Source organism: Neofelis nebulosa, chromosome 10 (genome assembly GCF_028018385.1).
Source record: "Neofelis nebulosa isolate mNeoNeb1 chromosome 10, mNeoNeb1.pri, whole genome shotgun sequence".
Taxonomy (NCBI): domain Eukaryota; kingdom Metazoa; phylum Chordata; class Mammalia; order Carnivora; family Felidae; genus Neofelis; species Neofelis nebulosa.
In genome coordinates, this window is record NC_080791.1 from 40,257,391 (window position 1) to 40,329,479 (window position 72,089).

Consider the following 72,089-nt stretch of genomic DNA (forward strand, 5'->3'; position numbering starts at 1 on the left):
GTTTTTAACCCTCATCCCTGCCCCACTGCCAAGTGGCAGAAACATGGAGCCTTGATGGACAATTTTTCCCAGAGAATTTACAATCTGATGGCCCTGCCCTAAGACAGTATATCCTCAGTAGGGCCCTCCAGGGACTGGACAAGGGGAAGGGAGGATGGGAGGAGAAGGACTGCAGAAACTTCTGTTCCCAATTAGCCCTGAAGAAAAGGGAAGGGGCTGGAGATGATAGATGGCGAGGCAGAGTAAGTGAATATGACAGGGGCCCCTCTGTTGGACCTATGTACCATGCTTAATTTTTTTGGCCAGAGGCCTGAGGGTTTGGCCAAAATCAAGGCCATGGCTGCTTCAGTGACTGCTGTCTTCCTGACTGACCATTATTGGCCTGTGTAAATAATGATCCCCAACAAGTTATCAAGGTGGCAATGAAAGCCCATAAGATTCTAAGTTGTTTTTTTTTTTAATTTTTTTAAAATATTTATTTATTTTTGAGACAGGGAGAGACAGAGCATGAATGGGGGAGGGTCAGAGAGAGAGGGAGACACAGAATCCAAAACAGGCTCCAGGCTCCGAGCTGTCAGCACAGAGCCCGACGCGGGGCTCGAACTCATGGACCGCGAGATCGACCTGAGCCGAAGTCGGATGCTCAACCGACTGAGCCACTCAGGTGCCCCCCATAAGATTCTAAGTTTTGAGAACTTTCTGGGTTGGGGATGTGATTTTCTTTGCCTGAATAAATTTTCTCTGGAGATAGTATAATTGGATTTTCAGCAACTTGCTTAACTTCTCTTAATCTCACTTTCTTCATTTGTGAAATGGAGGTTTTTTTTTGTTTGTTTTTGTTTTTTTTAGAGAAATAAATAAGATTATGTGTGGGCATTTACAAGGGTCCTCTAAGAAACAGATGGCACAGGGGCGCCTGGGTGGCTCAGTCGGTTGAGCGTCCGACTTCAGCTCAGGTCACGATCTCGCGGTTCGTGAGTTCGAGCCCCGCGTTGGGCTCTGGGCTGATGGCTCAGAGCCTGGAGCCTGCTTCCGGTTCTGTGTCTCCCTCTCTCTCTGCCCCTCCCCCGTTCATGCTCTGTCTCTCTCTGTCCCAAAAATAAATAAACGTTAAAAAAAAAAAAAAAAGAAAGAAACAGATGGCACAAAGCCACACAAATTGTTAATTGAGGGATTCAATTAAAGGAACTATTTACAAGGGGATGGGCAGACATATTTCTTGGAAAACCAACAGGGGATGATGTAGTGCCTTCAAGCAGGCAGTGGGAAGAAGTGTTCCTGCCTCTAAGCCTGGACAGGCAATGGGAAGGAGTGTTTACAGGAACCCTAGAGGGGGCTGCTCAACAGAAGGTGTGGCTTTCCTAGAGGGATGCAACCAACAGGAGGGCACCAGAGGAATGAATTTCTTACCAATTTGACCTCTTCTGATCTCCTTCCACTATCTCCAATCATCAAACCTAATTGGAGACCAGAGCTCAGGAAGTGCACTGAACCATTCTCTACAGGGTAGTTTTCCAGGGCCCAGAGCAAAATGGAAAAGGAGGGAAAGTAGATCCAGAGGGTAAAATGGAAGACAACTGGAGAACATCATCAGGTACATAGTATTTTTCCTGGCACCTAGATAGGAATTATAAGTATTACAATAAAAGGAAAGAATACACAGACCGGGTTTCAAATTGTAGTTCCATCTTTGGGGGTTGGCTAGCAGATAATTTAAGAGGTCATTAAGAAATGTCCAAAGCTTTATAAATATAAACTTTTGAAACATCTCATAAATATATTTCAGTCTACTTATTGTGCAGAGGATTTTTCCAATAACACTGTCTTGTATGCTCAGCTGTACATGTTGCAAGTACAAGTTTAATGTATTGCTCCAAAATGTTGGGGAAATGAACATTAAGTATGGTAAGTCTGGGAATAAAAGTAATTCTGTCTATTGGTTCTTCAGTTTGAACTTCTTTTTTCTCTGGAGTGTCACACTTCTCTAGAGAACCTTCTTCAGGTCAGTTAATGAAACAAATGACATTTCAATTCAGTGGTTTTGATAAATGCCACATTGTATGAAGAATTTAGTTTTTCCAAATCCAAATGAAAAAAAGACATAATTTATGATTGATGATGGAATTTTGCACATAAATAATTTTAAAGAGGAATGGAGTAGTGGTTGGGTAGATTAATATGTTTAAATCTATTCTTGTGGGCCAGTAATCTTTAATAAGAAGCTTCCCTCTTATTTTGACTATAAAATTTCAAAAGACTATTTAGAAAATCTGCTTTATTCAGAGTCTTTCCATTCATTAAAAATGTAGGTTCTGAAACTGCTTTCTCTAGTCATAGGGCTGATTGGCATTAAAAAGAACTACACATAGGGAAAACACAGGAATATAAAAATAGTGAACTTCACATTATAGATGACTTTTGGGATATTTGACTTAATAAAAATTAGAAATTAGCAGGGACCATGACTTTTTCTTTTTTAAATTTAGTGTTTATTTTTATTGTGTACTTAAAGAGTCAAATAAGACTTCTAACAAAAAACAAGTTCTTGCCCCTTTTTCAAGAGGCAACCACTTTGAACTTCTTTGGTAGATTCATTTGGTATTTACCTCCATGTTTCTACTTATTTCTACTTATATACTTATAGCACTATTAATGTTTCAGTTTTAGAAACTATGTTCTTGTAACTACAAAAGTGAGAATTTAGTCTTTTGCACAGATTTCATACAGAATATCTCTCCCCCACTCCAACCACACCTTCAAACAGGTTGTAATACATTCTCCCACTCTCCGTTAAAGTCATATTTTGATATTTTAGTATTGTGGCTTGCATGTATTCTTCACTGCCAAGGAAAATGATGCACTATCCCTGTATTTCTTTTGTCAATCTTGTTTGTGGATTATTCTCTCCTTGTGCCTTCCGTCCTCCAGCTACCATTTGGACCAACTGCTCTCCTTGACTTTCTGCACAACTGTGATACTGGAACTTCCCTTTGGCATCCTCTTGAGATTCTTTTCTCCCATGTTAAACCCCTGGTTTCTTGGATCCCAAGTCCTCTTATTTCTGTGTTTACTCCTTAATTTTGATAGAGCATTTCTCTACTGCTTTCTAAGAAAAGGAAGATGAAAAGTGAGTAAAACTCTGCATAGAGCTTATATAAAGCTCTTTTGAGCTCCCATATATCTTAAAATGTGTTGATTTCACCCTTCCATTTGACTGACAGTTTGGCTAGATATAAAATGTGAAGTTTGACATGTTTTCCTTCAGAAGTTGTAATGCAATGCTCCATTATCCTCTGGCTTCTGATGTTGCTGCTGAATTTCAGCATTGAATTGAATGTGAGCACCTTCCCGTTTTACTTTATTTGTTTTCATTTCAGGAAGATTTTAGGATCTTCCTATTATGCTCAGTGCTCTAAAATTTTATGATGGTATATCTTGGCATAAGTCTGTTTTCATCTAATGTATTGCTCATTCAGTGGATCCTACTGGTCAGGTAACAAATGTCCTTCAATTTTGAGAATTTGTGTTGTATTATTACTTTGATTTTTTTTCCTTCTTTCTTTTAGTCCTTGAATTTCTTCATTGAGATCTTAGATCTTCTGGGTGGATCTTTTAATTTTCTTATTTTTCTTTTTGTTTCTTTGTTCTACTTTATGTTCCCTAAACACTTCTTTTTCTAGGACATTCTATTTTTGTTTTAGGTTTACTCATGTTTATGTCATCATGTTTCCTAAGTTCATTAACAGAATAGAGAGGTCACTTAAGCAGATAGTATTTAAAAGATGGTGAGAAGTTTGTCTCTATATCCATTGAAAACATAAGAGAGGAAAACAGCCTTAAGATACATAATGAGTAATATTTTACATAGAGGGGAATAAAAGTAGGGTGGACACCTACTCAGTTTCTGAGGTCTGCTCAGCTTCTTTTGAAAACTGTTCCCTTTTCCATACTGTCATCCACATGGTTCCATCGATACCTGCCATGATGTATGACTTTCTCCACCACTCACTTGCCCAGTCTGGGGTAGGGACCTGATCCAATATGATCCCATCACAATTTTTGTCTGGGAAAATGTTAATTTGAAACTGAGAAAGAGACCAGTATTTTTCTGGACATGCAAACCACAAGCTCTAGAAATTCACAATTCTTAGGAACCATGTTTCCTGCCAGGTGAACCTGAGAAGCCAAGGAGTTCTGCGGCAAAAACTAGCACAGATGCACAAGCAGACGCACAGAGAAAAGCAACTCGTGGAGAAGGAGATAAAGTGTCAGAGGCATCGGGATCAGATGCTTCTGAGCTAAGTCACATCTCTATCCTAGGTATCTCAGTATCCTCATTAAATTCTCCTTTTGGCTCAAGCTAGTTTGAATTGGCCTCTTTCTCCATTACAACAAAGCATTCCTAACTAATAGGCTTAGTAACTATTTGATGCTTTCTACGAACTAGACAAGTATTAATGCTTTATAAACTTTTTTTTTTTAAAGTAGGCTTCATGCTCAGTGCAGAGTCCAATGTGGGATTTGAACTCATGATCCTGAGCTCAAGACCTGAGCTGAGATCAACAGTCAGACACTTAATGGATTGAGTCACCCAGGCACAGTGCTTTATACACGTTATCTCACTGAATCTTCACAACAACGTGTGAGGTTGGTAAAATTATTTTACATATGAAGAAACTTTACAGATCCAACTGCTGTATAATAGACACCACTATCTAGATGTTCCTTGGTATACATCAGCATATCAAAAACACACCATTTCTCCATCTATAAAATGGGGAAAGCTGTTCTTGCTGCCTGAACGGCTCTTCTCCCTACATACCCTGAGCTGATTCCTTCTTACCATGAGGTGTCAGCTTAAATGTTCTCAGACAACACTGTCCTGCCTACACAATCTAAGGTAGGTTCCTCAACAACACCTTATTTTTTTCACCAACAATGTAATTACATAGTATTTTGCATAGTTCTTTTCTTTTGCATGCTCCTGCACTAGACGATGAACTCCATGATGGCAGGGACTATACGAGTATTGTTTGCCATTATAGCCCCTGCATCTAGTACACCCCTGGCACATGGAAATTGCTCCATAAATGTGTTTGGATACATTAACTATTTCATTTTTTTATTAACTTTTTTTAATGTTTATTTATTTTTGAGAGAGTACAAGCCAGGGAGGGGTAGAGAGAGTGGGAGACACAGAATCCAAAGCAGGTTCCAGGCTCTGAGCTGTCAGCACAGAGCCCGATGTGGGGCTCGAACTCATGAACTGCGAGATCATGACCTGAGCCGAAGTCGGATGCTCAACCGACTCAGCCACCCACGCGCCCCTTAACTATTTCTAAATATTTTCTTTCATGTATCTATGAGGCTCTAGTCCACAACTTGCCACACCTAGTCCTACATGAGTACTACACACAGGGCCCTCTGCCAGGCCCTGCTGAGAAAAAGACACAAAGATATAGCTTCTCCCCAGCAGGGGTTCACAGCATAGCATGAGACTCAAGCAATTATAATATAAGGGGAGAAGACTTACAACAGAGATATAAACAAAGTTCCATGGTTACAAAGGAGGAAATAATTGGGATATAATCCAGGAAGTTCAAAACAGGAAAGAAAGGAATTGCCAGGGTTGCCATTCAAATGGTTACATTCTTTATGTCTTTATCCTGATACAGTTTTTCCCCATAATCTCTTCCAAATTATAAGGCCTGGAGCAGAAGTGACAGCAAGTATCTCCTCAAGTAATGGTATGTGAAAACCATAATTCTCTCAAATCTTATTATCATCCCTATCATTTGGCTTATCTCCACATCACTTTGCAAAGATACTGAGTCTGGCTGCCTGCCTCAGCCCAGGCTTCTCCAAAGAAGCCCAGGCCTGTATCACAGGTCAAGCCTTTTTTCTTTCCGCACTGCCAGATCTGCTTTCCTGATGCTGAGATTAGAGGACAATGGCTTTGATCCCTTTTAACACTCAAAGACTAATGTTCCTCTTTCACAACACTGCCCCAAGTATTCTCATTACAATGGATGGTTTTCTGGGCAATCACCAGTCTGATGCCTATTTTCTCTCCCACTGATTTCTAACCTAGTGCTCCATCAATGCAGATGAGAGACTATTCCTCTAGCTATGACCTAGAATGGAATTCTTCTCTCTCTCCCTTCCCATACATCTTTGTTACTTGTCAGGGACATTTCAAATCAAACCTTTCTTTGGGGTTTGCAGGCGTATGTGTGTGAGTGATTGGGGGTAGATATGTAGTAAAATAAATGGTTTTGGCAAACTGTCATTTTCACTAGTAAAACCTACAAAGGATGCAACAGGAGGAGAGATATAGATATTATGTAGCTGTGTACTTTTATAACCTCAGAATTAAAAATATTTAACACCACCACCGTGTAGCTATAACAGTGGTCCTAGAACCTAGACACCCCTCAGAAAAAGGCTTTCCTAAAAAGACCACACTGAAATGGAGAAGACCAAAAGTGTCTAGTGTCCTGAATTTAAAGAAAGATGAAGTGAAAGATAATGAAAGCGATTTCAAAATTAAAATATTTTCCTTTCAAACCAAAAGCTGGCTTCATCTATTGATTGATCAAATATTAATTGGTACGCACCTGAGAGGTCAGCTTTGTATACTGGTGGAGAGCCCCAACTCTGACTGCAGATAGAATTCTATCTTTGCCATTTATTAGTTTCCTGTCCTTGTACAAGTTACTTAGCTTTGTGGGCCTTAGTTCCCTCATCAGTAAAACGGATATAAACATTAGAATTATCTCACAGGATTGTCATCAGAATTATGAATAGTGCTTAAGAGTGTCTGACACATCAGTACAATTATTCTTAACCTTAATTTTCTTTCAGCCGTGAGATTAACGCCAAATATTTTTGGAGGGCACTGAAAAATCCTTAAAGTGAAACTATTGACTAAATTAAATCCTAAGATTGAGTGCATCCTGAATCTCTAAACAGGGGCATAGGAAGACGGATAACCAAGGAATAAGTCAGAACTCCAGCATGGAGAGGGGACAATCCCCTCCTACTCTGCATTCTCTCTGGTGCCTTACAGAATGCTGAAGCTTTGCAAATTAGATGGGCCCTTCAAATTTAAGTTCGTGGTCACCTTTTAAGTCCTCCAGGGAACTACAGGCCTGGGTCCCCGCCAGCTCTGAGCTCCCATGCCAGTGACCTCCAAACCGCCCCTTGTGTCCCGTTATACCGCCCTCTTCCGCCCGGTCTCCGCTCCCTCGCGTCTTCCCCCGCCAGCGCCGCTCGCCCGCACCGCGGGGCGAGCCCCAGGACGGCCCCTCGCGCGCCAGCACCGCGGCGGGCCGGGCAGCGTCACTGCGCATGCTCCCCGCCGCGCGGGTGGGGTCCTGGGGGCCGGGAGGCGGGCGCTGGGCGTGGGTCGCGCTCGGCCGGGAAGGCCTCCGCCTGTCTCCGGCCACGCAGCGGCGGGGGAGCGGCGTCCTGGAGACCCCCGAGAGATGGAAGCGGCGGCGCCGGCGGCGGCCGAGGCGGCGGGGCGCGAGGAGCTCGGTGGGTGCTGCGTGCCGGCGGGGGCGGAGGCCGCGTGCCCTCGGGATGCGCCCGGGCTCCGGGCCGGCGCTCGGCCTCGGCCGGGGAGGCGGGAGCTGGCGCCGGGCCGCGGCTGCCGTTCATCCGCACGCGCGTGGCCCTGGAGAGTCGCGGGTGGCTTTCCTGGAATGGTCGGGGGCTCTTGGGGTCATGGGTCTGGCACGGGTATGAATTGAAAACCCGGCAGAGCAAACCTCCGTGGAACGTGGGATGAGCTGAGGCTCGGGGAGGTGACTGACCCCGGGATGGCACCGGCGCAGGAACGGGTTGTCTGACCGGAGAGCTGGGCCGGCGAAAAGCCCGGCCTACCAAGGGCGTCAAATGGGCGTGCGTGTGTGGGTATATGTGTTGTGTGTGTGTGTGTGTGTGTGTGTGTGTGTGTGTGTGTGTGTGTGTGTGCGCGTGTGCGCGCGCGCGTTGGGGGTGGGCTGCGTTGTATAAACACGTCAATGGCAAGCGAGAGCCTGCGCGGTGAATCTCCGCGTTTCCCCCAGCGATGCTTTAAGGCTTTGCGATCGCAGCAGCCCCGTTCTGAGTCCTTGGTGAATCCTTAATTTACCGGGTGCCACCGAGGAGTGGCGAGCACGCCAAGTTCACCTAACTGGACAGGAGAGACCTGTAGCCAGCTGGATTGCCAAAGTTTGTTTTCCTGTTTTCCTCTGGTCTCTTATCTCCTTGGCGACAGGGCAAGTACAACACTGTTTATGGTTTCCTGCTGTCACAAGGAAAACAAAAGCAAGGGTCGGGGTAGTCTTGTCATTGTTTCCTGTAGTTGTACGAATTATATTTAGGAATAGTTTTAATTCGATGCTGAATGATTTTTTTTTTTTTTAAGTTGAGCTTTAAAGAAACACTTCATTATAGTAATTAATAGGTTGGTGTTCCTGTAATAATGGGCAGGGCACTTTGCAAGTGATTTCTTTCAAGTCCTAATAATGGTAGAAATAAACTTAGCATTTTATTGATTGTTTACTTTGTGTCAAGCCGTGTGCTAAGTGCTATACATACGCACTGTTTCCTTTAATCTTCAAGACAATTGGGTGAGGTAGATGCTATTACTATCCCCATTTTATAGATACAGTAATTTTAAGTTAATTAAAGGCATAACCCAGATACAAACTCAGTTTGTCTGTTTTAAATTCACTAATAACGCCTCTTAGGATGTGGGGAAATGGGCATTCTCATGCGTTGATGGTAAGAACAGTGTAATGTAATTATCGTTAAAAATGCACATATCCTTTGACCCAGCAATTTTACTTCTAGAAATATTTCCCAGAGAAATAAGTCATGTAACAAATACTTATGTCAGGAAATGTTCACTATGTTATTTATAGTTGAGAAAATCTGGTAACTATCTAAATGTCCAATTAAAGGAAATTGTTTGGGTAAATTGCGATATAGCCATATACTGAATAGGTCATTAAAAGTAATATGGGACGATGTTTGCCACATACATGTTTTAAATGTTTATTTATTTATTTTGAGAAAGAGAGGGTGTGTGTGTGTGCATGGAGGAGGGGCAGAGAGAGAGGAGAGAGAGAATCCCAAGCAAGCTCCGTACTCCCAGTGTGGACGTGGGGCTTGATCTCACTCTTCTTTTCTGAAATTCAGGAAAGAGATGGATATGTCCTTTCTAGAAGTATGGTTGTAGCCGTGGGCTTGGAGAGAAATGGTTACACTCTGGATATACTCGAAAGTATAAGCAGAATGATTTCCTAACAGATTAGATGAAGGTTGAGAGTGAAACAGGAAACAGGAATGACTCCAGGGATCTGAGTATTTGGAAGAATGAAATTGCCATCAACTCAGATGTTATGGTGGTTTTATAGAATGTCTCCAGATTCTTTGATGTTTGTCTCTTCAAGAGGAGGACTTAATTTCCTTCTCTTGGAGTGTGGATTGGATTTACTAACTTGCTTCCAACGGACAGATGATGGTGGAAGTGATAATATGTGACTTCAAAGCCAGGTCTGAAAAGGTATTGTGCCTTGCTCTCTTTCCTGGATCATTCACTTGGGGGGAAGCCAGTTGCCATGTTGTGAGGATACTCAAGCAGATGTTAAGTAGGTAGGCAATTAGATTTATGTCTAGACCTAGTGAGAGATCTGGTCTGGAGATATAAATTTGGAAGTCATTAGCATTTAGATGGTATTAAAAGCCATGGGACTGAAGGAGAACATACAGGAGTGACTGCATGTATTTGCACTCTAAAATGTTACGAGTGGTTGTTTCTGGCTAGTGAGGTAATTTTAATTTAAAAATATTGCTTATGTATATATTTTCTGATGTTCTACAATGACAAAATATTATTTTCTACAATGACCAGATTTTAAAAATTGGATGGCTATGTAAAAGGCACTGGTAGAGATGTTAAGACACAGATTTTCTTAAGGTATGTAAGTAGCCATTTGTACAGCTTAAGGTCTACATTTCATAGGCAATGGAGAACTCTGGAAGGTTTCTTGCTGTGCATATTTTCACCACTTCAGAAATGAATAAGACAGTTACTATTCCCATATTGCATAGATAGTAGTTTATAGATTTAGAGGACCACATTATGTTATATTAAAATAAGTTATTTCTATTTTTAGTTTGTCCATTGTCAAAATAAAAGTGATTTATTTTGCTATTATAAAAGTAATGCTAGTTTATTACTCTCTTCTTATTTATTTTCTACATTTTCCAGAGGAAGACAGTAAAAAGTACTCATGATCCCATTGGCCATCTCTATCCTTAACTTATTCCCCATTTTTGATATGTTTCCTTGCTTTCATTTTAAATTAACTTTTTAAAACATCATTGAATTCATACTGTGATTATCCAGCTTTTTCACACTCAGCATGATATACTTTTCCCTGTTTTACTCAGACTTCAAAACTATAATTTAATGTCAGTGTAATGCTTTATAAAGTGGAGGTCCTGTAGTTAATTTAGCAATTTCCTGATTGTTGCACATTTAGGTTGTTTCCAAATTTTCAACATAAATAATGTTTCATTCAACATCTTTGTGCAGAAATCCTTTTTTTCTATATACTGGCTTGTCAGAACTGGATTTACTAGGTGAAAGGATAAACATTTTTAAGGTTTCAAGATATATTGGTAAATTAATGTGATTTTCTTTAATTCTGACTACAACTAGAAATTTAGTTCGATTTTTAGGTTAAGAAATTGAGGTTGAAACAATTGTCTGGGCAGTATAAAAGATCATACAAGTACTGCCTAATTTAAGAATGTTCCGATTTTCTGCCCTATTCATGTATACATACGGTATGTTATGTATCGTGTATAATATTGAATGCAGCTGGTGTTTCTTATTCATATGGTTTTTCCACTTGTAAATAGAAATAACTGTGTTTAGGTAGTTTGCTATCCATTGCTTAGTAGTGTTTTATTTTATAAGGCATTGTTAACTCTTACCTAGAGTAATCACATAGCACTTTTTAGAACTGTCCAGTTCAGTACTTGGCCAAAAATTACAGCAGGACATTGGCAAATAATAGTAAATTATAATATAAATTGTAATTTTGTAACTTTTAATTATGTTGTTTGAGTGTTCTGATTTTATTCCATACCTTTCTTAACTTTGTTAAAGCGTTTACCGTGACCGTGTTAGGTTTTTAAGTACTTGTTTCTTCTGCTAGTCTCTATTTCCTTCTGGCCAGCATAACACATTTTGGCTACACACAGTTTGCACCTCATAAATGCTCAAAATTCTTAATTGTTGATAGTAAATTAATTAATAAATTTCTTGTCAGAAATTTACATTTAAAATCCTGTGCAGCATGATTTGCTTCTAATATATCATTGTGTAGGAAGGGGAGGAACACTAGTGTTTACTGACTACCTCTGTGCCAAGAACTAGGCTCTGTGCTTCATAAATGTTACCTCATTTCATTATCATAAAACCCCTGTGAGGGGGAAGTTACTGCTCTTATTTTACACATGAGAAGGTAGGCCCACAGGAACCCTGGTTAAAGTATAAATCAGATCAGGTCACTCCCCTGCACCAAACTCTGTTGCTGTGTTGTCCACTGTGATAGTCTGCAGCCGTACGTATATTTGAAATGTTGTTTGTCTAAATTAAAATATGATGTACGTGTAAAACGCACACTGGATTTCCAAGACTTAGTATGAAAAATAAAATGTAAAGTATCTTGTTAGTAATTTTTTTTGTTGATTACATTTTCAAATGATAGTATTTTGAATATATTGGCTTACATAAGATATATTATTAAAATTAATTTTGCCTGTTTCCTTTTTCAAAAATGTGAATACTAGAACATGTAAATTATGTTTGTGGCTCATGTTATATTTCTGTTGTACAACGCTGCTTTAGGTGACTTTCATGTCACTCAGGATGGTCTGCAAGGCTGTGTACCATCTGTTACCTCTGATCTCGCTTACTCCCCCCTTGCTCTGCCCTCTCTGCTCACTCTGGCCTCCTTCTCCTGAACACACCAGGCTGTCTACATCCTCAGAGCCTTTGTCTTTGCTGTTTCCACTGCCTAATTGCTCTTCCCCCAGATAACCACATTGTTCACCGCCCCCTCCTCCTTCAGTTCTTCTTTAAAACTCTACTTTCTCAGTGAGGCCAATTCGGCTGTCCTATCTAAAACCATAGACTGTCCCTCCCAATCCCTATTTTCCTTCTTAACATTTAACACTAGCATACTCTCTATTTTACTTATTTATCGTCTCTTTCCTTTACTAGAATTTGAGCTCCACGAGGGCAAGAATTTTTGTTAGTTTTAGTGATTGCTTAATTCCCAGCATCTAGTAATACCGACACATATTGGGTGTTAATATTTGTGAAACTGAATTAAAAAGGATTGCAACCTCTTTTATGAGCACATTCAATCAGAAGGCATTTTAATGTGTTCTTTAGATTCAGTAACTATCTTGTATCTTTCAAACTTCATACAAACAAATCATGATTCAAAATCATGGGGCGCCTGGGTGGCGCAGTCGGTTAAGCGTCCGACTTCAGCCAGGTCACGATCTCGCGGTCCGTGAGTTTGAGCCCCGCGTCAGGCTCTGGGCCGATGGCTCGGAGCCTGGAGCCTGTTTCCGATTCTGTGTCTCCCTCTCTCTGCCCCTCTCCCGCCCGTTCATGCTCTTTCTCTCTCTGTCCCAAAAATAAATAAAAAACATTAAAAAAAAAAAACAAAATCATGATAATGTAATCGGCCCTAAAACCTGACTGCTTCACCTACTCTTAGTTTACTTAGTTTAACAAATACATATTTCTTACTATGTAATGTTACCTGAATAATACAGGCTAAAACTGCAGAGAAGGTCTTAGGGAGTTATATTTTTAAGTGTAGCTTTTAAAAATACGTTTAAGCATATGGTTATTTAACTAATAATGTGTCATATTGCCTTAATGATAGATGAGAAACAATTTAGAAACGTGTACTTCTTAAATTGCTAACACTGTTAAGAATAATTTTATCTCATATAGTTTCAGATTTAAAAAAATAGCTCTTTTTAATCTCACTGTTATTTGAGAAGCTTCCTGAGATAATTAAATTTTTATTAAGGTTTTAAAGGTGAGGGTTCAGACAAATGGATTTAAAGCAAAGAAATATATATGAAAAGTTATTTTCACAGTAACTCATATTTAATGTTTCCTAGACCACATAAAATTGAGAAATAATGAATTTAAGAATGAGGGAAAAGTTTAAACTACAAGGCATTACAGTGTTAAACAAAATTAAATAAGACAGTTGCTATGCAGTATAAATTTGTTAAGACTAATTGTGAGCCCAACTAACTTTTAGTTGGGAATTTGACTGTACATTGTAATCCTATTTTAAAAACTTGATTCTGTGAATGATAGAACTAGTAGAGTACTTATAGATTATATTAACAACTCTAGATATTCAGGTTTAACTAAAAGATACTAAAATTAAGTGATCTGATGATGCCATTAAAAGTAAACTTACAAGTTGTGAGAAAACTTTTTTCTTCTGACTTTACATTGCTGCTATGATCTCTTGGGAGGTATGCTTCAAATAATAGATTGTTCAGTGTTTGAAATATTGGCAGTGATAACTGTCTTTATAGAGAACTTAAATAGTGTATTTAGTAATGCACAAAATGTATAGTACATCCTGTGGCAGAAAGAAATTAGTTCAAATAATGACAATTTGAATAGCTGAATGAATAAAAATGCAAATGAACTTAAGAGTCAGCAAGAGCAATGGAGTAAATTTTAGAATGAAAATATTAACACGTTTCTGTTTAAAGATAATGCAATGAATAATGATGATTGTTGTCAATTAAATTCATATATTGAAGTCCTAACCCTTTAGTACCACAGAATGTGACCTTACTTGCAATAGGATCTTGTAAATGTAATTAGTTAAGATAAAGGCCACACTGGAGTAGGGTGGTCCACTAATCCAATATGACTTGTATCCTTATAATAAGGGGAAATTAGGACACAGACATGCATACAGGGAAAATACCCTATGAACCTGAAGATAGCCATCTATAAGCCAAGGAGAACAGCCTGGAACAGATCCCTCTCTCCTAGCCCTCAGTAGGAACCAGCCATGCCAATACCTTGATTTCGGACTTCTAGCCTCCAGAATTGATAATAAATTTCTGTTTTTTTAAGCCACCCACTGTGTAGTACCTTGTTATAGCAACCCTAACAAACTAATACCGTGGTTTTACAAGATAAAGTGTTAATTTACTCTGTATAGAGTATAACAGAAAAGATATAGGATCTGTTCAAACAAAAGATGAACATAGTTTATAATATTAATAGATATCAGAGTAAAGTGATGTGGTAGGTATCCCAGCATTAGCTCTCTAATACTGAGAAACAATTTACTTAAATTTTCACGGTGCACAGGTTTAAGCTGAGCCACTTTTGATACTGAAGAACAAGAAACTAGGAAATCCTGCAAAATAGTCTGTGGAGAATGTCCTGAAGATTGAAGGGTTAGAAAAACTACCCAAAGGCAAAGTTAGGGAATTCCTATTATAGAAAATCCTCATTAATTTAGATTCCATGCATTTAGAATGTTTACTAATTCATTGATTTTATTTTACACATACTAGTAACATTATTAGAGGAGGAATATTTAAATTACTGAAGAGTAGGCTATTTTCGAGCACTTTCCAATATCTTTTTTTTTAATTATGTTATATAAACATTTACCATGAGATCTGCCCTCTTAACACATTTTTAAGTGTACAGTATAGTATTGTAGTCCATAGGCACAATGTTGCATGTCAGGTCTCTAGAACTTACTTACCTTGCATAACTGAAATTTCATGCATGTTGGTTAGCAACTCCCTGTTTTCCCCTCCACACTGGCTGGCAACTACCACTCTAGTCTTTGTTTCTATGAGTTCGGCTATTTTAAATTCCATAAATAGGTGGAATTGGGTGGTATTTGAACTGTGACTAGCCTATTTCATTTAGTATAATGTCTTCAAGGTTCATCCATGTTTTGCATATTAAAGAATTTCTTTTTTAAGGCTAAATAATATTCCATGGTGTGTATATATCCTATTTTCTTTATCCATTTCTCTGTCAGTGCATGTTGTTTCCACATGCTGGCTGTTGTGAGTAGCACTAACGTGAGCACAGGAGTATTAACATCTCTTCAAGCTCCTGATTTCAGTGCTTATGGGTAAATTCTCAGAAGTGGGACTGAGTCATATGGTACTTCCGTTTTTAATTTTTTGAGGAATCTCTGTACTGTTTTCCTTCACAACTATAACATTTTGCATTCCTACCAACTATGTAGAAGGATTCCAGTTTTGCCACATTCTCACCAATATTTGTTGCCTTTTTTTTTTTAAGTTTATTTTGAGAGAGAGAATGAGCATGAGCAGGGAGGGCAGAGGGGGAGGGAGAGAGAGAGAGAGAGAGAGAGAGAGAGAGAGAGAGAGGAAGAGAATCCCAATCAGGCTCCATGCTGTCAGCACAGAGCTGATGTGGAGGTCAGTCCAATGAAACATGATAATCATGACTTGAGCTGAAATCAAGAGTTGGACGCTTAACCTACTAAGCTATCCCGGTGCCCCACCTTTTTATTTGTTTTTATAATGACCACCCTAATAGGTGTAAAGTGACATTCATTGTGGTTTTAATTTTCATTTTTCTGATGATTAGTGACATTGAACATCTTTTCATGAATCCATTGGCCATTTGTGTATCATCTTTGTTCTGATCTTTAGCCGATTTACTAATCTGATCACTAGGTTTTTTGCTCTTGAGTTGTAGGAGTTTCTTATATATTGTGGAAATTAGCCCTTTATCAAATATATAGTTTGCAAAGTTGGCAAATATTCTTTCCCATTCTGTAGGTTGGCTTTTCACTATGTTGATTGTTTCTTTTCTTGTATAGAAGCTTTTTAGTTTGATGTAGGCCCTCTTGCCTATTTTTGCTTTTGTTGCCTGTGCTTCTGGTGTCATATCCATGAAATCATTGCCAAAACCAATGTCTGAGGCTTTTTCAAGTATTTAAGTCTTTAATATATTTTAAATTGATTTTTGTGTATAGATTGAGACAAAGATCCACTTTCCTTCTTGTGCATGTGTATATTCAGTTTTCCCACGACTATTTGTTGAAGAGATTTTCTCCATTGTGTATTCCTGGCACCATTGCCAAAGATCAGTTGACCATATATACATAGATTTATTTCTGGGTTCTCCATTTAGTTTCAGTGGTCTATAAGCCTAGCTTTATGCCAATATCATACTATTTTCATTACAAAAAATCCCCAATACCCAAAACAATCTTGAAAAAGAAGAACAAAGTGATCATACTTCCTGATTTCAAAATGTATTACAAAAATATATATTACAAAGCTAACACATCTTCCAGTATCTTAAAGTATAACTTTACTCTTACGAAAAACTGTTGTAATGAGTTCCATTTGGTACTGGGATAATGAAGGCTGCCTAAATCCTAATCTCTACATGTCCTCCCTTAAAAACCTGTTAATTCAAAAAGGAGCACACGTAAACCATTCATGAAGTTACTCTTTTAGCATTAGTAGGAGACCAAGATACCACAAACCTCAAATTTTCTATAAGCAGAAAAATAAACAGCAAAATTCAGAGTACCTGTTGCTGCTGCAAGCAGTGAAAGTGGGGAGGGTTCTTTAGAATCTCTGGAAAAGAGGAGAGGGGATTGGAGGTCTAGAAGTATAGTAACCTTGGCAAAACATTGCTTCTGGAGGAGAAGGAGATAAAAGGAGCAATCTAGATGTCCCTCTGATACCTGGAGGTGAAAAAAAAGAAGGAAGTAAGGGGCAGGGGGCAGGTAGGGGACTGAATATCCTTCAGAAATGAAAGAGAACCAGAAAGATACCAGTTGCTCCCTATAACCCCAGTCAGTGAACATCATCCATTACATAAATTGAACTTCATCCTGCTAACAGAAGGCACTACTTTCAAATTAGGATCCCTGTCCATGAAATGCCTAGCAGTAGGAAAAATCATAAATAAATAATAGAGTACAAGGTGTCCAAGGGAGAACATATTGAAATGAAAATTTAATAGAGTCATTGAATTTCAAAGAAGAATTTAAATGAGTTAAAGACATCAAAAGGGTCAAACAAAAAGTGGTTGAAATGGAAGACAGGCAAAGGAGATTTGACATATAATTGGAATCTCTAAAGAAGAAAAACAAAATATTTGAACTAAACAGATATTAATCCAAGAAAAGTGTCCAGAAATAAGAAAGCCAAAATCTACATAATCAAAAAAGCCCACCGTGTCCCTGGGAAAATTGACTCAAAATGCTTAAACTGAAGACATATCATAGTAAAACCATTAGATCTTAAAGGCAAAAATTCCTCAGGACCTCAAGCAAAAGGGACAAAGTATGTAATGGCTCAGAAAATTAGTTTGTCATCAGACTTCTCTAGAGTAGCCTATAAAGCAAGGCAAGAGTGGAGCAGCATTTTCAAGAAACTCAAAGATATAATGTGTAAGCCAGAGGTGTTCTGTCAAGCTGTCCTTCATAGCAAGGCTGTGGAAAAGCAGTTTAAAGCATGCTAGAACTTAGGAAATACTGTGTCCAGGAGCTCTTCCTAGAGAATGTAGTAGAGCAGTGGTTCTCAAAGTGTGGTTCCCAGACCAGAAACTTCAGAATTACCTGGGAACTTAGAAATGCATATTCTCAGACCCACCCCAGGCCTGCTGAATCAGAAGCTTTGGAGCGAGGTACATCAATTTGTGTTTTCTCAAGTCCTGCGGGTCATTGTGATACACAGTCCACAAAAGAATGAACTTCTTCCAGCCAAGGAATGATTGAGAACACTTTGGCAGAGGACAGACAGAAAGCATTTAATATTACCAATTGTATATATAAGTCTTTAAAGTATTGCACCAATATTAAACTGAGTTTAATAACTGTAATGTGAATATTCAAGAACGTCTTCTTGTTCCTAGAGAGTACATGCTAACTTTAGGGTAAGGGGCTTTGATATATGTAACCTGCTCTCAGATAGTTCATAAAAAGTGATAAACAAAAGGCAAACATGGCAAAATGTTAAAAATTGGTAAGTCTGGAAAGGGTACATAGGAGGGGTTTTTTTTTTTGGTACCATTCTTGCAAATTTAATGTAAGCTTTAAATTATTCCAAAATAAAAAAAACTTAAATTATATGACTGTCATTCCTAACTGAATTATTTATGTTACCCCAGTTCTCTGTTTCATAGGTTTATTGTGTTTATTTGAAGGAAGCAACTTTTCATTTCTTTTAACTATCCTATACTTCAGGGGCATCTGGGTGGCTCAAAGTGTCTGACTCTTGATTTCAGCTCAGGTCATAATCTCATGGTCTGTGAGTTCCAGCCCTGCGGCAGGCTCTGCGCTGACAGCACATGGAGCCTGCTTGGAATTCTCCCTCTCTCTCCCGCCTCTTCTGTGTGTGCATGTACATGCTCTCTTTCCCTCTCTCTCAGAATAAATAAACTTTATTTTAAAAATCTTGTTCTAGAGTTGTCATCCTCAGTCATGCTAAAAACTGTTAGATATAAGAGTACATTTTGATACTAAATTTTAAAAATTGGAATGGCTTTATAACTTAAAGTATTTAAAAATATGATTGCTGTTTATGATACAATATGATTTGAAGAGAAGAGACACAAAATCATTTGATTACATTTTTTTTCATCTCATAGTTCTGGGATCATTTGCTATAAACCTCATGTGGACAAAGCAGAAAAAGTTTTGTATTGAATACTTAAGCTTTTCACTCTGCACTGCTTAGTCCAAACAGAATATCCAGCAAATAAGTCCAGTTGTTTTTTAAATATACTAAAACTCAAAAGTATTTATGTGAATTAAGTCAGAGTGGAAATAGTAAAGATGGGTACAAGCGGTATGTCTTTGTTTTAAAAATTCATTTATTACCACTTTAACTCAGTTTTTAAAATCATAGTGAAGAGGGGCGCCTGGGTGGCTCGGTCGGTTGGGCGTCCGACTTCGGCTCAGGTCACGATCTCGCGGTCCGTGAGTTCGAGCCCCGCGTCGGGCTCTGTGCTGACAGCTCAGAGCCTGGAGCCTGCTTCCGATTCTGTGTCTCCCTCTGTCTGACCCTCCCCCCTTCATGCTCTGTCTCTCTCTGTCTCAAAAATAAATAAACGTTAAAAAAAATTAAAAAAAAAAATCATAGTGAAGCACTCTGCTTTTCTTTTTAAAGATATGGATGTAATGAGGCCCTTAATAAATGAGCAGAATTTTGATGGGACATCAGATGAGGAGCATGAGCAAGAGCTGCTGCCTGTTCAGAAGCATTACCAGCTTAATGATCAAGAGGGTATTTCGTAAGTATTACGGGTTACATGTGTCCTTTTCTTTTCATTCAGTGTCTATTTTGTAATCTATAGGTAAAGCACTTTTCTAGATACTACAGAAGACACACGGATGAGTCAGATATTGTCCCCACCCTCAAGGTGTTTATAGTCTGTTTGGGGAAGAAGAGATACATCTAAAATACAGAGCCATGTGTGGGAATTGCTGCAATTGATATGTATTGCCGCAATACTTGTTAAATGCTATGCATCCTGCAAGAAGGGAGATCTGATTGAAAGGAATAGAAATTTTAAGGGCAGTGGCTTCTGAAATAGTTAGGAGTTAGGAATTAGGCGGTTAAGGGTAGTAAACACTTTTTTTATGCTGAGTTAATGATGTGAAACAAAGTGGTGGTAAGAAAGCAGTGGAACCTTTTAGAACCCTTTTTTGTTATTTTGTCATCATTAATAGATGTGAGTAAGTTCTTACAGTAATAGTAATTTAACTGTTAAGCAAAGTTACATTTTAAGTGATCATAAAAGAACAGCATGAACTAAAAAAAAATTAGGCAAGCATGTTTGTTTTATAAGTTTAAAATTTGGGCTATTCTTCCTAGTTTATTTTTTCTTGGTCAAGAGACTTCCTTCAAATGCCTCCTGGAAACTTAGGTAAAATACCTTAGGGAGTACTCGGTGTCTAAATGTTAATTAGTATTTGTCTTACCTGATGATACGCATAGTTTTAAAACTTGTGTGATTTTTCTTTTAATTAAGCCCCTGTTAGGTTGATAATCATAGATCACATATACCATGATGACAGTAGTCAGTGTCAATAAATTGCTTTGTCTCATCAGCCTAGCCATATATAATCTTCAGTATTGTTCTGAATGTCATAGCAGCAAAGAATCTTAGGAGAAAATTACCTTTTCTGTATTTCTTTAATATGTACAAAAATATTTTCACTCAAATATCTAGTTTAGTCTCCATATAATTTTCCATGTTCTGCTTTTAAATGGCAAAGATAGGACTTGAACCAAATACGATATCTGGCCAATTCAACTTCTGGTTGAGTGGAGTGCTATTTGATTCTTTGCCTAGATTAATTTTCGGTTCCCTTCCAATGCTAAAACAATGATCATGTGATTTTTATTAGCTTTTTTCCTAAAATGTTTAAATCTTACAACTTTTACTTTTCAGGTTTGTGCAAACTCTTATGCATCTTCTTAAAGGAAATATTGGAACTGGCCTTTTAGGGCTTCCACTGGCAATAAAAAACGCAGGCATAGTGGTAAGACTTCTCTTCGTGACCTCTAGCTAAATTACAGTTATCAGTCTTGATTACAGCAAAATTGCAGGCTAACTTCTGGCCTGTTCACACATAATCTGTTCAGGTGACAGTGAGTTTGTATTGATAATATTGGGTGAACAATAATAGTAACATTTAATAAAAAATGAGAATTAATTACTCTTTTAATCTCTGCTTAATTATTTATTTATAGCATTTGACAGAAAGATCCTAAAATAGTATTTGATTTTTCCAAGTATGGTTATATCTTATTATTCTTTTGGATTTTTCAGAGATTTAAGCAGTGTACTCATATCAAGAGATGTATTTATAGAGTAGCTTGTTTGTATTGGTGAAATTTTATAGTTTTTAAAATGGAGAATGAAATCTAGTTTTCAGATTTAAAGAGTTAACAGTTAAGAAAAGGAATAACTATGTTTTGAAAACAAATATGTAAAGTATTATTATAACTAATTATTGTAATTGCAGAGACTCTCAGGAAGGGAGAATTCACCTATGAAGTAATGAAATTATATTTAACCTTTTTCAGAGTCTTAAACCCTTACCAGTTTTCTAAGAACAGTTTTAACTGCCACCTTTCCCTGCAGTTGATGTTGTCCACCCTAATTTAGAGAGACGTATAAATTTCTGATTATAAAAATAAGTTTTGACAATATTTTGTTGGGTTCTCAATAACCCAGGCATTACTTTGGTTTTAGTAAACAAATACTTGTAATTTTTTATGTACCACTTTTTTAAATAATCTTTTTCTTGGCATACTCCTCACACAAAGTAAGTGCTCAAAAAGCACCATCCCAGATTGGCATAGTGCTTTCTGGTCATTCAGATGGTGATTCATAGTTGCATTTAATTATAATGGTGGGACAGATGGTCATAGACTTGCCATCTGAGGTTAACTGTGATGTTGTATGCTATCCTAGCTTATTGCATAGCTATGCTCTGTATTCATGGGTTTGGATAGGCAAGCTGATGAGATGAAGTCCTATGTCCTTGTTGTAAGTATTGCTGAAATTCTTTCAGTATCAAGTTTATGAATTTTCCTTTATGCAAATGACTATTTTGCCCAACAAAATTTGTTTCCACAAAAGAGTAGTCCATTGGCTCATTCCTTATAAGGCAATTTAATTTCTGTTAAACTTAAATATTTAAACCTTATACATTTTCCCCCCACAGCTTGGACCAATCAGCCTCGTATTTATAGGAATTATTTCTGTTCACTGTATGCACATTTTGGTACGGTGCAGTCACTTTCTGTGTCAGAGGTAAATGTAAATTTGTTAAGTGTATTTTATTTATTTTAAAGCTATGTATTGATTTAAAACATTACATAGTCTTAACTGTGCTTTACAACTAATAATTGATTTTCTCTAACCTGTTATATAGACAAGTCTAAAATAATAAATATGTGAAAAGATATTTCCTGTGATTGAAATCTGGTCAGAATATATTTATTCCTCTTAAATGATAACCTTACTAGTGAAATGGAATGATTTCTTTTCATATGAATAAAAAAAAAAATCAGGAAAGACCTGGAGGAAATGGAGGCCCCAGCACTCTTTTAGTTATAGAGTAATGGTCCTTAATTTGTTTGGATTTCATTTTAGGGTATAGTGCCTTTGGTGTTCTTTGCTGTTATGTGGGTTGGTAAATAGTCAATAAAATAATATTCTTTTTCTTTATTTTTGTATCATGAAATGCTTCTACTGCACAGTGGACTTTTTTAAAAATAAATATTGCCTATTCTAATAAACTAATATTCTGATTTTAACTCTTTTTGTTGTTGTTGTTAAATGTCCTTAAAACTTTGAGCAAGTCATTTATCATCTTTAAATAATAATGATACTTGAAAAAAAGTGGGAAAGAGAACATAGGGAAATAATAGCTACCTCATGGGGCTAAGTATTAGATAAGATAGTTTATGTGTAAATATGTTGTAAAGCCCTGTGCAGATGCATAAAATAATGCTCTTCTAAGAATGAATAGGCTTGAACAATGTAGTTGATGTTTTTAGGTAATTTAAATATTTAAATCAGTGAAGCACAAATATTTATGTCATATGACTTCTCCAAATTTATAAACTTTTAACAGTGGATAAAAGCTAATATATTAGTAAAAAGACTTAAAATTTCATGAGACATATCTTAGGGTGTGCAGATCTTGAAATCTCAAAAGCTCCTCTGTCAGTGTATACCCTTACATTTATTATTTTCTAGTATTTGATGTTCTTTTCAAGGGTTGGATTTACGGACCAACTTAAAATTTGCCTTTTTCATGTGCATGTACGTCCTTAAATTGCAGGTTTAAAAAGTCAACATTGGGTTATAGTGACACCGTGAGTTTTGCTATGGAAGTAAGTCCTTGGAGTTGTCTTCAGAAGCAAGCAGCATGGGGACGGTAAGCACTTACTATGTTTCTAGTATCTGGTTATCAAAATCACATTACTTTTCAAGTGTTTTAAGTTGACAGGATACGTGAATAGAAGCGTGATAAAGCTGGGGGGATAAACATAATCTTTAGAGTTAGACAGGCTTGGGTTCAAATCTCAACTCTGCCATTTTTCAGTTTTATGAACTGAATCAAATGATTTATCATTTTGTTTTAGTTTTCACATTATCAGATGAGTTTATGGTGATACTTACTTCATAGGATTATCATAGTATTTAAAATTTTTTTTTTAATGTTTATTTATTTTTGAAGGAGAGAGACACAGAGTGTGAGCAGGGGAGGGGCAGAGAGAGAGGGAGACACAGAATCTGAAGCAGGCTCCAGGCTCTGAGCTGCCTGCACAGAGCCCAATGAGGGGCTCGAACCCACAGCCGTGAGATCATGACCTGAGCCGAAGTCAGATGCTTAGCTGACTGAGCCACCCAGGTGCCCCAGGATTATCATAGTATTTTAAATAAAATGATATTTATAAAGCATCTGGCTAACCTATGATATAGTCATGTTAATATTATTTTTGAGGAAAGGAGAAAAAGCAAGAAAAATGTTGCAGTCTCATTATTTTAGATAAAATTGTGGTGTTTGGCTTTCATGCTCATAGAACATTTGAAGTGTGTATTTTAGCATACTCTTATTTTGCTATCTTATCATTTAAATGTAACTTCATCATTGGTAGACATGGCTGATCAAAGCCAGCTGAAAACAGGACTGGAAAAATAGGCATAGGTAATCAACAAAATGCTGACAGTGGTACAAATGATATGTGCTGTGGAAATTAAAAGAAGGAAAAGAACAGTGGAGTGCTAGTAGAGTTTATGGTTAAATATGACCTTTCTGGGAATTTGCAGGAAGTTCAATTTATTTATGAGCTTCTCAGAGTTCTTGATATGCCAAGTAGAAGGAGGAAAGCAGACTAAAAGCCCTAGGATTTGCCCCAGAATCCTATCTTCTTCCTTCTTCTGCCCCGGAGTAGAGACAGCTTTGTCTGTTTTTTCTGTCAAGAAGAATGACTTTCAGGTAGATGTGGCTGGAATGATTGTTGGTAAGATGCTAAAATCCAAGGTGGATGAAAAGATCTTAGGGGAATACTTAAACATAATTAAACGTAATTCATCAGAAAGAAGAAACTTGAATTCATTTCAGGGTAGTAAGATTCTTTACAATAAGGAGATCCCTGAAGAACCATGAGAGCTATAGTTATGGCAAGAATGAAAATAAGCAAGGACCCATCCAATTTCAAATGAGAGAAGGAAAGTCTGTAGACTTGTAGACCAGATTGTTTGACAACTTGACATTGATTGTCAAGCAAAGACTACAATGAATTAGTAGGTGAATGCTATTGTAGTTACTCATCATTCCCTGGACAAAATAGAGACGTATGGGCTGCATATTAATAATATGCTGGCAGATTTATGACTTGATTAAACACAGTACCCAAACTATGCAAATTTAACTGGTGGCATCCCTTTCTCACTTCGTACACTATTTTATGTAGTTGGAATTCTCTCTCTCTCTCTCTCTCTCTCTCTCTCTCTCTCTTTCTCCCTCTCTCTTTTTAATGTTTGTTCATTTATTTTGAGAGAGATCATGAGTGGGAGAGGGAGAGGGACAGAGAGAATCCCAAGCAGCTTGCACCCCTGTTAGTGTGGAACCCGATGGAGAGCTCCATTTCATGAACCCTGAGATCATGACCTGAGCCGATGCTTAACCGACTGAGCCACCCAGGTGCCCCTGTAGCTGGAATTTTCTTAAGCTATCTGATTAAGGGATACTACTGGAGCTTACTCAGAGCTAAGCTACTGGATAAGTCTTTGGTTTATGATTTAGGGCCACACCCCCAGTCCTCTCCCATTTCATGTTCTTATTAGTGATTTGGATAGTGGAGAGCATGCTCACTCATCACATTTGCAAATGACATGAAGCCAAGAGAGCTGGGAAATACACTGGGTTAATCAGAAAAAGCTCAAGAAGTAGAGGAGATAGGCTTGATCTAAAAGATGAAATTTTTTCATGAAATCATTTTATAAGCATATAGTCAGACTGTTGAATTTCAGAAATAAATGATAGGGAAATGTTGGCCTTTTAGCTGAATGGAACATCCTTTTGGTGAGTAATACTTCACTAGTTCACGTACTGATAGCAAATGTGTGGTCTTTGAGGAAGTAAATTTTATTTACTTATTTTATTTAAGGAAATGACAAGAATATAAGCTATGATAAAATGTTTTCAAATAGTTTAAAAAGAGAAAAATATATTAATATATCAGCAGCTCTTATTGATATTTATTTGTGGGTATCTCTTTTCAGGAGTGTGGTTGACTTTTTTCTGGTGATAACACAGCTGGGATTCTGTAGTGTTTATATTGTCTTCTTAGCTGAAAATGTAAAACAAGTAAGTATTTCTCTTCAGTTATGGAGATCAGTTTCTTCCCATTCCATAGTTTTGGCATCATATTTCCTTTGAGTAAACCATGGTGAATATGAAAATGTGTTGCTTTCATAAAGCATGTTCCTTTGTAAATTTTCCTTTAGTCTTCTTTTTTGTAAGTTGGATTTTCTGCTGCTGTTGTTGATTTTACTTTTCTTGCCATTGTATATCAATAATGTTTGCTATGTCAGATCAGAACTGGACATAATTTGACTGATTCTTACATACTTGAAATTTAGGTCTCAAAAGCAGATACACAGATGTTTTGGAAGCATATTTTTAAATTAATTTTTTATAAGTAAACATATATGGTTTAGCCAGCAACCTAAAAAGTGAAGTAAAAAGAGGGCATTACTAAAATCCAGTAATTATTGCTATTGTCTAAAAAGATACCATGTCAAAAAATGTGTAGTGTTCTGTAATTCTCTCCATATTTTAAGGGTTCACTTTTAAAGGAAGTGGTTTGCAGTCTTGGTAGAGACTGTCAATTTGAACAAACATGCAAAGCACTGAAATAAAAAAGCTCCCCTATCAAAACAACGCCAAAATACATTTCTTTATGCGCTTTAACTTGTAACAAGTACATTACACCCTGTTCTGCTTTAATCATTATTTTAATCAATAACGTTTATTAACTATCCATATGTGCATTGTACAATAGTAGACATCTTACATAGTAAGATACAGTACTTGTAGGTATTTTAATGCAAAATGATATGAATATGTTTTCTAAAGAACCTATATGTAGATATATAAGTATGTATTTGACTCACTTTTTCAAGTATAAAGTATGCTTCATTTTATATTTAGACCAGGAATGACAAATTTTCTGGAAAGGTCCAGATAATAAGTATTTCCAGTTTTGCAGGTCATATGGTCTTCTTGACTTAGCCATAGACAATAATGATAGTAACAAATATATATGGCAATATTCCATTAAAACTTTATTTCAAGAATTTAGGTGGTAGGCTGGATCTGGTGTTTGGGCCATAATTTGCTAAAGCCCCTAGCTTAGATTTTTAATGTTGGAAAGGCTCACGGAGTCAACCCTTCCTTACAAATGGGAGAGTAGATGCTTTCGTTAGCATTACTCATTAGACAGTGTGCTTTTGACTTACAAGTATTTAATTCCACAAGTTGCATATTCTTTTGACTACTGACTCAGGCAAGAGACTATCTGTTGTCAAGAACTGATAAGACATACCATCTTACCAGTCATTTATGTAGAATACGATGAAAAATGATCCTTTTCCAGGATTATACAACATGGTAGTCATGTATCTTTTCTATTATGTTCTAAGAGAGCCACCACAAACTTGATGTGAATTTAAGAATAATGCTAGCAATGCCTAATAATCTTATATTAATAAAGTATTGCATTTTTCATTTAGTTTTTCATTTAGTTTTTACCACTACTCTGTCATGTACAATGCTCATTTTTTGAATGTGTAAACTAAATCTCACAAAGCATGAGCAGTGTGCCCTAAGTCATGCAGATTAAACTGAGAACTAGGTCTATGACACACTGGTGCCACCCATTATGTTAATTGTTCATCACTGGACAGGACCTTATCTGATTTTAGTTGTGCGTGTGTGTGCACATGACATAGAGTATGTAAATGCATACAACAAATGTCTATAAGCTTAGGGTTGGTGACTTTCTCCTATGAAATATTATCAGTTGCTTCCAAAGTTGAATGGAAGAATTTAACTCATTTGCACATGTTCTGAGAAGACCAGGCAGAAAAAGTGACTCTCTGGGAGAAGAATGCCTGCTATAGATGGAACAATGAAAGTCCTTTGAGCTATAAAAAGCAACATGGTAAAAGATACGCAGACTTGAGAAAAGTTGAAAGCAATGGTGAACACTTCACCTCAGCAGAGCAGACAGATGGTTATTGAAACAGTCGCATCAGAGATTTTCACTCTCTGCAGATCTGTTCTCTCACATTTTATAGCAGTCTCCAAGAGTAGACACACTGGTTGATTATACGTTACCAATTACTATTGTTAGAGTTAAAAACTGTAAGTTTATTACCACATTAATCTACATAAAATCAAAGTTGCCATATTTTATCAGATCAGAGAAGTAAGGGGTTAGTTGCCATACAGATGTGTGAACCTCCTACTCTGACTGCCACAGGACTGTTTTTGGTCCCATTAAGTCATTGTGGACAATTGGCAGGAGAAAATGAATGGATAGTACCTCCAATGATTTAATCCATTGTGGTTATTGTAGCTCCCCTCTGTTCCTACTCGAAGATACTCTAGAACATTTCAGGTAGATAAAATAGTGTTTTCGGGAATGAAGAGTGAGGAAGGGATATTAAGAGGAAAAAAGATATAGTGATACTTAAGACCGTGTATTTTAAAGACAGAATATCCACATTCAAATTGCTTCTCTCTCAGTTTTAAATCACACATTGGGCAAGATCTCCTTATCCCTGGTCAAGCCTCAGTTTCCTTATATGTGAAATGGGAATAATAACAAAATCTCCCATTGTTCCTCCTAAACTTATCATGAGGCTCAGGTGACAAAAGGTTTGTGAAAGCCTTTGCAAAATGTAAAGCAGTACACAAATATAGGGTGTTAAGGCTTTTTAATTTTGTATTTATTTTAACTTTGCTGAAGAACATAATCTACCTTTGGAATTTTAACCATTAAATTACTGAATCATTGAAAATTAATAAGTAGTAGATTTTAGTAAATTTAAGCTTTAAATGGAAACAACTGAATTTAGTAATTTTATTTTATAATATTTATTTCAGTGTTTTGCATTTTGGTAAACATGTGAGATCATAGGAAGTCCTATTAGATAGCCAATATCTGTCTCTAGAGGGCACCAAAGGACTCAAATGTTTACCTGAATCTTGCTCTGGGTATGTATGTACACTTTATTTTATTTTTTAATCCTGATGATTTTTATAATCATTTTTCTGGCAAAGAATACTAAATTATTATGAGATATTTGTGGTAGAATTAATTTCATGTTCCCAGCCATCTCACCATTCAAACAACCCTTTTTAAAATTGATTATATAACTGATTTTCTCTTGCCAGGTATCCTTGTTAGAGCTTAATGTTGATCATTATCTAATCTGATTATGGGTGGTACTTCTTTGATACAGAAGCATTTGGCTGTAAATAATTTTGTTACTGGGAAAATGAGTCAACAAATAAAATATGTTTTTAAAAGCCAAGTAATGTGAATTACCAATTTTGCTTCTAATTTCAGATCCTCAAATAGAAAGTTTTGGGGGCGCCTGGGTGGCTCAGTTGATTGAGCGACTGACTTTGGGTCAGGTCGTGGTCTCATGGTCTGTGGGTTTAAGGCCCGCATCACGTTCTGTGCTGACAGCTCAGAGCCTAGAGCCTGTTTTGGGTTCTGTGTCTCCCTCTCTCTCTGCTCCTCCCCTGCTTGCGCGCACTCTCTCCCTCTCTCTCTCTCTCTCTCTCTCTCAAAAAAAAAAAAAAAAAATTAAAATACAAAGTTTTGATGGCCAATTACAAGATAAATGTGAGGTATGCATTTCTTAAATGGTTCATGGTATAACCTGAGAGTTTGTTAGTCCAGTACAAGTTACAAATTGCCTATCTAACTTAAAACTAGTAAATACATTGCCTGCAGTTTAAGGTGATGTGTACATTTGTAGTGATACTAAACATTGTTTATCACAAATTAGAAGTATAGAATTATACTTCTATATAATTTTGTTTCTATATAGTATATAGGAAACAGTTGAATTGTTAATCATATTATAATTTTGTTCTAAACATCTGACTTAATGGGCCTCTTAATACTTATTATATTTAGAGAGAGAGATGTCAAAGTAGAGGGCAGGTGGCTAGTTGAGCAAGGGGCCTCCCCTTTCCGAATTGCAGTATTTTGGTCCAGTTAACATGCAGCAGTCATAAGCTAAATTCTAGTGTCTCCTGCCGGGTTTGGATCCTAGAACTACCACTTACTGGCTTGATATTATGTAAGGTTTTTTTTAAGGCCCTTCTTTAAACCTCAGTTTCCTCAACTATAAGTTGACATTAATACTGCTACCCATCTCAGACAGTTGTTTTGAGGATTAGATGAGATGTTGTATATATTTAGTTCAGTACTCAAAAAATGCTCCCTATTATTATTATAGGATCTTGTTCTTAAGAATTTAAGTATCTAGAGACTTGATAATGTCATTGTGTTCAAAGGAGGGTGTAGAGTGTTTGTGGGCAAATAGATTTTCCCTAGCATTTAAATTATAATATTATATACCTCTGCTGTGAGTTTGTAAGAGTGTTTGTAGAGTCCTGCATAATTTCATTTTTGTTTTAATAAGTTGGATTATGTGATTAATTGAATGAGACAAGTTTTAATATGTGGAACCTATAAATTACTGTAACTCTTCAACACTGAATGTTGGTATATAGAAGTGGCTGAATTAATTTGAAGGTAAAATTGATTTATTGAAGTTTTTTGCTCTAGCAAAAATTTATCTACATCTAGCACATGGCCATGCATGTATTGATAGTGATGATTATTTATTTATTTAAAAGATTTTATTTTTAAGTAATATCTATACCCAACATGGAACCTGAACTCAACCCTAAGATCAAGAGTCATATGCTCTAACTGCCTGAGCCAGCCAGGCACCCCTTTGATAGTGATGATAATTTATAAACAGTTGTTTTATAAAACAGCTTTAAAGTTAGGCTATGATTTCTAAACTTTATCTTGACTACTGTACATTTCTAAGAGGTATATGAGCTTGTTACCTTCTCTGAAGAGAGTAAGTCAGAGTAGGATATCTGGAGTAGAATATGGTCATTCTAGGCAAGTATACATCCACTTTTGATTATCTCAGAAGCAGGTTGAGCCTTTGCTGGAATCATGAGTACAAAGCTTCAAAATAAATTGGTAAATTAATCCTCATAATTTTCTAGTGAACTTTATTTTTACAGTATGATAAAAGAAGTTGTTTTGCAAAGAAGAATTATCCTATTTTAATTATCCTTAAATTTGATAAATATGTATTTCTAGGAAGCTAGAATATCTTTCCAATTTTAGTATATGTGCTGCCGAAGCGAGCACTGGAAGCTAGAATATCTTGAAAAAATATAAACATTTATTGTAAAGGAATTATCATAGAGTGTATAGGTAATTTCTTGATATTTTGTCACTTATAAGTTGATGAAAGTTTTTTTCTCCCCCTCTTCCTTATTCTCCTGGTAATCCTATGTAGGTTCATGAAGGATTCCTGGAGAGTAAAGTGTTACTTTTGAATAGTACCAATTCATCAAATCCATGTGAGAGAAGAAGTATTGACCTAAGGATATATATGCTTTGCTTTCTTCCATTTATAATTCTTTTGGTCTTCATTCGTGAGCTAAAGAATCTGTTTGTGCTTTCATTCCTCGCCAACCTTTCCATGGCTGTCAGTCTTGTGATAATTTATCAGTATGTCGTTAGGGTAAGTATAACATGTTTTTAACCGTTTTTAACCTATGGTTCTTATAACTAATTCTTTGTTCACTTTGGAGGTAAAAGTAATGATGTGTGAAGACCCCTACTTCGTCATGTGGCACACAGGAGATAATCAGTAAACTTGGGGCTCCTGCTCAGCTGGCAAAGTGTGTGACACAGAGCGCAGGCTTTGTCTTCAGGCCTGGTTTTGAATCTTGGTAAATCTGTTTCTGGGCTTTGTAACGCTGCTGCAGAAGATAGTGATACCTACCCTATTGAGTTGTAAGATTTAGGAATGCCTCAGTACACTGTGTAACAGGAATCAAAGAACTCACTAGTGTTTTCTTTATTCTTGTAAGATTTGAACCAGTCTCGAGATGTAATTTTATAATTTTCTTTGACTTCTGAACCTGTTTTTGCTGCCACCACTTCCATTCACTGCCACTCTACTAATCTGTAGCCTGTCTGTCTGAAGTAGGCAGCCTCAGCTGATTTCATTGTCTGAAGTCTGGGGATCCTAACCCTACAAGGACTATTCTTAAAAAAACATTGGTTGATGGGATTCAGGGGATCTGCAAATCCCTTAAAATTATTTGCAAGATTTAGCATCTCTGTATGTATATATGCATTCTTCTACTGAGCAGTGTATAGCTTTCATCTCTAAGGGGCTGAGGACTCAGAAAAGGTCAAGAATGCCTGCTCTAGTCTTTCCTGAGCCAATCCATTTTGTATATTGCTGTTGCAATTGTCCTAAAACCTCCATTGGCAATTTATCACAAACTCTGTTATGATGGGTCTGTTTCATTCCCCCTGCCCTGAATTCTAAAACCTGTAGACATTTTCTTATTGTACATAAGATGGAAGGGAACAGGCAGGAACATCTCATAAGGCTTTCTGTAGTTCACGACCCCTTACCTGAACATGTAAGAATTAGTGGAGCAGAAAAGGTGGTTCCTTAGGTAGAGGGAACAGTGTGAGTCTTGAATAACAGTTAGGTATTCTCAGATGACCCAAACACTTAAATATCCCTTTCATTTTGACCATAACTTGTATTTTCCATCATGGATAACCATTATATCACACAAGTCTCCCTACGCTTCTGATATTCTAGACCTCTTTATTACCCAAATTATCCATGTGCTTTTACACTTCAGGTTATTTTTTTCATCCTCTTTTCTTGGTCTTGAATTCCACTTCCAAATAAGGAGGGCAGAGAACACAGGATGGTAAACAGAGTAGGAAGCAGACTTGGGATAGCTGGAAGATATAGTCGTTGTGGAACCAGAGATCTTGAACAAGATGTACAGTTTGTGAGTCTCCGGATGGCAAAAGTTGGAACAAGGCTGTGGGTTGGGGCTGAGTAATCAAAGCCAGGGTCAAGGAGTATGTATGAATAATAAGAGTAATGGCAACTGACTGGTTAAAGTGTAAGACACTGCATCAAGAAGGAGACCTGTACGAGGAAGCAGCAGAGTTATGAGGTAGAAAGCCAAAATCAGGAACCAGGTGACTTGGAGATGGAAAGAGCAAAACAGAGTAGAAAATGAATTTCGCTAGACACCATGAGCGGTGGTTGATAACTGACTATATGGCACTCAGTTCAGACTGAGTATGCTTATGTTATTTCCTGTTGTGCCAGGAGCCATACCCAGTGTGAACAGCCTGGGACTTGAAGGTGGAAACAGGTAATCGGGAGCATTGAGCTCAGATGGAATGTGTGGGCATGAGGGAAACAATGGCTTTTGGCAGTGAAATTCTAACAGCTTGGCTACATTTAACATAGGTGCTTAAAGTGTTTATTGAAAGAACTATTCACTTTTATAACATACATTTGTTATTGTGAAGCTCAGAAGTATATGATGTCACGCTTTCACGTTTTACATTGTTTACATTGTACATGATGTCACGTTTTACATTGTTTAAAATAGGTAAAGATGTAACTTCTCTTGTTTTTTTCTTTCTTTCTCCAGAATATGCCAAATCCCCACAATCTTCCAATAGTGGCTGGTTGGAAAAAATACCCACTTTTTTTTGGTACTGCTGTGTTTGCTTTTGAAGGCATAGGAGTGGTAAGGATTTGTTCTTTATTATTGTTCATAAAAATTTTAAGTTAACACAAAGATTTATGTAGTCAAACTACATTTAAAATGCACTTTTCTTTTTTGTTTCTATTTTCTTCATTACCAGAACACTATTTGCAGTTTGATAGGGTAGACTTGAATTATAGTTTAGTTTAGATGATTTTTAATGTTTTATTAAGGAAAATTTCAAGCCTGATACAAAATCTTGAGAATAGTATGATGAACTCTTGTATAAGCATCACCCAGCTTTAAAAACCAACCCATGGCCGACTTTGTTTTATCTGTATTCCATCTACTCTGCCAAGCCCAAGTTACATTCAGACAAGCCCCAAACATCATATTTTATAGACTAGATGATTTGAAGTGGATTGAAATTGTTACAAAGTTGCCATTACATAGAAGAATCAAATATAAATTCTCCCTTTAGATTTGCACATGTCATATTTGTTTTGAGAAATGATAATATCATAAAGTTAATACCAAGAAATACAAGTACCCTGAGGATTCTAAGATCTTAAATATTTCCATTCAAGATGCTTCCAGTCTATTTAAAGCCTGAAATGTGTAGATTTGGGGAAAATAGGAGATTGCTTTCTGCTCTGCAGCTTATGTTCCATTGTCAGATGGTTTGGTATAGGAGCAAAACCACTTATACATCTATGCGAACTACAGATGAAATAGATCTAAAAGACAATTTTACAGCATCTTGCTTGCATTCCTTGTCTCTCTGAATTCTCCTTTAGAGAATTCTCACATATTCTTACAGTTCCACTTACCACTGTTACAGAAATAACTGCAGGTTTTCACTTATGTCTTTAACCAGCAAGCTCTAGTTAACTATTGGACATTTCCAGTTAAGTTGTTCCTCTGACATCTTAAGTTCAGCAACTCCAGAGTACTACATAGACTGTCTTACCTAAAACCAGCTTCACTTTCTCATGTCCTGTTACTTTCAGGGTTTTTTTTTTGCAGTTGCTCAAGCTTGAAACATTGGAACAGTTCCTTTCACTTTACCCCTGGTTCCCCCATTCCATCAGTAATGAAGGCATGTCTGTTTTTCTTTCATGTTTCCCCATAAATGAAAATACATTTGAAACACCCAAATGCTATCTAATGTGAAGGAGCCTATCTAAATGTGAATTTCCTTCCCTTTCTCCTTTTCTGGCCACACCGGCACCATTCTTGACTGTAGCCCTTTATTTCAGGTCTGGATGATCTTTACAGCATCCAAATTATTCTCTCTTCTGTTAACCAGTTAATATTCCCATATGGACCTATCACCTCAAAAGTGGAGATATTACTAGAGTTATTATCTCATAGTGTTATTTTGAGGACCACATGAGATGCTGCATTCGAAGCATCTAGAAAAATACCTGGCAGGGGCTGGTCCAAGATGGCAGTTTAGGAAGATCCGGAACTCCCCCCTTCCCAAGGACACATCACGTCAACAGCTACATATGGAATAATCCCCCTGAAGAAGAACTGAATGCTAGCTGAAGAGTTCCTCCACAACAGAGGATAAAAGGGCCCCATCAAGACAGATGAGGGAGACAGAGATGTGGTCTCACCAAAAACCCCATCCCCAGTGCGGCAACCCAATATAGGGAGCTTTTATCTGAAGAGCAAGGGGTTTGTGACCCACATCAGGCATCCTAACCCTTCAGACCTGCACTGGAGAGACAAGTCCCCAGTGGGGCTTACATCTGTAGGATCCAAAGGACTGTAGGATCTGAGAAACTCCTTTTTAAAGGGCTCGCATATGGACTCACTTGCCCCAGAACCTAGCATAAAAGCTGCAATTTGAAAAGTGCCTAGGCCATATGTGGAGGAGATTTCGTTTGTGAATCTTAAAAGAATCTGGAGAGGCAGGGACGTGTTGGGACTTTCCCTGGGGATGGAGGCACTGGTGGGCACCATTTTGGCAGTCTCCCTCTGTGATGCTGGCATAGGAGGACACTCACAAACACAGCAGCCTCCCTCTGCCTTGCTAACAATGGTGGGTGTGCCCTGCCCCCAGTGCTATTCCCCTGCCATACTAAGGCTGTGGGCAAGTGTAGTCCACACAGGGGACACCCCTTGATCCCTGGCCCTGGTGGCTAGGAGGTTTTATGTTCCAGGGCCCCATGGGACTGTAACAATGGGAAAGACTGTTCTTGGCAGGCTCCCATGCCCAGGGTGCTGTACAGACAGTTGACTGAAATGTACTCCAGTTTGTCAGCAAAAAAGGCTTATTTACAAGTTCTGAAGCTTTAACCTGAGGGACAGGCTTCAGGTTTGCCATGCATCTTGAGGCTACCAAAGCACTCTGAGGGAACACAGGGAGACACCGTCCTGTGCTCTCCCTTGGCCTTGCTACAGCCTGGTGATACCTCCCAGAAAGGAGCTTAGAGTGTTGTCTGAAGCCTCAATTTTTGCAACTGTTATCCAGGGGACCCCTCCAGATCTCCTACTCTAGAGGCCAGCAGGGTTAACAATTATAGCCCTACAGACTGTATATTTCCGTACTTTAAACGCTGCTGCCCAGGAATCTGGCTTTCAACTGTTCTGAAATTTGGTACTGACTAAAATCCCCACACTGGAACACTGGCAGGTCTTGGCACGCCCTCAACAACTGTAACTTCTCAAGATTAAATCAGTCTGCTTAGACAGTCACAAAGGTTCAAGAGACAGCCAAGACCTAGGTCAAGGTTGAATGATGAAGTTCATCTCCTACACAAGGTCACTCCTTCAGGACTGGGAGATGTAGCTGTTTCAGTTAATACACAGAAACAAACACAAAAAGTCAGGAAAAATGAGATGGAGGAATGTGTTCCAAATGAAGGAACAAGACAGAACTTCTGAAAAAGACCTTACTGAAATAGAGATAAGTAATCTATTAGTGGGTAAGAGTTTAAAGTCACGGTTGTAAAGATGCTGATGGAATTTGGGAGAAGAATAGATTGACACAGTGAGAACTTCAACAAAGAGAGAAAATATAAGTGCCAAACAGAAGTCACAAAGCTGAAGAATGTGCTAACTGAGCTGCAAAATATACTAGAGGGGTTTAGCAGCAGACCAGATGAAGCAGAACTCATCAGTGACCTCGAAGACAGGGCAATGCAATTCACCCAGACGGAGCAGGAAAAAGAAAAAGAAAAAAAAAACTTTGAAAAAGTAAAGCTTAAGGAACCTGTGGGATAACATCAGGGAGAATAACATTTGCATTATAGGAATCCTCGAAGGAGGAGAGAGAAAAAAGAGGCATAAAAACTAACAAAGAAGTAACGGCTAGAAAATTCCCTAACCTGGAGAAGGAAACAGACATGCAGGTCTACAGATAGTTCCAAATAAGATGAACCCAGAGAGACCCATACAAAGACACATTGTAATTAAAATGTCAAAAGTCAAAGAGAGAATTTTTAAAGCAGCAAGAGAAAAACAACTTGTTACGTACAAGGGAACCCCCATAAGGCTGTTAGCTGATTTTTCAGCAGAAACTTTGCAGAACAGAAGGTAATGGCATGATATATTCAGAGTGCTGAAAGGAAAAAAAACAAACAAACCAAGAACTTATAACCAGGAGTACTCTACCTGGCAGGGTTGTCTTTTGGAATTGAAGGAGCTCTTAAAGTGAACAAAAGGGTGAGCATGGCCATCCTTGACTTTTCCTGATCTTAGAAGAGAAGTTTCAGCTTTTTATTGTTGAGTTGGTACTAGCTGTGGGCCTGTCATATGTGGCCTTTATTATGTTGAGTAATGTTGCCTGTGTACATACTTTGTAGAGTGTTTTTATCATGAATGGATATTGAATTTTGTAGATGCTTTTTCTGCATCTGTGGTGATGGTCATTTGATTTTTTTCCTTCATTTTGTTAATTTGGTGTATCATGTTGATTCATTTGTAGATGCTGAATCCTCCTTGCATCCTGGGAGTAAATCCCACTTGATTATGGTGTATGATCCTTTTAATGTATTATTGAATTTGGTTTGCTAATATTTTGTTGAGGATTTTTACATCTGTGTTCATCAGGGATATTGCTTATAATTTTCTTTCTTTTTCTTTCTTTTTTTTTTTTTTTTTTGGTGTCCTTGTCTAGTTTTGATATTAGGGTAATGCTGGCCTTGTAAAGTGAGTTTGGAAGTGTTCCCTCCTCTTCAGTTTTCTGGAAGAAGTTGAGAAGGATAGGTATTAAATCTTATTTGAATGTTCGGTAGAATTCGCTTGTGAAGTCATCTGGTCCTGGACTTTTGTTTGTTAGAAGTTTTTTTGATTACTGATTCAGTCTCCTTACTGGTAATCTTTCTATTCAGATTTTCTATGTCTTCATGATTCAGTCTTGGAATTATATATTTCAAGGAATTTATCCTACTTCAGTTTATTGGCATATAATTGTCCATTGTAGTCTCTTATGACCCTTTGTATTTCTGTAGTATCAGTTGTAACTTCTCTTTCATTTCTGATTTTATTTAATTGTGCTCTCTCTCTTTTTTAACTGGTGAGTCTAGCTAAAGGTTTGTAAATTTTGCATGGCAACTATAGGCAGTAATACTTTATTGCATATTTGAAAGTTGCCAAGAGAATAAATCTTTAAAGTTCTTACTATAAAAAAAATTGTAATTTTGTATGATGATGGATGATAACTAGACATGTGGTGATCACTTTGCAGTGTATACAGATATCAAATTATTATGTTGTACATCTGAAACTAATATAGTATTCTATGCCAATTTTATCTCAATTAAAAAATGGTAAATCGTAAGTACTTGGTAAATAATTGCTGTTATTATTTCTTAGTGTCTTTTACTGTATGATCAGATCACCTGGCCGGAACCTCTGAAGAATTGCCTAAAGTAGCTTAACTCTTCAATTAGCCTTTTTTTCCTTTTTTTTTTAAAGTTTTTTTTACATAATAAACATAACTTACTCATCTCACAAAATTGACACACAGTAGATACACATGGATACAGAAGCAGTTATGACATGAATATACATAGGTTAGTATGCACACATGTATTTCCTAGCACCATCAGATAAGAAGTCCTGTTAGCAGCGATACACAGTCACTACAAGCCCGCTCAGCACCCAGATCTTGATTTCTAAGTACCATTCTACAACAAAAGAACGAAATTTCTTTGGAGAAATGGCTGATTCTGGGGCTGAAACCAGGAAATTCAAGATGAGTCTGGAGCGTTTTGTAGTGCCAAAAAGTATGGAAGTGCTCAGAAAACAAAAGAACAGAGGCATGTCAAAGGACTACAAGGAATACGAGAACCTGATGGGATTCACAATGACCAAAGCTGGAACAATATGAGCAACAAAATAAATAAATGCTTTGGATTCATACCCAAAGTATAAGACAATATACATGAATGCATACTAATATAAATGAGCAATTAAGTAAATTTGTACATAGAGGGATTCCCAAATCATTTATGTAGGTATTCCTCTCCGGGAGGTGTAGCTTAATCCCCCCCAGTCCCTGAATTATGGGCCGCATTTAGTGACTTGGCTTCCAACAAGCAGAGTATGATGAGAAAGAAGAAAAGACCTTTACAAGCAGAGAAACCTGGCAAACACTGCCGTAACCAAGTGATCAAAGTGAATTTCACCGGTGATAAATCATGTTGATAGTATGTGTGATGAGAAGGGCATTTCACCTCTGTGGTATCTTATTCTAAAATCTATAATCCCAGTGTACAAACATCAGGCAACATCAGACAAGCCCCAGTAGAGAGAAATTATACCAAATATCTAATCAGTACTCCTCAAAACTGTCAAGGTGATGAACAATGATAAAGGATTGAGAATCCATCACAGTTAAGAGAAGACTAAGGAGACAGGAGATATGGTGACAAAATGCAGTGTGACATCCTGGAAGGGACCCTGGAACGGAAAAAGGACATTAGTGGAGATACTAATGAAATCCAAATAAAAATTTGGAGTTTAATAATGTACCAATGTTGGTTCTTAGTTGTAACAAATGTACTTTGGTAGTATAAAATGTTAACATGAGGGGAAACTGGTCAGGGGTGTATGGGAGTTTTTTGTTTGTCTTTGCAACTTTTCTGTAAATCTGAAGTATTCCAAAATAAGAAGTTACTTACAAAAACCTGACAGGTTTGCTTAGTAAGAGCTGATTTCAGACCTTTTTAAGGATTTAAAAATCTGTAGTGTAAATAATATATATAACACCAAGAAAAATATTCAGTAATTTATTATGTGTTTTTTAAAAGGAAATAAAATTTGCATATAAACTATAGAAAGATTAATTTGTGTATATGTAAGACAAGTATATATGTATACTTGTGTATATATAAGACAGATCATTTTAAATGACTTGTATTACCTACATTCTCTTTGTAGGTCCTTCCACTGGAAAATCAAATGAAAGAATCAAAACGCTTCCCCCAAGCATTGAATATTGGCATGGGAATTGTTACAACTTTGTATGTAACATTAGCTACTTTAGGATATATGTGTTTCCGTGATGAAATTAAAGGCAGCATAACTTTAAATCTTCCCCAGGATGTGTGGTAGGTGGACCTGATTTTGTTAATCCTAGCTTGTATACTCTATAAATATAGCTTACCAATGTTTGATGACAAAGATGTATTTTTGGATTTATGGTTTAAACATTTAAAATTTTTTTGTGATTCCTTATTTGTATAACCTTATTTGTGATTTCTTATTTTATTGTGATTTCATAATCTTCAGAGACCATCTAGTATTTTATAGGTCCTTTTGAGATTCTTTGAAAAGATTAAAAATTATAGGATATCCCAAATTTGAGTAAAATATCAAAGTAAAACATGGATTCTTTTAATATGGACTCACTATAATAAAAATTGTAATACATGTACTTGATGCCAAAAAATCCAACACTCTGGGTTCCTGATAAAATAACCCATCACTTATGACCCTCACTATTTTACTGGTAAGCTTTCATCTTGTATGTACCCCAAGTCCTTTCAGAGCATAAGTAGGACACATTATAAAAATATAATATGGTGCATCTTAATATTATCTTAATATTAGAACCATATTTTGCAAAATGAAGAATTATATAGGATTTTTCCTTCTTCCAGAGATTGGTCCCTGGAGATTTTAAAAAGGTATTGCACCCTTATTTATAAAATGGAAGATAACTCCTTAGTTTTGATAAATACAAAGACTAAATTTTAAATTTTTTTTTTTTCAACATTTTTTAATTTATTTTTGGGACAGAGAGAGACAGAGCATGAACGGGGGAGGGGCAGAGAGAGAGGGAGACACAGAATCGGAAACAGGCTCCAGGCTCCGAGCCATCAGCGCAGAGCCTGACGCGGGGCTCGAACTCACGGACCGCGAGATCGTGACCTGGCTGAAGTCGGACGCTTAACCGACTGCGCCACCCAGGCGCCCCAAGACTAAATTTTAAATTGCTGATTTAATTAATGTCACACTGCTCAGGCTGCTTGGATAGAAGTCTGTGAAACCTGAAATGTTTTAAAATATTATATACTCTGGCTTTCTGTTTGTAGTTTGGGAGTTTGTCTACCATTCAGTAGACAAGTCCTGGGTTTTTATTGGAGTTGAAAATGTTGTAAGACCAAATGCATATAGGAAGCCATTTGTGGTAGAAAGAATATACCTAGAATAGTTTCCAGGCTGCACAAGGGACACACATGCAGTGTGTTTATTTTTTAAAATTATAGTTCTGCTTTAGCCATGACCCATTTTATAAACGTATTTCAAGATGGAAGCATGTTGTTTCAAATGTTATACGTTTGTTTCAGGCTAGAGACAGGACTACAAACAAGATATATAATTTTAAGCATTTATTTCATTAACCTACATTATAGTTGATTATATAATTTTGTTTCCTCCAAATACGCCTCTTTTTGTAACAATTTAATATGGACTAGGAGCTTAAACAGCTTAATATAAGAATCAGGCTAAAAATTATGGTATCATAGGTCCTCTTTTCAGATACCATATAATGAAAACAGTGATATCTTTCCGCACTTAGAATAATATTTAGAATAAATCTTAAGAATAATTTTATACAGGGGTGCCTGGGTGGCTTAGTTAAGTGGTTGACTCATGATTTCAGCTCAGGTCATGGTCTCATGATCGAGAGTGCGAGCCTCACATCAGGCCCTGTGCTCATGGTGCAGAACCTGCTTCAGATCTTCTGTCTCCCTCTCTGTGCCTCTCCCCTGCTTATGCTTGCTCACTCTGTCTCTCTCAAAAAAAGATAAATAACTGTTAAGAATTTTTATAAATAAAATTGGCAACTTTCAATGTCAAAACTAAAATATAGGTGGAAACAATCTCAGAATTCTTCCCAGAGAGAAGGGACTGAAGTGGGAGCACGCACATCAAGTTCAGATGTTCCTGTCCCCAGAGAGTTAAGAGCATGGTGAAGGAACAGTGGGAAAGATGAGTAGGGAATGCTTCTGGTATTCACTAAATCCTGTGGGAGCGATACTGTCCCTGCAATAGTTCTACTTAATCCTTCCCTTTTTCCACATCCCCTTCCTGCTCTCACCTTATCCCTAATTGCTGTGGCTTTACCCTTAGAACAGAATTAGTTGCAAGTCTTGATTAAAAAGGGACCATTGCATCATCATTTCTATTCAAGAAAGCTTAGCTAAGTCACCCGCTTTTCATTTAGAAGAAAGGCTAGTTACACGTATCCTAAGAAACGAAGATCTGGGAGAAAACAGACAGCAAGTGAAGATATGCTATTCACCTTTAGAGAACTTGTGTTAGGTAGTTCCTTCTCCTTGTGGAGATAAGCCTTGTGTGGCCTACTGTCCATTTCGTTATGGTCTCTGCAGCTGGGACAGTTAAGATAATAGCCAAGACTGAGAAAGACTGCTGAGGAGATGCTTGTCTTGTTATAGTGATAGTCTTCTGTAAAAGGAGGAGTTTGGACCGGAATGATCATGGGATTATATCTAAGATTTCTTTCTTGTTGTGCTCTGTATGAGTCTTTTCCTTTCCTTCCCTGTGCTTAGGACGATACAGGCCTAGGAAGTCCAAGAATGTGCAGTGTACTCATTACTGTCGGTATAAAAGCGGATGGCTGTCGTAAGAGCCTAGGGAACCCGTAGCTGCTAGCTATGAGGAGCTGTAATGGGCTTTTGATGTCATGTGACTTACATTGTCAGAATTCATAATGGGTATTCCTACAAGAAAATATTGCATTAGAAAGCAGCCCCGGGATAAGAAAGTATGAATTAGAGAGGCTCCAGGTTATTAACTATTTATTGTTTGAGGTGACATCTTTTAAAACTAGTTATGAGTTGTATTGTTCAGTGGATCGCATTTAGATTTTTAAGCAAAGAATGTGTCTTAAAGATGATAATTGAGCTAAAATATAAGCACTGTAAGGGCAGGAACCCTTCATCTTTTAGGCTGATGATGTATCTCCGTGATCTAGCACATTGCTCAGCATTTAAGAGTCCCTTAGTAAATGATTGCTAAATAGGAATCTAGGTTTAATAGCATTTCCCATGTTACCTGATAATATAACCAAGGCACCACTACTAGTCCTAGTTGAGTGATGTTTTAGCAGTGTTTTTCCAAGACTTCCACTAACGTCACCCAATAAACAGTGGAGAGAAAAAGACAAAAGTGTTCCCTTGGGAGTCTTGAGAATAGACTTGCCCAAGTAGCCTGCCTCAAGCATAGTATCAGCTCCTGCTCTGTTTACATAATCATAATCTTGATGTTGCTTTTTGTAAAAATAGTTCTCCCTCAAAAAAACCTTTGAAACTGGTACTTCAGGGCGACTCACTGTGTTTAACCCATCCTCTGAGAACCCCCAGCACACTGCCACCAGGAAGGAATGTGTCCTCTGAAGAGCAAAGGCACAGTGCAGTTGCAAGCAAAATAACCAAGAGGAAATAACCTTTTGATTTAAAAACACTATACAAACGAAGCCACCATGATAACATTACGCAGGCCATAAAAGGATGTTTCTTTTTGTCTGGATCGATATGAAGAATTTTTCATATCACTTTATGTAGATTCTGTGCTTCACACCGTGGTCCCAGGGGTTGACATAAATTGCTATGTACTACTTTAACTTATAGACTCTTCTTACCATCAAGGAGGTCCTAAATAGGAAAAGTGTGCATGAAATTAGCCTGAAGAAAATACTGGAATGTGGAATTTGGCAGACGAACAGTATTTATGTTGGAGCATGGATGCCATATTCATTGTAAAATCTTCCTAGATTACATGTTTCTCTACCTCCTCTAATAGCAATTTCTGGAATGTAAGCCATCAGGTGAAGATTTCTAGTCAATGTTGTAAGGGAAGGTGTGGAGATTTGAGCATCAATGGTGGTAGAACATGTTCACAAGAGGACTTAAAATAGCACAGAGTATTTATGTGGGTTCTGTCTTACTGTGTCCTTCTGAGTGATGGTATATACATCATAGGAACAAACATCTTTCTTTTTGTTGTGGTTTCCTTTGTTCACTTTTGTTATGTTGCTTGCTTTTTACTAGCCTGAAACACGAGGTCTGTTCCATACCCTTTCACATTTTCCCCAGCACAGTTACCGTGCCTTCTTATTTGGTTCCAGTTGGTGGCTTTTTAACTTTTCAAACTATAACCTATAGTAAGAAAGGAAAATGTTTTATAGAAAAACCATCATAGAAATGAGTGTATGTGCGTCTGTGTGTATATGCGTTTTTGTGGTACACACCACCCACACACATGTAAATAACTGAAATAAGTAATAAGGCTAAATAAAAACACATATATTCTGCATACAGTGTCCCCTGATATTCTCTATTCCAGTCTATATATTAGGAAAAAACATATTCACAACTCAACTCACCCAATTGATATCATAGCCCCTTTAATGGTTCCTGATTAGAGTTTGAAAAATCCTGGCCTCGAATAAATTCACATGTTACTCATTCATTCAGCACACATAGCACTTCCACTAAATATCAAGGGTATTAGGTTTTCATACAAACAAATATTGAGAAGCAGTAAGGTGCTTCTGCTGTCCCGCATGTGGCATTCTTTCTGAAGCATGTATTGGATAGGAAAAATTCAGTTAAAAAAATAGTGAAGAATAATTGGGGCACCTGGGTGGCTCAGTAGGTTAATCATCCAACTCTTGATTTCAGCTCAGGTCATGATCTCATGGTTTGTGAGATCGAGCCCCTTATCAGGCTCTGTGCCGACAGAGTGGAACCTGCTTAGGATTCTCTCTCTCTCTTTCTCTCTGCCCTTCCCCTGTTCATGTTCCCTCCCTCCCTCTCTCTCTCCCTCTCTCTCTCTCTCTCTCTCTCTCTCTCTCTCTCAAAAATAAATAAATAAACATTTTTAAAAAATACAGAAGAACCATATAAGAACAGGGAAGGCATAAGGCAGGCATTTTGATTTATTAAGATGATTGAACTGGTACTTTTCCTCCCCAAAGAGAACAAACCCCAAGTCTAAGCCCATGTTTGTAGCATACCCAAGCTATGAACATGAATATTCTGGGAAATAAAGCTGACAAGTAATGGCAAGTAATCAAGCCATGTCTTAATGGATCCTACCAGGCAATCAACAGTTTGAACTCTGAGGAGCTTGTTACCTACAGCGAAAATATTTAGGCAGGAATGGACTCACCAAAGGGCACGATAAAAAAGCAGTAAGAGAAATAAATTTAAGAAAACTGGAAAAATAAGATTCATATATCCCAGACTAATCCCTCTGTCCTCTCCCTCACAAATTCTTTTTTTTTTCCTCATTACACTTTTGTTTTAATGGGTGTCAAAATTCTGTGACAAATTTAATTATCTTTTTGCAATATTAAAGTTGCCTGTAACTGGGCATCCTGGCCTGCCCAAACTGCCTCTGACTTTCCTCATCAGAATGACTGTTATTAATTATATTAAATTCAAAATGAAGGGCATCTCACAGATACTTAATTGTATGACTTTTATGTACTAGGTATTGTTCTAGGAACTAGTGGTGAACAGATGAAAAATCTCTTCCTCGTGATACTTAGTTTAGTGAATATGCTCTAAAAGTTGAGTGGTTTACATTATTCAATCTAGTTGTGAAGAGTAAATAACCCTTGTCTTAGTTTTCACCTTAGCATGAGGTGAGGTTCTTGGTAAGGGTTGTAGCTAGTCCTCAGACTTGTCTCTTCTTAACGGAACTAAGCTCAGATTCCTTTTTTAAAATATTTTTTAATGTTTATTTATTTTTGAGAGACAGAGAGAGGGACAGAGCACAAGCAGGTGAAGGACAGAGAGAGAGGGAGACACAGAATCCGAAGCAGGCTCCAGACTCTGAGCTGTCAGCACAGAGCCCAACGCGGGGCTTGAACCCATGGACAGTGAGACCATGACCTGAGCCGAAGTTGGACACTCAACTGACTGAGCCACCCAGGCGCCCCAGAACTAAGCTCAGATTCTTAACCTGAGTATCACCAAGGGTCTGGGATGGCAAGTGAATTATCATAGTTATCCCAGGAGTAGCTTATATCCCAGGTTGGCTTTTCAAAAATTTTAAGATATTTGTATCTGTAAATTTAGGGTGAGTTTTGATTTATTAGCCAATGTGGGGAAAAGAGTAGAAGCATTGCAAATTTTGAAATGCTGTGCTTTTAAAACTAATGTTTTCATTGGAACATTTAGTTGCCCCATAATCTGATTTCATAGATTTCATATATTGACTGCAAAGTAATTATTTAAAACACACACTTATGTTTTTTACTAAGATATTAAATTTCTTTGCTACCAGTATAGTGTTTTTTCAAGCAATAATTATTTTATTCTTTGAAGTATTTTTATTTGTGATATTGAATAAATATAGTTTCTAAGAATTACCTATCCATACCCATTTTTTATTATTAATATTTACTTAATGAGTATCTGCCACCTGCTAAGAATATACAGAGAAGAATAAAACATGGTCTCTAACTTTCAAGAACTTTGGCAGTGAGTTTCATGGTAATTTTTAATGTGCATTAAATGTTATTTAAAAGTTGTTTACATTCTTCTGTATCTTCAAAACAACTTCCTGTAACTTTAAGAAAGTTTTTTGTCCTTTGGACATACAGTTTAAGAGTAGATTGTTCTTTCAACTCTTCATTTCTAAAACTTAGTACGTAGATGCCTGCTTACAACCAAATTAAGAACAAAGGTTGGTAATCCCTGTAGAAAAGATGATGAGAGAAAAAGTTTAGGTTGATTGAAAATATAGATGTCAAACAAAAACTGGTAGATTCTTAAAACAGAAAAGAAGTAAAAATGGAACAATTGATTTTAAAAGACTGCAGTGCTTTTCTTAAACACTCTTATTTCTATAATTACTCTTCTGTGGTTGATAATTGGAAGTATACTAGCCTTTAAAAGGTTCATGTCATTTTATTTCCCATTTGTACTCTGTGTAATACCAAATGATAATATTTGCATATAATCAGTGTTATTGACTGGCATTAATAATAACCAGATCCTTAGCCTGTATAACTTGTTTTAAATCAATAGAAAAGTAATTATACCTATATGCATAGATGTATTTTATAAAAGATTGTTAAAAACATATAAGTTAAAAGATTATTAGAACAAAAGGAATGTTCTAATAATAAACTGGTAAGAATATTTAATTGTCTATAATTATATATCAGAGTAAATGAAGCAGGAGTCTTTATTCTGTACATTGCAGTAATTTGACCGTTTATATTTAAATCTCAAGCCTCAAGCTGAGAAATATATCCTGAAAGCATTTAATATTAAGATTTTATTGTTGCTAGCCCTAAGGAGTTCCTTCTTTCTTTAATTATGTTGTTTGCAGTATTTTCAAAGCTATTCCTACTCAGCTGTTTTTCTTTCCTCTTAACTTCCTATGATGCATATATTATAGAAGGAGACTTATGAATTCCCTCTTGCTTGGCCACAGTTTAGAGAACTGTTGATAATCTTTACTCTAAGTCTTAAGACATCAGAAATAAGCTTAAAGCCTAATTAATATTTAGGACTTTCTGTACCAAAAGTGGAATATTTTATATCCCTTTAAAATGATTGTATTTTTTCTCCTAAGGAAGAAACACTCTCCCCTGTGCGTAGGCCTTGCAGGTGGGAAAGCAGAGCTCTAAAGGGAAGATCGGGGCTATCAATGATGTTTCTGCCTAAAGAGGACGTGTGTTAATGCTGCGGCACTTTCTATCCATGGTCTCCTCTCCAGTTTGTTTGTTTTCTTTAAAGAATACAAGAGCAATTGGTTTTTTTTTAAATTTTAATTGTTGCAAAATATTCAAAATTTCAAAAAACCACAACACATAATTTTATTATCTGTAACCTAAGAGAGTAGATTCTATAATGTTCTGAGTCCTATGATTCTAGTTTTCTCTGTGTGCCATTATCAACATTTAAAAAGTGTTGTTTGTCCAGCCAAAAGGTAGTTAACCAAAGTCTCTATAGGGACATGTATACTGATTTCGACAAGACACCATCTACAATGTAGAAATTCTAAAGATACTTATAAAACTAAAACTTGCGGTGCTGTTTTGAAGCACTGGGCATCAACCAGCCTAATAACTCTATTTCCCTATTAATGTAACTTTTATATAGGTGGAATTCCTGTGTAATCTAGAGGACTTTGCAAGTTGAAACCATTTAGATGCCCTCCTTGTGGACCTAAGAATGATGACATTTCTGCAACTAATGACATACATACCAAGATTTTTAAGCAAGGAGAAGCATAACTCAAAGTTCAGTGTGAAGTTTTTCTTCTATATATAGATCAAGAAGATATCAAAGACAAACAGTATGCTCAGTTTTTAAAAGAAAGTTAAGAAAAGACATTAGCTCTTCATGAGACTCAGCCTAGCCTTTAAAACATTGGCTTAGGGGCGCCTGGGTGGCTCAGTCAATTAAGTGGCTGACTTTGGCTCAGGTCATGTTCTCACGGTTTGGGAGTTTGGGCCCCACGTCGAGCTCTATGCTGACAGCTCAGAGCCTGGAGCCTGCTTTAGATTGTGTGTCTCCCTCTCTCCCTGGCCCTCCCCAGCTTGCACTCTGTCTCTTTCTCTCAAAAATAGATGTTAAAAAAAATTTTTTTAAACATTGGCTTAGCCTAAAATGAAATATTTCCAGCAATATTCTGAAATCTTTGCATTGCCACATTCAAGCTCTCTAGGCTTGTCAAAATGAACTGTCCATACGTCATCTAGAAATTTAGTAGAGATCAGCTAGCTTTTTTTTTTTTTGATAAAAGCATTTAATTAGTAAGATACTGGCCTACGTTTGTGTTAATTTCTTACCTATCTAACATTAAAGGTAAAAGGAAGAAAGCCAGATTCCTAGGGGGTGGTGGATAGGGAAAAAGAGTCTGACAAAAGGGTACAAACTTTTACTTGTAAGATGAAGAAGTTCTAATGTATAATGTGGTAACTATAGTTGATAATACTGTAGCGTTTAACTGAAATTTGCTGAGAGTAGAACCGAAGTGTTCTCACCAAAAAGAAAGAAAAAAAAGACAAACATGTGAGGTGACGGATGTGTTGATGGAACTCAATTACGGGACTCTTTTCACAATGTATACTTAAGTCATGTTTTACACTTCATTACAGTTTTGTCACTTATACGTGAGTAAATCTGAGGGGAAAAGAATCAACTGAATTTTGAAATATTCCTTTAACAGGTTATATCAATCAGTGAAAATTCTATATTCCTTTGGCATCTTTGTGACATATTCAATTCAGTTCTATGTTCCGGCAGAGATCATCATCCCTGTGATCACATCCAAATTTCATGCTAAATGGAAACAAATCTGTGAATTTGCAGTCAGGTCCCTCTTGGTTAGTATTACATGTAAGTATTACTACATATTTATAATTATTCTTGTTGAATTGCTTATAATTAAGCTACTTAAGTTATATTTTTTAATATGTTAAAAACAATTCATTCACCTCGCTGAGATACTTTTTGGGTTAAAATTCTGTTGTTCTACCACTATATAAGAAAAACACAAACCAGATCCTATCATACTTAAAAGAACTACTCAAATTATTATTTTGAAAACTACATCAATGGTGATTAAAATATATCTAAATCAGATGCATAAGGGACTCCTTATATTGTTCATACACATTTTACATCGGTTTTCATTTTCCTCAGGTTTTTTATTTCCACTAACTTTTGTGTATTTAACAGTTTGATTCTCTAAGACTACCTATAGAAATGGGTTTTATTTTGTTTGGGTCTTTAATTATTTCAGTGGCTAATTTATATTATTTGAAGGAATATATAATCTTGTATTAAGGTTTCACAATATAAAATGCCTCCACCAGAAAGCATTAAAAATGGAGACCTGTGGAGAAAAAACTTGATTGTGGTACAGTGATATACTAGAAATAGCATGAGTTTTGGGGTCATACTGACCTGATGGTTGAAACCTACCACTCACCTGCTGGTGTCTTTAGGCAAGTTACATAGCATCTTTAAACCCCTCTTTCCTCAACTTTGAAATGAAGATAAGATTTCCTTAATGGCATTTTTATAGAGTTCAAGAATATTAGCAAAGTAGCCAGCATTTATTATTGTCACCATTATTATTGTAACCACAAATATAAGATGACCATAACACTGAACTAACTAATGGGATTGCCTAGACCTAGAATGACCCATAGAAATGGGTCAGCTTTCTGTGGAAGAAAACCATCTTGGCCCATTCAAGGTGAGAGAAACGAGAGAGCTAGAAATTCGAGGCAACTCTATAAATTGCAGTGAGCAATTTGGGGTGGATCTTACGCCTAGATGTAAAGAAGAAGCAAAGCTGGGAAGAAGAGATGGAACCTGTTTTCCAAAGTAATCATTTAAGTGAATTGTATCAACAATAATCATCAGAAATCACGCTGAGGAATGAATTCAGTAAGCCCTTACTCCAATGACTAATAAAACATTCAGTAGGAAAACATTATTTTAAGACATTTGAAATATTTCTCACACATTGTTTTTATTGATATTTTGACTACTACATAAAAAGACTGATTTCAGTAAAAGTCCTTTTAATGTAGATGTAAGACTATAAGTTCTGAGAGTATATCTCCTTTTAAAATTACTGAAGTTCAGGGCGCCTGGGTGGCTCAGTCGGTTAAGCGGCCGACTTCGGCTCAGGTCATGATCTCGCGGTCCGTGAGTTCGAGCCCCGCATCGGGCCCTATGCTGACAGCTCAGAGCCTGGAGCCTGTTTCAGATTCTGTGTCTCCCTCTCTCTGACCCTCCCCTGTTCATGCTCTGTCTCTCTCTGTCTAAAAAATAAATAAACGTTAAAAAAAACTTAAAAAAAAAAATTACTGAAGTTCACTTGAAGGAGCTTGAGGAAAACATTAACGGGATTTAACACTTCTGATATTTTGAGAACTCCATCCATTTCTGCACATTGGCTGCCATTGTTATGTGGAAGCTGCCTGTCTGCTGAAGCACAGAGCACACTGCATATCCGCTACCATGACTTTATTCCCAGAAGCCACGGGCTTTTTCTCAAGAGCTGAGTTCATGGCACAGAGAGTTGCCAGTTTTCTTTCCTGCTTCTGTCTTTTAGTTAAAAATAGTGAAAGCTATTGAACGGTATATGAGGGGTATATTTACAGCATGCTTTGGACAAAGAGAACACAGACCAGGCAGTGTTCCCTTCTACTTCATTGGGACACATCATTGGACGCTGAACTTCGTTTGAGTCTTGGGCACATCCTGGTAAAGGCCAGTTGATATTCATGGCAGGACTGTTTTTCATCTGTTCTCTAGAGCACTTGACAAGCTTTTGGGGCAGGCTCCTCGCTGATGAATGTGTACACAGCTGATGGGACCTCATCGTGTCCACAGAGCAGGCTGTTCACCACTAGCAGTGAGAGTGGAGGCTCAGCTGGAGGTGCTTTGAAAATTGAATAACCTATCAGTGTTCCATAATCCTTTCCAAGTACCGAATCTGGGTTTGTAGGATTGGCCTTCAAAGTAGTGGGCTTATCAGCTTGGGTTGCATTGGTTTGTCCAAGGCTCTATTTAGCATTTGAAGCATCATTTCAAAGTATCTTCTTAGTGGAACTCAAAAGCTTGGAAAGATGGGTCAGACTCATCCTAGCTGTTGCCTGTAGGCACCTTACTTGCTATAGAGGCTTCTCACAGGTGAGGGAGAAGAGTGAGTCGAAGCTGGCCAGTGGCCACCATCGACTACAACAGATACTTTTTACTTTAAGAGCACATCTCTAGAAAGAACCTGTTAAGTTTTGAATTGTAATGAACATGGAGACCAATGTTTTGATTCCATGTTTGACTTGAATCTGTAAAATATGCTAAATACTATTTATTTTTGTTATTATCCAATTCATTGATCTTTCTACTATTTTTATTTTGGAAAGTTTTTGGCTTTGGGAGCATGCTTTCTGGTTTTAGGAGATTATGACTACAAAGCACCAAAAAATAGAAATCTTACTAATTTGTAGAATACTAGAGAAGATACACTAAAATCTTTCATTTAAGTTAGGTGCCACTTCAGGTGAGGAAAGATACGATTTCGTAACCTCATATTCTATCTTAGAGTCAGGAGGTATCTGGGGAGTACCATTAATTATTTGTGTGATTAAAATTTATGTGCTGGAGTATTTCTTACAGTTTTGTTGTTAAATACCAAGTATTTTGTTTCTTTCTCTGATACATCTTTTTTCACCCTACAGTTGTCAAGAATGGACTTAAAATAGGATTTTTTTTTTTATGAGAGGAAACTTTGTGCCTTAAAGATACTTTCTTTTTCTCTATACTGTAGTTTTGGCAAATAGTGAATAAGCTTAATTGGTTTTTAGTAGATCTACTCATAATACCTGTCTATAAAGGACATAGGGCAGCCTATTTACAGTAATCCTATAGTAAATATTTGTAATGAATAAATTGCCCATATTCTAGACTATCCTTTGTTTCTGTGATTTTGAGTGTTTATATATTGATTTTGCCTAAAGTGTACATATTTATCTTCCTTGTCTACTAATAGCATTATAAAATAAAACTTCAAGCCATTTTTTACTAGCGTGTATCTACTGATTATATAACATTTATTTTAAGTTTATTTATTTTGAGAGAGAGAGGGAGGGAACAAACCAGCGGAGAGGGGCAGAGAGAAGGAGAGACAGAATCCCAAGCAGGCTCTATGCCATCAGCACAGAGCCCGATGTGGGGCTTAAACTCACCAACTGTGAGATCATGACCTGAGCCGAGATCAAGAGTTGGACGCTTAACCGACTGTGCCACCCAGGCGCCCCAATTATATAACATTTAAAGGATGACTTCAGCTAATTGATAAATTTCATGATCAAAAGTGTTTGATAAATGTCTGAATAGATTTTAAAAACCTATAGTGTTCGTCCACATGCTTTTTCAGCCATATTTCACTTGATTTTTCCTAGTAACAGCTGGATTATTGAAAAACATTAATGAGGAAAGATGAATTCCAAAAAGAAAGCCTCTTCCGATGGCTCTGTTCTGGTCACGCTTATCCAGCCAGTCTGCTATACTGCCGTCTGCTATAAATAGGTAGAAATGTGTCTCCATGAAACGGATGTAGTCACTGAAATTTGCGAGGTCCTAATTGTGTTTGGGAGTTATGCTTATAGTGCCCTTGAGAAAAATGTTAAGAGAATGTAGCAAGCGTCCGTTCCACAGGGAATCTACTCTATGAAGCATTTCCAGTTTAGAGTTTCAACTTCTTCCAAGTCATTTATCTTATTTAAGAAACTTTGCTACACTTCAGTCCTCTAGGTGTGAGGCTAGGTTTATAATTTCAAAATAATTTTTGGTTTTAGATTTCAAAAGAATTTAAATAGGAAATAACAGATATTTCCGAGAAACCTAGTGGTTCCAAACTAATCCCATGTCCTCCGGGAAAACATTGAGAGCCACAAAAAGAATAGGGGAAGGAAAAAAAACACCCATAACCTAAAAATTAAGAAGTGGAGAAACGAGTAGGCTGCACCCTGAAGACTTCATTGCAAAGAGCCCAAGTTAAATTATATACACACCACAGAAAGGTTGGCAGGAGACAGAGAGACTAGAAATGAGGAAAGCAAAAGTACATAAACTTAAAAATAAAGAGAGGGATAAAAAAAAAATGGAGCTTTAGGAGACAAGTTAGGGAGAGCCGGCACAGACCTCGATGGGGTCCTCAAAGCTGGGACTCTGGGGGTGGAGTCCTCCGTGGTGGCAGGGCTGACATGGCTGTCACGGGGTACGTGTGAGCAGACTCCATTGTCTAGCTGCTCCAGACCCTCAGCAAGCCGTTCAGTGAACCATTTTAGGACATTTTGAAGCAGGTGTAGGGGTCTTAGTTTTTACAGACCTTCTGTTGATACCTTTGTTATGATGAGGGCAAGTGAGGTCAAGAAAGTGCAAGATCAGAACTTTCAGAAATTTGCCAGTAGTTTGGAAGAAAATCCTGTCAACAGTAGTAGTAGTAAAACATTATTTTGTTTTCATTTTTCATTTTGAAATAATTTAGAAAAGTTATAAAAGAAAGTAGAGTAGAAAAGTTATGAAAGTTGTTTACGTAAGAAAATCTGTTGAAAAGTCACCATTCAAGAAATGTCACTCACTGTTTTGGTTTCCTTGTGTGTTTGACAGAGTCTTCAACAGGCAGCAATTTAGTTAGTGCCTACTTGCATTAATTTTGAAGTATTGAAAATACAGTAAAACCTTGGTTTGCGAGCGTAATGCATTCTGGAAACATGCTTGTCATCCAAAGCACTTGTATATCAAAGTGAATTTCAAGAACCATCGGCTTGGTTGGGATCATGTGACATTCCGTGTCATGTACTACTCGTATTGCAAGACGTCGCCCGTTTATCAAGTTAAAATTTACTAGAAATGTTTGCTTGTCTTGCAGAACGCTCGCAGAACAAGTTACTTGCAATCCAAGGTTTTATGTATCTACATTTAGTGCTCATTTAAGCAGTATACATTTAAATAAAGAAAATACGTATTTTTATTTTCTAGGTGCTGGAGCAATTCTGATTCCTCGTTTAGACATTGTGATTTCCTTCGTTGGAGCTGTGAGCAGCAGCACATTGGCCCTGATCCTGCCACCTTTGGTTGAAATTCTTACATTTTCTAAGGAACACTACAATATATGGATGATCCTGAAAAATATTTCTATAGCATTCACTGGTGTTGTTGGTTTCTTCTTAGGTACATACGTAACAGTTGAAGAAATTATTTATCCTACTCCCAAAGTTAGAGCTGGCACTCCACAAAGTCCTCCTCTAAATTTGAATTCAACATGCTTTATGTCTGGGTTGAAATAGTGGAAGCAGAATTATGAGTCTTCTCCTTTTGTCTCAGTTCTGAAAATTATTAAAATAAGAACTGGTAGAGTCCATTGCCATATGTCTAAAATTAGAGCCAAATTCTCTTTTCTTTTGGCACAATAATGACATCTCAGTAGTAAACTGTAATTCTTTACCAGTAGTGGTAAACTATGACAGATTCTTTGTTTTGAGTATTAATAATAATTTCAAAAAATGCTAGTTTTGAAAATACTATAAATTAAAATGTAGAAGAATTAAAGAATAAAAAGACTTCCATTATTCTTCATTCAATCAGAAATACTCTAACCAAGATTCTCTTTTACACCCATGCTCCTCTTTCCCCACCCAGCTGAGGAGAGGACAAAGTTCCAACAATAAGAGAATCAGAGAAGGACATAGTTCACAAAAATCTTCAGACCATCTTGGTGAATGTCAAAGTGTACTTTGTGTATAATGTAAAAATATCTCAATTGTGTTTTTATTAGAAAGCCAAATACTTACGAATCGCCCTTGCAAGGATAGAAAACTCTAATGTAAGCATCAGAAATCTCTAAACCAGAATTGTTCTACACCATTCTATGATGGTGGTTGACCTGCACAATGAAAATCATGAGGTGCTGTGGAGATCCTGATTTAGTGTCTCAGTCACATTTGGAAGAGACTTTAAGGGTTATCCAACACAATTCCCTTGATGTCCAGAAAGGGTAAGTAACTTGGTCAAGACCACTTAGCTTTGAGATCAAGCAAGAGAATCTGATCTCTTTACCCCAGTCCAAGATTTTTTATTTTTCACATCACATCCAAGAAAAATAAAGTATGTTCAGTTTAGCCTTTAGTGTTGCATCTACATAATTATATTTTAAAGCTCAGAAAGCCGATCTTTTAGTAATATATGTGACCTGAGCTTAAAATCAGAGAACTCTAAAAAGGATGCCTTACCGGTACATAAACCTAAACAAGAGAAAGAAAGTGTTTGTTTTAGAGAATAGAAAGCACTTTCTGGTTTAACTGCTGGTGAGTTGGAGGTGCCCAGCTATTCTGTCTGTGGCTGGAACTCTCATTTCTTTTTCTAGGGATTGTAGGCACCGTTTTTCTTAATGGCAGAAAATAGGTATCTGACAAAATACAGGATTTGTGTATTATTTCCAGCCTGTGGCTTTCCTGATTATAGCCTTTTATCAGTCTGAATGGGCAGAATTAACAAAAAACATAAATTTATACTGAGGAAAAATCAAGGCAATAATAGACTGTCTACTAAATATTGAGATACTCCAGGTTTCTTGCACAGAAATACCTTGTATTCATATTTGTCAAGCCCAGTTATTAATGAAAACAAGCTCAGTTGACATGGATGAAAACTTTTAAGTTTAAAACATTAGGAATCTTGATTTTTTTAAAAAAATTCATACATTAAGACATTTCTAATCAGGCTGGTAATTTGTAATACTACAAGATATCGTCAAGATCACTGTAGTATATGTATTCTATATTTTTATATGTAAATGTGAACTTAGCTCAAGTATTTTTTTGCTTTACATCATTAATGAGTCATCAAGTACAATTCTAACAAAGTCTCAGAAGCTTTATTTTTGTACAAATTCGTAAGAATCAAACTTTTTTTAAACACTTACATTAGATATCACCGATAATTTTTTGTGACACTTTTGTATCAAATCTATTACGTTGAGCTTTCAGTCACACTGAGAGAATGTGGAAGAAGTTACAGGAAAAGTAATTGTCATTGAAACTGTTACATAGTTGTGTTTCTAAGAATAAATTAGGTTTTTTTTTAAAAGAAATGTAGAACTTGGTATAAAATGACTTGAAAACCATTTAATAGAAAGCACTATTACTTTGCCAGGTATCTTCAGATATTTCTAGTCTATGCATGAAATTTTATTTTTATACTTTGACCTGTTTATTTTCCTTATTCATCAAATTCAGTGAATTTCGAATAGTTGATTATAGCAATAAATGAATTTTAGCATGAACAGAATGTTGAGTGCATTATCAGCCAGGCTTCCTTATGTAGCGAGTGCTGAATCGACATCCAGTACTTAGTTCACTAAGTGATCAACACTTTAAATATGAGAGGAAAGTCGAGATGGTGAAAGAGGGGCTAAAAAGGGAGAGACTAGTCCCAATTCTTAACAAGAAACTATTTAGATGTAAAGGATATATGCACTCTTCTTTAAGGATTTTTGATGAAGCATATTTTTTGCGAAAAAATCAGTGTCATATTTTTCCTCTGAAAATTTAGTTTTAACAAGTTACAACGTTTCAAAAGATTTTTGGAGAAGATATTTTGATTAGAACAGCTGTTGCTTTTATTTGGGGGCCTGGAAAAATGAGAGTGGTTGCACCTGTCAAATTGTGTACTTGATGTCTAGGTCCGTTACATGATGGCTAGGGCGACTTCAGCATTTCACCCGCCACTGCAGTAAAAAACTCTCCTCTCTGAAAGTGAGTCAGGTGCCTGAGAGGCCTTTCCACCACTGAGGTAGGGGAGAGAAAGGAGAGCTTTACTCACCTCTGCTGACCTCTGCTCTAAGCCAGTCATCATCAGCACCCTACATTCGAAAGGGTTTTCCCAGCTCCAGAGTCCACTTGTCAGAACGCTGGCTTTCAGACCTTTTGTATCGGAGGCTTTTCTTTTCCCCACATGGTCAGATTTCTGCACAATTAAATAAGAATTGGGGTTTGTTTTCCCTAGGTAAAGACCAATTGGTATTATGTTATCAAATAAAAGAGTGCAGTGTATTAGCAAATGCCACATCATGTTTTAATTCTGTCCTTGCTGGATTCTCCTTTATTAAAACCATTTCTGCCTCCCACCTAAGCAGTGCACTTAAATTAACATTTTTATAGGCATTTTATGCAATGTGCATGTTGTAAATTTCCTAACAGGGCCTAATTTCATTCAGTATTTTCAGAATAGTTACAGGAAAGCTGTCTAACTGCAAAGCACTATAAAAATATTAACTGGACTATTAATTAAAGTTCCGCATTAGTGCCATTTCTAGCTGTGGCAAAGTGCAGGTCTGCCTCTAGCTTACCTGGGGCACTTGGTCACTGTAGATGTCAGCCCAGCCTCTGAAGTACATTTGTGTATGATAGTATACAGCCACATTAGGTTTTCACCTCAGTTCTTTCTTTATTTAAAAAGGACAGTGTACAGAATAAAGATAATGGAAATAATAAATAATTTTAAAATCATACCCGTGGCTCAATGAGTATTTTCTGTTGAGAAATAAAAAAAATCGGTAAAAATACCGTTGATCATGTAAAATGAGTTTTGTTTTTTTTTAGTGAGTATTTTTTGTTCATTTTGGATTACCTAGCCTCCTCCTTCATAAGAAAATTTGAGAACTTTGATCTAAAAGGTGAAGTAAGACACTTCCTAACATGACGTGGCCAACTGTAATAAGTGATGCTTTCTTATGGACTATCTTGTTTATGCCACTAGTGCTCACTGGGCTAAATGCCTTAATGAAAGTGGCTGATTTCCACCTAGAAGATAGGAAAACATGCTTAAGAAATGACTAGAAATGCTATTTATTGCCCTCTGATAAATGACAACTCTCATTCTTAAAATTTCATATTAAAATTAGCTAGTCCTTACGTACACACACACACACACACACACACACACACACACACCAGTAATCTATGTGAATTAGATACTAATATGAATATACCATTTAAATTGGGTCCAGAAAGATAATGCATTCATTGAAAGATCACTCCAGAAATTATTCCATTAGAGTTTTCTTGATAACAGATAGGAAATTACATGCTTATATCATGAATAAATTAAGCTGTGGATTTTTGTTTTTCAAAATGATTTTGTTAGTTTGAAAACTTAAGTTATCGTTGCACTTGAGTTCTTTTTCTTTTAACTTATTTTTCTTTATTATATGAAGAAAACTGTCTTAAAGTACTGTAACTTCTGAATTTTCAATAAAATACAATTATTTTGCTTGCAAATGCCTTTTTAAATGAATTTGGCTTTTATAAGCTTAAGTGATATTGACAAGTGTCATAAGCTGAAAATGGCACTCATATTCTCATAATAACATTTTAATCAGTCTCTGTGGTTAAATCTTTGTCATGTGTGATCTTCGGCGTTGCAAGTTGGAATCGTGTGCCTCCAAGATTTGAGAGCAGAAGTTGATGAAAAATGAACACACTCAAACCATGACCTGAGCTTCCTACAGAGTGAACACAGAATGAACAGTCTGGCGATGCTGCCTCCGTGGTTTAATGTCCCATTCTCTTAGGTCAAGAATATTGTATCACTCACACTTTAATACGCTTTGCTTGCATTATGCCAACTCACCATATCAAAGATCATGAAGATATTCATACCTTTAATAATAATCCTGCTCTTGTGAACCTAATGTAAGGGCAGGCCATAGTTCATCAGAAGAGAGACAGCAGCAGCATTACGCTTTAGTCGTGAGAACTTGGAAACAACCTAAATGTTCAACAATAAGGAAATCATAAGTTGTGATATATTCACCTAGAATACAATGCAGATTGTATTAATTACACTATTGTCATACCAAAGATGAATAATTTTGGAAAGAATACACACATGAAATTAATTTTTAATTGCAGCTCTGTAAAAATAATGCTTTTGAACTGAGATGAGATACACAGAAATTGGAACCATAGTGTTAGGAAAAAAGATGGGTTACTATTTTAAAATGAATAGTAAAGGAAGGACTGTGAGAGAAATAAAGAGGAATAAAGTTATAAAACCTTAGGAGGAGTACATGCTCTTAGCCAGCAACAGAAGGAACAGGAGGACAAAGACAATAAACATACAGTAGGGATAGAACAAGGTACAGATGCAACGAGAAGCCCCATGGGCTACTTGCTGAAGGAAAACATCAAATATGACCACTTCGTAAAATTAATTTTAGGTTTTTTTTTAATGCAAAAGATTTAGAATGGTGGTTCTAACATATGCAACATGGCCTCAAAATTTTGCACATAAATTGGTGGGGTTCACATGTCAAAGGACTGGCTTGATTTGACACTTCCTTTTAAGTGTAGATTTGTTTGAAGGCTTAAAATGGTGGGAGGGAATCAGGTCTTCTGGTCTTCAGAGTTTTCTGGTGCCATGAAGTACAGGACTCATTGGTACCAGATGACAGAATGCTCCTCAAACGAAAGCTGATACATTAGTCTCGCCAAGGAATTAGGGAGTAATTTCATTTCCCTCCCTCCTGGATCTTGATCTGGGCTAAAGGATGAGAACTGGACCCAGAACTCCCCCTGCCCCCTACACACACCCTGCCTAACTTGCACTAAGCCGAGAGGAAAGGGGGGTCGAGTGTGGATCAGGCTGAGCAGGTCTAGAGCTGAACAAGAACGCAGACAAAAAACTAAACAGTGCAGAAGGAGTGCCTTCAGATCACAGAGCCACAGGGTCTCCTGTATCTTCATAGCTCCAGCTTCTCACAGTGCTCTAAAGGGCAAAAGAATAGGTACTAGGAAATTGGATATCGCCACTCTCCTATCTTAAATCTTCTCTCCTTCCCCAATCCCAGCTATGCAAAGACCACGCTCCTCAACGTGGCTCACCGGCAGTTCTCACTCCCTGCCTCCCCTACAAGTTACAGTAAGGCCCACATGCTGGTTGCCCCACAAACAGCGCATATTCGGTTTCCACCTGCACAAGTCCATCACGTCACGCTGATATGATTTCCTTCTACTTCCACCCCTGTGTTTTTCTGGGCAACCCTTAGCTATTGGTAAGGCTCAGTTGACACATCCCTTCTATCAGCGAGCCTTCCTATCCATCCTCTCCTCTCCCCTGTTCAGAGTGAGTTGTGTCTTCTTTCACGCTAGCAAATGATCTTGGGTTTATTATCACACTTTCCACATGGCTTGACAATCCAGTTTCTGTGTCTCTCCACTACACTGGGAGTTCTACAAGGATGCTACATATGTTCATTGTTTGGCTTCTTCTCTGTCCACCCATGGAGAGGATAAGCTCCACGAAGGAGGTGATTTTGTCAGTTGTCTTCACTACTGAAAATCCAGTGCCTAGAGGAGGGCTGGGCACATCGTAGATGCCTAAAAAATATTTGTTGAATGAATGTATGAATTGAAAAAATAACAAAAAGCCCATATTAGAGCTCTGGCACATAATAACATCTCCAAGCACAGGGGCAAAGTCACACTTGTTATACTGTCCCCTGTACCCCATGCCTATTTGTTTAATGACCGTCACCAACCCTCTTCTGTATGCTAACCCAGCAGGCTGCAATATTATAAGCAAAGACCCCCAATTCTGAGTGTCTTATAGAAAATTCTATGAATCTGTCAAACCTTAACATATTCAGGACCTCCTGGTAGACCACGTGAAGTCTAATAAGAAAGAAAAGGCTGAAAACTCTTCCTCACAAGCTTTGATGTCTTCATGTTATACATGAACATATTGAGTTTTGTAGGGAAAAAAATCAGAGGTCACACTTTCTACCCATTGTTTAAAAAATTACATATGACCTACAATGCAAGTAGTCCATTTCTGTCTAAAAAAGTATAAAAAGAAGTATCTGTCTAACGTATGACATCTAGTCTTGATATCTGAGAGTACTTTCCTGAACTTTTGATGCCTAAAAGTTCCGTGCTTGTGGAAGAGTCATGCATTCAGTAGTTTTTGGGGATCCTCTCACAAAGGAGAGTATTCTTTGGCTATTCTGAGAAGCTACCTATTGTCAAGCGCGTCACAGTATATGCCTTAAATAGACCCCAGTAAAAATCAAGAATGGGAATCTACAAAGGGGTACATGCATCCCAATGTTTGTGGCAGCATTATCAACAGTAGCCAAATTATGGAGAGAGTCCAAATGTCCATTGACTGATGAATGGATAAAGAAGATGTAGCATGCATATATATATATATATATATATATATATATATATATATATATGCATATATGACTCAGCCATCAAAATAATGAAATCTTGCCATTTGTAACAATGTGGATGGAGCTAGAGTGTATTATGCTAAGTGAAATAAGTCAGTTAGCAAAGGACAAATACCATGTGATTTCACTCATGTGGAATTTAAGAAACAACAGATGAGCATATGGGAGGAGGGGAAAAAGAGAGGGAGAGAGAGAGAGGGAAACAAACCATAAGAGATTCTTAAAGATTGAGAACAAACTCAGGGTTGATGGAGAGATGTGGGTAGGGGATGGGCTAGATGGGCGATGGGCATTAAGGAGAGTGCTTGTTCTGATGAGCACTGGGTGTTGTATGTAAGTGATGAACTCCTGAATTCTACTCCTGAAACCAATATTGCACTGTATGTTAACTAACTAGAATTTAAATAAAAATTTGAAAAGAAAAGAAAAAAAAAGAGTGGGAATCTATAAGTGTTGGGGAAAGGGACGGTTAAGACGATTGTTTTGTAGAAATAGCTAGAAATGCAAAGTGAAAATAAGAAGCAATGGATATCTGGAAATTGGAATTAACTGAAGATCCATTGTTCCATACAGTGTCTTTCATGAAACCTCACCCATGTCTATTATTTGCACAGAAAGCAGAGTGTGCTCTAGGACCACCATCAGAATTTTCAGTACAAAAGTGATGGATTTTGCCACTAGGAAAAGACAAGAGGCCTCGAGATTACTCTCATATAATTCAGGTCGCCTTCTTTAGGATATGCTTGTATGAGTGTAGAGCCTACTTAAGATGCTCTCTCTCCCTCTGCCCCTCTCCTCCACTTGCACACTCTCTAAGCAAACAAAGAAATAAATAAGTAAATAAATAAATAAGTAAATAACAAAAGTGTCGGAAATCACATAATATCAGTGGTGTATGATGTGGAAGGTCCTCATCAAACAGGTATTCCGGGAGTGATGTCACCGTTCAGCTAATGCTGTGTAGTACATATATGAAGGACGTGCTCAGTGACTTTTCGTTATTACAATACAGAAAAGCCACACAGGAGAAGGGATTTTTAAGTTATTTGGGAGCCATTATATAGACTGGACATGTGTTGTGCTCAATTCTGACAGAGGCCCAGATTCTTACAAGATTAGAAGAGTGGCCTCTAAATGCAAATCCTTACCCTTGCTTGGTTTTCAGAAGTTAATTAGCCATCTACCATAGAGCCTCCTGATTGCAATTTTATGTTTAAGGAAATAGTGACAATTATAGTATGATCAGCTTGTAGTTGTTGCCTGTGCATATTTTTAGCCCATTCTGCCAAGGAATAGATAGATTAGAGTGATTAGAAGACACTGCTTTTCCCTACTGACAAATGCTGGCTGGCAGAGGGACATGTGCTCTCAGGAGCTGTGAACTATGGGATGGGGAAATTCTTTCATGACATCGTTAATGCCAACGATGACCATTTCAATCATTTCAAATATGTGGGCTCTTTCACCGATATCCTCCATTATCCTGACAAGCCTGAATTTATCACTGCAGGGATGAATTGTTGCCAGTTTTCAATGGTGAAGATACAGTGTCAGGATTAAAACAAAACAAAACAAGCTGCGGTACAAACGTCTCGGTCGCTTTCTCACTAGAAAAAAGAAAGTGAAGAAATCTTAGGTATGTTGAAAAGCCACATCAGGATGCTGCAAGAAGACATAAAGAATTGTTCAACAGAATGCAATGCAAAGAGTGGATTAGGAATTTATTTGTCACTCCCCACAACTGGACCCAAACTGCCAGGTTTTGATCCCCCTGTGGGCATAAGAGTTTTCAAGGCACCACTTACTAAGTCTCTCTATTAGTTCTGGGTGCATATTTGACGTGAATATCCAGAATTATCAGATGGGGCCATCACACACTTGCTGAAATTCCCCATCATCTATAATTTTAATTTGAATCCTCCAATTTAGTAGCAATGGAGAGACAATGGAGAAACATACCTCATATAGAAGTGAATGTTTGAATTAATTGAGCCAAAGCTTAGTGAGAGGTTAGCAAAGAGATCATCCCTCTTCCACTGACATGAAGCAATTATTTTTACCATTAATATTATGTTCCGCTTTTATAATTTAAATACTTCTGTGTCTTTCTATTCACTTAGAATTAATGGCCCAAGAGTACACTGAGGAAACCATTAAGTAGTTTGGGGATAACAAAAATTTGAGAAACTCTGGTGAGAGATTGTTGGTGGAATGAGTGGCCGAGGGAATTGTCTAAGGTACGTAAAGCCTGACAGTGACAAAAGAGAATCCTCAAGGGTTTTTATTTTCTTGCCAAGGCCATGGAAAATTGGAAATAAATATTGAGAACTGGTACAAGGGAGGGAGTGTTACAAATCCTAGGATTTGAATTTGATGAAGACCAATATGGAGATGATTGGATCTTTTTTCTTTTAAGTTTACTTATGTATTTTGAGAGAGCGAAAGAGAGAGTGCACATGCAAGCGGGGGCAGGGCAGAGCCCAAGGAGGCTTTATGCCCAGCCCGAAGCCCAATAGGGGCTCGATCTCACCACCATGAAATCCCGACCTGGGCTGAAATCAAGAGTCAGACGTTTAACCGACTGAGCCCCCAGATGCCCCTGAGGATTGAATATTTTAAGACTCTTAAAATACAATAGTTCCCCCACTCCTTATCCATGGAAGATACATTGCAAGACCCCAATGGATGCCTGAAACCGTGAAAAGTAATGAACCCTATATATACTGTTTTTTTTCTATATGTGCACATACATGATAAAGTTTAACTTATAAGATAGACACAGTAAAAGATTAACAATAGCTAATGGTAAAATAGAACAATTACAACAAAATACTGTAGGTTCTCTCTCTCAAAAGATTTTATTGTACTGTACTCACCCTTCTTGTGATGATGCCTTTGTGTTGAGATGAGGTGGGTGATTTGGGCATGGTGATGTAGTGCTAGGCTCCTCTGACCTTCTGATCATATGTCAGGAGGGTCACCTGCTTCCAGATCATGCTAGATTGTGGGTAACTGAAACACTGGAAAGTGAACTCGTGAACAAGAGGGGACAAGTATATAACGTATGGAAATGATCATATTAGCATAAGATAAATTGCATCACTGGTAACCATTCTCAATAAAAACGAAGACACTAGCAGGATGACAACATGTCAGAAACCCTTTAAATCTGCCAAATGATACACAGATTTTCCTCTTGGCAGGAAGATTTGCCTGCCAAAATTTCAACCCAAACTGGGCCCCCGATATTGCATTTTTGGACAGTATTCTGGACATCTTCTCTCACGATTACCCTAACAGAGCTCACTGAACTTTGAGGGGAAAAAAAAATAAAAGGACAACTATTTTTGGTATCCACATATTTTTATGAACCTGAGGTCTAGAAATATTATGACAGCAAGAAAGAAGAGAGAGGTGATCTAGATACTAAATCTGATAATCAGTCCGTTTCAAAATTGAGTCCATGAAACTACATCTTGTAGTTTCTAGTACAGCTAGTAGGAAAATATTGCTCTGATGGTGCATTAGTCAGTACAAGTAATACAGCTGCTATAACAAACCACCCCTAAGTCTTAGTGACTTCACATGATAAAAGTTAATTTCTTGCCCAAGTCACGAAGTGTTGTACATTGGGCCCCTCTCCTCCAGGTGGAGATACCGGGATCCTGGCTGATTACATCTTGTGTCACTACCATACTAAACACATAACCTCCATGGTAACCCTGGAAGGGAAAGAAAAAAGCATGGGCTACTGTGTATGGAGTTTTGTGGCCAGGCCTACAAGAGGTGTATATCACTGCCACCAACATCCCATCACCCAGAACCTAATCAATTGGCCCTATGTTACTCATTGCAAGAAAGGCTTGGAAATACAGTAAAACCTTGATTGGAGAGCATAATTCATTCCAGAAACATGCTTGTAATCCAAAGTACTTGTGTATCAAAGTGAATTTCCCCATTAAAAAAAAATGGAAACTCAGATGATTCATTCCACAACCCAAAAATATTCATGTAAAAATGATTACAATACTGTAATATTAATACAAAATAATAAAGAAAATATAAAGAAAAATAAGCAAATTGATCTGCACTTACCTTTGCAAACCTTCATGGCTGGTGTGAGGGAGACCAGAGAGAGGAGGGTTATTGTGTAGGACGATTTTCACTATCACTAATGGAATCGCTGTTATCTATTGGCTCATTGGAATCTCTTTCTGCATGGGGGCCATTGTATATACTTGCATAGATGTTGACTACAGTACAGTATTAATAAACTCTTGTCATATACTGTATTTAATGTAACTGGCAATAAGGCAGCAGAGGAAAAGGTCTATATCAGCAGGCAGTCTGACCTACAATAAAGCAAAGCATTCCCAAGCTTACTCTTGTACAAAAAAGCAAAGGTGTCATAGGTGCTTTGAAGGGACAAAAAATACACTAGTGCCAGTTGTGGGCACCTTCCAGCATTCTGAAAAATTACTGATTTCTGCCAAACACCACGACCTAAGCATGAGAGACGATCACCCACAATCCCGCAGTGAGAGAGAGAGAAGAATCATTGGCTCAGTTGTGATCATGTGATGTTCAGCACCACGTACTACTCCTATCGCAAGCTATCTCTCATTTATCAAGTTTAAATTTATTAGAAATGTTTGCTGTCTTGCGGAACACTTGCAGAACAAGTTACTTTTAATCCAAGGTTTTACTGTAGAGGCATTCTGTATGCCCAGAAAGATGAAATGAGAATGGTAAGCATCTAGCAAGTCTCAGCTGGAGATGAGTAACAGAAAGTAGTATTTTACACTAACAAACAAACCAAAACAATTATGCGATAAGATCCAGAAAGCATGTGAATTTTTAAATTTTTTTTTTTAATGTTTATTTATTTTTGAGACAGAGACAGAGCATGAACGGGGGAGGGTCAGAGAGAGGGAGACACAGAATCTGAAACAGGCTCCAGGCTCTGAGCTGTCAGCACAGAGCCCGACGCGGGGCTTGAACTCATGGACCTGAACTCATGGACAGTGAGATCATGACCTGAGCCGAAGTCGGCCGCTTAACCAACTGAGCCACCCAGGCGCCCCTGAGTTTTTAAAACACAGCACAATGCATTCAAGCAATTCTGAGTTTAAGGATTTCAAATCGGGTTAAACTGCAGACACCTGAGAAAGCACAGTCACACTCCGCTGTTCTAACAGGTATCTTGGTAAAGAAGATGGAGAAGTTGGTAGCCATGTTTTTGGACTGAGCTCTCCACACATTGTCAGTTTCAGCTCGGTGATCGACATCAGAGAGAATCAGATATGCAATCTGCACATTTAGGACAAAATTTCTTCTCACACATTCCTCCCCATTCCCTTAATGGAGATAATTGACTCATATGAGACATGGAAACAGCTGGGCTGCTGATCTCATTAGCACTGCGATCAGGACTGAGGGGCCTCAACATGGGAACCTAAAAGGAGGCAATGATGGAAGATTAACTGCTGTTATAAAAAAGGTGAAAGGAATTCAGTCTGTTCAGCTTTTCCCATTCACACAAAGAAAGAAGAAACATCAGCAATGGGGAGAATATGGAATTATATTTCACTTCTGAAATTTGCCATGTACCTTTTCTCTTGAAACCTTAGGGGTCAGAACCAAGCGAACATCATCCATGGAATGCAGCCACTGAACTAATTTTAAAAGTCCCTTCTGAACACAGCAATGTAGTAAGAAACATTTGGTGAATGGCGGAGCAGAGGTAGAGAATGATACTGCAGTACCGACAACTCCTGAATGGAACACGCTATCATTTTTCATTAAAAAGATACAGTCAATAATTAAACTTGCCATTTTGAATCTCCATGCTTGCTTAAGGAGAAATAGTTTCCTGAAATTACAAGAGCATTAAATATGTAATTATGATATAAGTAAATACCAAAAGCTTCACATTTTTAAGTAAAAAGCACAGTTTAGAACAGTATGAGAATAAAAGGCTCTGGAGATAATAGATAAAAACAAAAAAACTACCAAACCAAGAAAAAAGCTAACAGAGTGCAGACCTCACCAAATCACAGATTAACCCTATGTGGTTTGCACCTATTTTTTTCCCCAGACTGTATGTTGCTTTTTCATCCTATAACAGAGTAGTATTTTGCAGAGCAGAGTTTTTATTTTGATGAAGTCCTATTTATAAATCTTTTATTTTATAGATCACGCTTCTGGTTTCAGATCCAAGAACTCCTTGCCTAGACCTAAACCCTAAGGACGTTCTCCTACTTAAAAAAAAAAAAGTTTTATATTTTTATATTTTACGTTTAAGTCCATGATCCATGTTGAGTTAGTTTTTGCCTAAGGTGTGACACTAAGGTCAAGGTTCCTTTCCCCCCTCCATGGATGTTCAATTGCTCTGGCACCATTTCATGAAAAGCCTATCTTTCCTCCATTGAATTGCGTTTGCGCCTTTGCTAAAAATCACTTGGGGTTATCTGTAGGTGTATGTCTGGGCTCTCTATTCTGTTCCACTAATCTATGAGTCTATTCCTCCACTAACACACACATTGCCCTGACTATTGCAGCTATAGAATATATCTTGAGGGGCGCCCGGGTGGCTCAGTCAGTTGAGCGTCCAACTTTGGTTCAGTTCATGATCTCGGGGTCATGAGTTCGAGCCCTACATTAGACTCGCTGCTGTCAGACTGTCAGCACAGGGCCCACTTTGGGTCCTCTGTCCTCCTCTCTCTGCCCTTGTGCTCTCTCAAAAATAAATAAATGTTAAAAAAAAAAAAAAGAAGAATACATCTTGAAACTTGATATACTGATTTCTACAACTTTATTTCTCTTGTACAAAATTGTTTTAGCTATTTTAGTGCCTTTACTTTTCCATACAAATTTTAGAATAATCTTGTGTCCCCTAACAATCTTTTAGTAGACTTTTTAGCTTAGTTATCTGCTCACAATTGCAGGAACAACAAATGTGAGAGGTCATTGTGTGATCATTTTTTGTTTATGCCGATTATATTCCTTTATTTCTGAAAGGTTCCAGTGTCATCCTTTGGTGTCCAAGCTAGGTAGCCTAACAGAGTGGGACTAGCAGAAAGAGATGGAGAGCCTCGTCCTTGCTTCCAACAGCTTCTCACCCCTGAGAATTGGTGTCCTTTGGCAGTCTGATTATAGTGCTGTCTCATCCCTTGGATTTATATCTTGCTTGCCAGCTCTCTACGGCTACTTTGCCTCTCTACTGGACTCCATTAGTGGACGTCCAATGCGGAGAAAAACATATTCTAGAATTATTCGAATTACTTCTGATAACCATTTTGCCAATCGTAGCTGACAGTTGCCACCCCACAAGCGTCACTGTCTGAAGGTCTTTCACAGTGAGGCACAGTAAGACTTAAGGTCACTTGACTTCCGTGAAATGAGCAAAGCCAGAAGTAATTGAGAAAAAAAAATTGCTTAAACTTTAAAGAGACATTCAACGCATTCTCTCTGCTTCCGGATTTAAAGGAATATTTTTTAAATAAATAAATAAGCAAAATCCCCATTATTGCTTTCAAATTTGGCCACGTGGAGCAACGAGAATGACAAATTCTCTCATAGCTAATTCATAAGGGTAATTACCAATTTAAATATTTCATTGCTCAGTTTTAATAAAATGGGTCTCCTGTAGTTAAGAAATGAAAAACACATAGTTTTGGGGTACCTGCTATGTGTGGGGCCCTTTTTATAGGCAATATGCTGTTTAAATCTCACAGCCATATAAGCGAGACAGCATTACTATCCCACGTCACAAAAGAGGAAACCGAGTCCTAAGACAGTTAAGCAAGTAACCGCAGGAGACAATGCTAGTAAGTGGTGAAGCCAGGATGAAAACCCAGGTCTGACCAACATGAAACCCCATGCTCCCAACTAATATAGTACATATTATATTTGATTGCTTCTTTGTGGAGGGAAATGACACTGAACGGTTAAGGATCAAATTAATTATCATCTTATGACATTATTCAACTTTAATGATAATAGCTTTTGGCATTTTTCAAAAGTCAGACAATGAAGTAGTAACTTCTTTAGGTAATTATGTGAATGCTTCCAGGCTGTTCTACCCTCCCTAAAAATGTCAGGAGACAAAAGAAAGGAGACAGGCTCAAAGTGGAGCAGGTCAGATGTAAAAGAGAAATTCCCAATAGTGTAATAGGTATGGAAATGTTTCACTGGGAGAGGGAATGCATAATCTTAAAATGTCCACAAAAGGTTTCAAGATTTCAGCCCAGAGCAAGAGGATTGAGTTAATTACTTCTTAAAATCTTAAAGGGTTTTCATTATTAAGGACATTCTGAACCAAAGTTCAGATCCTTGAAAACATATGCCGAAAATCTTTTGGGCTATAACAAAGGAAGACCAAACAGTCCCACATCTCCCTAAATTCGAGGATTATTTAGACAATTAAGATTTTTGTAACATTTTATTGCTAATTAAGGCCTCCAGAGAAGAGTACAAAGTGAGCTTTGCAATGAGAATTTCTATGTTATTTCAATCTGGCTACCGCATCTAGGATACACACACACACATACACATGCATAGACACACACACAGAAAGAAAGATAGAGAAAGAATTTTCTTAAATAAATAGAAGAAACTCCCTGGAAGGGATATGGTTGCCGCAGTCTAGTCCTCTTCATTCTGGTACTTGGTAAGCAAGCCAAATAGCCAGATTCTTTCCCAAGAACCCAAAAGTCAATCTTCTCAGGTCATTTCTCAGGTTACTGTCCTTCTCAAATGCCCTGGCCACATACACAGAGCTACCAGGAGACACTTATTAGAATAATAAGGAGACACTTACTAGAAAAATGGATCTCCTATACAATGGCAAAGAAACTCACCCCATCTACCTCCAATAATCATTCTTAAATATGAGTGGACAACCAATCATCAGACAAATGAGGAAATCATCAAGATGGAAGAGGAAGGCCAACATAAGCAAACAGGTGGGGGTGGGGGGGTGGAATGAGCCCAGAAGAAATAGACCTAATTCTGAGAACAGATTATACTTAAAAAAAATCTAGTCAGTGTTACTTAGGAAGACTTGATAAAATACTGCTGCTACAAACCGAGAATAAGGTGTTGTGAAAAATGACAAAGAATAAAATAAATTAAAAATTATTGCCGAAATAAAGTAATTCATCAGAAGGATTGCTAAAGTCAAATAAATCTCCCCGATCATGAAGCAAAAGAGTATAAGAAAATGGGAAATACAAGTGAAAAAATAAGAGATATAACAGAATTTACCCAAAGGCACTCTGCTTTCCCCACCAGGGAACCTGAGACTGAACAAGGTACAGCCAGTTAACATTCTAGATCCCTCCACCCCCAACCCCATCAGAAAGGCCCAATGGGGAGCAGAACCTCCACCCTTTGCCAAAGGCAATGAGGCAGTGAGAGTTAATGCTGCAGTTTCACCAGGAGGTATTACTGGGACCGAACAGGGAACTGAACTTCCAGCCCCATCTAGACCTGTCTGCTACACCTAAACACGATGACTGCCTGCAAAAAAGAAAAATAGGATCCAGGATCTCACAACGTAATATCCAAACTGTCTCGGATGCAACAAAAATCCCTTGTCAAACCAAGAACCATCTCAACTTGAATTAGAAAAGACAGTCAACAAATGCCACACTGAGATATTACAGATATTGGCATTAGCTAACACGGATTTTTAACCAGCTGCCATAAAATAAGCAATTACGACCATGCTTGAAACAATAGAGAAAACAGCCTCAGCAAAGAAATAGAAAGTATAGGGGAACAAAATGGAAATTTTAGAACGGAAAAACATAATAACTGACGTTTGGAAAACTCACTGGATGGACTCAATAGCAGAATGAATACAACAGAGGAAAGAATCAGGGAACGTGATGATAGAACAGAAATGACGAATCTGAACAATGGAAAGAAAAGAGATGGAAAAGAAGTGAACAGAACTTCAGAGGCTGGTGGAACAATAGGTTTAACATTTGTATAACAGAGACCCAAAAGGAAAGAAGGAAGAATGGGGCTCAGAATATTTGAAGAAATAATAATAATATCAGACTTTTTTGAGCAAGACATTCCTCTTTTAAAACTATAATGAGGCCACCTCATTACAGTCGCCATACTCTTACATTTATCCATAGGGAAAATGCAAATAGCAAAACACTACAATAACCTCAGCACTTTTAAGCAAATTCATATCGCGTTATCACCACTACCCTGGAAATTAGCAGACATGGGTGGATGCATGAAGCACATAGCCCTCCAAACCATGGTCGATGCGTGCCATGGCTTGCAGATCTGACCATGAGGCTCCGACTTCTGAGGATGGTCACCAGGTTGTTCATTTGTTCTTCATTCAATAAATACTGAAAAGAACGGCCCTTATTCCAAATGACTGCCCTGCCTCAGTTTGAACCTAAAGTTCTCTTTTCTGCTCATTATAGATCTTTGATAAAAAATTATATGTAATTGCTGAAAAGTCCGTTTTGCTTGCTGTTTGCTACAAGTATTGTAAAACCTTCCCTGAATGTAACCCGCCATGTGTGGTAAATGGGTTATAAACCTCCTTAGGTAAAAGTCTGATATGTAATGAAATAAGCAATTATACGTAAACTAACCGGCATTTCTCGCTTCTGTAAACCTGCTTGCTTAACGCTTTCCCCACCTACCCTACCCCTTTCCCCCTTCCCCTTTTTTCTTTTCTCCCCCCACGAGTAACAGACAAAGCCCTCCCGCCTAAAGGACAGACAAAGGACGCCCAATCAGAAAACAACGAATGTCCTTACTTTAAAATCAGCCAATCAGGCC

General features: G+C 37.5%; 1 protein-coding gene across 2 annotated transcripts; it reads left to right on the forward strand.

The window, feature by feature from the left end:
* Window positions 1-7,359: 7,359 nt before the first annotated feature.
* On the forward strand, window positions 7,360-58,314 carry SLC36A4 (solute carrier family 36 member 4). 2 transcript variants are annotated; one of them, XM_058687499.1, is made up of 11 exons: window positions 7,360-7,539; window positions 19,258-19,381; window positions 20,546-20,636; window positions 21,828-21,916; window positions 22,953-23,048; window positions 25,403-25,487; window positions 30,752-30,979; window positions 32,943-33,041; window positions 39,396-39,565; window positions 48,681-48,850; window positions 54,017-58,314. In XM_058687499.1, exons 1-11 carry the CDS (start codon window positions 7,488-7,490, stop codon window positions 54,322-54,324), a joined length of 1,512 nt encoding a protein of 503 aa, XP_058543482.1. In that variant the 5' UTR covers window positions 7,360-7,487; the 3' UTR covers window positions 54,325-58,314. The 2 variants fall into 2 exon arrangements, with proteins under 2 accessions (XP_058543482.1, XP_058543483.1); XM_058687500.1 differs by lacking the exons at window positions 7,360-7,539; window positions 19,258-19,381; window positions 21,828-21,916.
* The last annotated feature ends 13,775 nt before the right edge of the window (window positions 58,315-72,089 follow it).

What these genes read in the sequence shown, in the direction of transcription:
- SLC36A4 (XM_058687499.1), top strand. Translation starts at nt 7,488, where the DNA reads ATGGAAGCGGCGGCGCCGGCGGCGGCCGAGGCGGCGGGGCGCGAGGAG. An exon ending in TAAAAAACGCAGGCATAGTG is followed by an intron (nt 20,637 to 21,827) that starts GTAAGACTTCTC and finishes TTCCCCCCACAG; the next exon opens with CTTGGACCAATCAGCCTCGT. An exon ending in AATCTTCCCCAGGATGTGTG is followed by an intron (nt 39,566 to 48,680) that starts GTAGGTGGACCT and finishes TTCCTTTAACAG; the next exon opens with GTTATATCAATCAGTGAAAA.